Genomic DNA, 72,089 nt, shown 5'->3' with positions numbered 1-72,089 from the left:
CCAGCCTGCAGTTGAATACAACCTCCCAGAACTCAGTGAGCACTGGGGAAGAGGCCACTTTTGTGGCAGAGAGATCCAGCAGGAAATATCTCAATCCAGGGATGACTGATTGCTCAATGCCAAATCCAATAGCTCCAGCACAGAATCTGTACTTCAGCATGTCTCTGTTGGTGACCCAATCCTCAGTTCCTACCCATTGGCGGGGTGGAGAAGCCTCACTTGACAGCTCCTCCAGAAGGAGTCTCAGTTCAGGAGACGCAATAAATGCCACAATAACGTGAGCTGTTGATCTGTGGAAGACATTCACATGTATTATAACAAGTGACAGACGTCCATGTTGCTATTTGTTTAAATTCATGAGTCTGTGTCATAGCAGAGGTCTCTCGCCCGTGGTCATCTGGGATAGGCTCCAGCAACCACAGTGACCCAAAAAGTTGAAGAAGCAGATGTAAACAAGAGAATTGTGGTCATCTACATGTAAAAATGGATGCACAGAATTATAGAGGGATGGATGGATGTGTGGATGGAATTGAGTGCATTTTGTAAAGTTTGTGCAAATACAACCACTGTCACACTTTGACACAATCTGTGATATGGACACCTCCGGATAACATCAGCTACTCTCTGGATCTTGCTACGTGGGTTTGTCCGATGGAAAGACACAGAGTATTCCACACAGATTCCCTCCTTCTGTGCCGTGAGCAGGAAAGATGCCATACCATTGTTGCCATAGTCTGAATCTGATCGGATTGCACCTATCCAAGTCCAGCCAAAATGTTTTACAAGCTTGGCCAGTGCATCAGCCTGGAACTGGTCACTTGGTACTGTTCTGAAGAAATTAGGGTACTGAATCTTATCAGACAGACATGCACAAGTGGAAAAATAACTGACCTAAGTGAAAATATAAATGTGATTATTGAACATGGCAGGCACATGAATCAGTCCTCATTTCTATTAAAGACAGTTTGTCAGAAATTTAAATGTTTACTTGAGGGATGTTGAACCTCCCGATAATACGTGACATGCTCATAGATTGTGTAGATCCAGATACACCCACAACTCCCACCACCATACCAGACTGAGAGCAGTTATCACCAGTGTGAAATGCCTGATCCAGGCTATTTGAAAGCTGAAATGCCACATCCACTGTTACTGGCACCGAGGTGCAGGAGTCATGGATCTGATAACCCAGTTTGACACCAGGCAGGAGCTCGGTGCTGTTGTTAATCTCCTCAATCGCAAAGATCATAGCCTGTGAGAAGCGCAGTTGACGGTAGTCAATGCTGGAGACAGAAACTCAATTGTCAAACATGAATACAACGATGTTGATGCACTATTTAAGCAGGTAACATAAGAAAGAGATTTGCAATTTAATATCATGGGTGATAACAGGCATTAATCTTGTAACTAAGGCAGCCACAGTTAATGACAAGAAAATGTAACACAAATAAAAGCATTTCAGTAACACACTATGATACTCTCTCAACAATCACTTCTCCTGACAGACCTCCCTGTGCATCTCAGTGGCTCAGGTACAGTGGTGTAGTTATATCTCAAGGTGTGTTTGTAGAGGTGTATGGAGAAAACACCCCCAATAACGAAGTTTCCATCCATAGAGAATGCTGGCAGGCGAGCGGTACCTTGGGGTTTACATGTTACAGTTGAGGCCTGATTGTTAGTTCCATTAACAAAACCTCCTGTAAATCTAGCCTTTTGTTTGAGACCATCTCCATAATATAGATCAAACATGAGCAAACCAACAATTAGAAATGAGATCTCCATCTCTCAGTTGTCTAGGTTTGTGTTTTCATGACTTATATACGATTTGAGACAACTGCTCATCTTCCAGTATATCAAAGAGGGAACGCCCATTGGACTTCAATTATCATTTGTTCATCCCTGTTGAGAATTGTGCCCTTTTTTTAACTTAGCTTTAACTTACTTTTTTAACTTTTCTACCTGTGCACCTTGTGCTGTGTTTTATTTGAAATCACATTCAAATGATATATTATTTTTGTGGTTTAATCTCATATGGGATTAATGATGTCTGTGATTTTACTGCATTTGAAATACAATTAAACTGCAACGATTTCACACTATTTTGGAAAAATATCAATACAAACGAAATGAATTATCAAGAGTCTATTGTGTCATAATTTAATTCACATTGTATTTTTTAAATTACAGGTCAGTGTCACGTGGAGAAAATCCTCCTCATTTTATAGATCCAGCAGAAAGATTCAAAGTAAAAGATACAATGTCATGATTTCCAAAGAATGAATCAAGACTATTTAACAGAAGATAGTCACCTTAAACATTTTTCCACAGGAAATCATTTTCCAATACCTTTTGGGGATCAGCAATTGGATGTGTTCTGTACAGGCATGAGTATCATGATTTATTCAGTATAGTGTGTATCTGAGTTATGCATTGTTACTTGTGTGGTGTCAGGGCACACCAGTTGACCACTGATTTTCATAACTAGGCCAGAGGTGATGTGTAGGGTATCATCACTCTGGCAGCAGAAATTCTTCCCCAGAGGGCAGTTGGGGATACCTGTTCCTCCTCCCTGGGCAAAGTGTCAGATGAAGCAACTTGGCACATGACACACACTGTACCCTCTTACAGGTCATAAATACACCTACATTGCCTCATTATGTGGTTAATTCAAAGCCAGTCTACTCAAAACCATTAGCTGTACCTGGTGTTAGTTAACTGTGTACCCAGGTATGATTGCAGATACCTCTCACTGCATTTCCATTGATATTTCAATCTGTCACAAACTACTTGCTTCTGGCTGTGATCATTGCACTTGGCACTGCATTTGATACAGCAATCAGTGGTTTTTCAATCTTTCTTTCTGGGACACAACCTGCATCTCTTCCTCTGGCGAAGTGTGTCTGTTCCCTGCGGACGGGTCGCAGCAGTCTATGTCACTCCAAACTTTTATATTGCTGCTGCTATGTAGGTTGGTAGGTTTGGGATACCTTCTGGTCGACTTCTCATGTGAGGTGTCACAAGCTCTATTGAGAGCTCTGTGACGAATTGTCGTCTTCCATTGGTGAAGCCTGTGTAAACTTCAGGGTGCTGAGCCCTGTAAAGTGTGTAGGCATTCAGAGCGGCGATGTCAATCATGTTATACAGGAGCACCATGGGCCATCTCTGGGTCTGGCGCTTGCAGGTGAATTTGCCAACCATCTGGTCCATTATATCAACTCCTCTTTTGGTCTGACTGTAGAAGAGGATGCAAAAGCTGTTTAAGTTAATCCACTGTACGTTAAAAAAGTTCTTGAAAATGTTTCGTCTCTCATCCAAGAGACTTCTTCTGAAGAAGAATTTGTTGTTAAACAGCTTTTGGATAACCATGACCTGGATGACTGAGAACCTACAGAGACATCTAGAAGAGGATCACTTCTGGCTTTTTTTTGGGCTGGTTTCATCCACCGTCCTGCCATGATACATTGTGCTAAACAGCTTAACAACCTTCCCCTCCTTTTTTACATGGCTGATCAGGGTCATATTCCCATTGAACCAAAATTCGGTGCTGTGGACATCTCTGGACCTAGAAGCTTCGTGACTGGAGGAATGTCTGGCTTGTTCTGTCGCAAAGTTCCCAAACAGTCAGACCCTCCTCCAGGAGATGTTCTGCAAGAGGGACACTGGTGAAGAAGTTGTTAGTGGTGATGTTCCGGCCTGTGTGTCTCAATCCACTGCACAACTGACGGACAATACTTTCCCCCAGATTCTTCTGGACATTTTCCCCTGGTTGTCTACCTAGATACATGATCCCATCAATTGCATATGGGCAATAGGCATCACAAACCGAGAAGTTCTTTATCCCGTTCTTGGCGGGCTTGCTCGGCATGTACTGTAGAAGCTAGGTCCTCTCTCTGAAAGGCACGAGTTGTCATCCACTGTGATACAATCACTGGAGATGAATTTGAACCGGCACTTGATCAGGAACAGGTCCCATATGTGGCAGAAGCGTGCCAGGCAATCTGTTTGCAGTCGGTTGGCCCTTGTCCACTTGTCATCAAAGCATAAGAACCAGTGAATGTCTTCAAATCTTCGAATTGACATAGTGGCCTTGTACACCGTTTTGTGCAGAGGACTCCTGAAAAGCGTACTTACGGGCACATCCCAGTTCTTCTCACTTCCTGCAGGAATGGTCAATCCAATGAAGGCCACCAGCTCATCTTTGGTCACATGTCTCCACTCTCTCCCCGTGTCTGAGACTGCTCTTCCTCCCTCCTTGTTTGTGCATGTCAGCACCTCCTCTATTGTCAGACGAGAACTCCTTCCATGCATCTATTGGGCAGACATTCCTAAACCCAGGCACAGCTCCTGGCCGAATACGTATCATACTGTGACTTGGTGTTACAGCCTATCTGGGGAGTAACTCTGCCCAGTATGAGCCATTGTAGCTCCGCCGGTCCGGCACAACATCCATGATCTCTTCAGATGACTCTTGTGTGTCTGACAGCCCTTGTTCAGTGGGGGGGACAATGGGTCTTCCATATCTGAGACGTCAGAATCTGAGTCAGTGACTGTGTCCGGCTCGTCATTCCATTCATCCTGGATCATTTGCAGGACACGGTCCACAGAGAGCGGAGCTGGCCTCCTACTAGCCATTTTACTCTGGATAAAATGAACACATTTAACCAGTGAAGTGATCACACTTTAGAATATATCACTAAAAATTATGTTAAAAGAGAAATGACTTACAAGTTATATAAGCCAGCCGCGGATGGGGAGGATATGTGCAGTGCAGCAGAGGCCGTTTTGCTCGCTGACAGCCCCGGTTGTCTGTGTGGAGGCCTTGCTGGATGTTGTAAATGCCCATCATCCTGCAGGAGGCTCGGGTTGTGTGTCTGGAGGCGGTTCACGGGGCTGCTGAAGTCCGTTCCCGGGTGGAGAGCTTGCTGACACTGGGTGTGTTGATTGGAAAGTTCCAGCAGAAGTCACTAATTGACAACAGGTGTCTGGGAGGGACACTAAAAGTGGCTAAAATGTAAACGTTCATATGAAAATCCATGAAACCTATTCTGGGTCATATGTGACCCCGCTCGTTGATGAGTCGGTTAGTGATACAAAAACTTGTAATTTCTTGAAAAAAAATCATTATGTTTTAAAATGAAAATGGCCACATGTCACAGATATTTTATGAGGAACACCTGGAATGTGACTATATTACAAGCTTTTATTTTGAAGCTGCTGAAGAAAAACAACCAATGGGGTTATGCCTGACCCCACAAGTGCATCCAAGGGTTAAGGACGTCCAGATAGCCAGCCGGCTTGTTGGAGGCTCAGGCTTGGGCTCTGGAGGCTGAGCACGGGGTCCTGGAGGCTCGGGCTAGGTCTCTGGAGCATCTGGCCGGGAAGGGTCCCAGGCTTTCTTCGACGGCCCATGTCTGCGAGGAGCACATCCAGTTGCTCCACCCGGGTTACAACGGGGGGCCCAGACCCCTTTCCACGTCCGCTGTTTCTGTCAACATGGTACCTTCAGAGAAGGAGGGGAGTGGCCGGCAGGGTGATGCCCAGGCGCAATCTAGTGTCCCTGGGCTAAACTGAATGATGTGACGGACGGATAGGGTGTCAGCACCGCAGGCATGGTGGCAGTCCGGGACGAGCCCCATGTGATCGTCTCGGCATGTAACTTCCAGATATGTAGCGGTTCCATGCGCAATCCCTATCCTCTGCTCGGCTGCATGTGGACGGGCAAAGATGAACTGTGGTGATGCCACTCATCCAGTGCTGGTTCTACGACAGAGTGTGCGTTTCACAACGGACGTTACGCTACTGGCTTGCAACCAAACTTACATTCCTCGATCACGGGAATGAGGACATCCAGCGGTGCGGCCAACCAGCTGTCCGTGGGGTGGTGCTTAGTCTGGAGCCCAGGAGGTCAGCCATCGGCCCTGAAGGTCAGCCTGGGGCCTTGGAGGCTCAGGCTGGCGTTACTGGGGCTGAGGCTGTGACCTGGAGGCTCAGCCAGGGGCCCTAGAGCCTAAGCCTGGGGCCCTGGAGGTTACATTTTTAGCCTAAAAACCTTCTATTTTGATCAAAAATGAGGAAAAAAGGGTTAAATGGAGCTGAAAGGGATGGGGGGGGGGGTGGCCAGGAAGAGGTGAACCCAAACCGAGCTGACAAAGCCCCACGGGTAGGACTACCTGGGGAGCAAGAAAGTTTAATTGACCAGCAGGGGCACGGTGGAGGTTTGGGGTGTGGGTTTTCAAATGACTTCCATCGAGCTAATATGGCTAAGTGCTAATTTGAGAAGTTGACCACAACAGTCCGAAAAGCGCCTAAGCTAATCAAAGCAATGAGAGCAGATGATCGGACACGGGTAGCGGATCTTTGGCATCTCCTCCTGGAGGTCACAAACAAGTTAGATTTTTTGGCAAAGTGTCACCCTGGAGGTCTGACTTTTTGGGTTTTAAGCAGGAGGTGTCAGAAAAGTTATCATAGGGATAACTGGCTTGTGGCGGCCAAGCGTTCATAGCGACATTGCTTTTTGATCCTTCAATGTCAGCTCTCCCTATCATTGTGAAGCAGAATTCACCAAGTGTTGGATTGTTCACCCACTAATAGGGAACGTGAGCTGGGTTTTAGACCATTCTGAGACACGTTAATTTTAAACTATTGATGATGTGTTGTAGTTGTTGCAATGGTAATCCTGCTCACTACGAGAGGCACTGTAGGTTCAGACATTTGGTGTAGGTGCTTGGCTGAGAAGCCAGTGGTGCAGAGCTACCATCTGTGGGATTTATGACTCATGCCTCTGGTTGTCCAGCTAAGGGTCCGTGCCTCTTGTGATCCAACTAGGCCTCTGTGCCTGCTGTGGTCCGTGCCTCTACTGGTCCAGCTCAGCTTCGATGCCTGTGGTGGTCTAGGTAAGGCTCCATGCCTCTGGTGGTAGGGGCTCCGTGCCTGTAGTGGTCCAGCTAAGGCTCTGTGCCTCTGGTGGTCCAGCTCAGCCTCGGTGCCTCTGGTGGTCCAGGTAAGGCTCCGTGCCTCAGGTGGTCCAGCTCAGCCTCGGTGCCTCTGGTGGGCCTGCCCAGCCTCCGTGCCTCTAGTGGTCCATGCCTCTAGAGACCTAGCTCAGCTTCGGTGCCTCTGGTGGTCCAGCTCAGCCTTAGTGACTCTGGTGGTCCGTGCCTCTGGTGGTCTAGCTCAACCTTGGTGCCTCTGGTGGTCCAGCTCAGTCTCGGTGCCTCTGGTGGTCTAGCTCATTCTGTCAGTGGAGCCTGATCAATAGAGCAACAAAGTGTAAGCTACATCACCGGGGGCATGAGACATGTACGGGGCCACCGGGGCTGCGAACCAGGTGCAGGGCCACTGAGGGCGTGAACCTCTGGGGGAGCAGGCTAAGGGATTTATCCGCGGAGGGGTGCTTAATAATAGGTACATGTGCTCAGCCAGTGCGCTGGGCTCCAGGCTGAGGTTAAGGCCCCGGGCGGGGACTGTTAAGGATGAGGCCGGGTTGTGGAGGCTGAGACTGGGACTGCTGAGATTGGCTGGGACCTTGGAGTCTCTGGCTGGGGCTGTGGAGGTCAGCCTGGGGCCCTGGAGCCTCCAGGCTGGCTCTCTGCTTGAATTTGTGACTTTATTTCATCTTTTGTCATAAAAATTGCATTAAAATCATGTGCAACACAAGTCCAGTGCTTCAACACAAGTCCAGTGCTTATTTGTCACACACATTAGTGTTATTATTTCATCTTACCAAGCGCAGTGGAGCCAAACCGAGAGCCTCACCATACATTTCAGCATAAAAACCTGGAATTTTGATCAAAAGTGTTAAATGGACCTGAAAGGGGAGTGGGGGGCGTGGCCAGGACGGGGATATCTCAAACGAGGACCTCCAGAGAAAAGAGGCCGAAATGCACCTAAGCGAATCTGAGCGAGGAGAGCCGATGGTCAGACACAAGGAGTGGGTCTTTGGCCACTCCTTCTGGAGGTCCTGAACCAAGTTTACTTTTTTGACAAAATGTCGTGCTGGAGGTCGAGGGGTGTCCTATAGCCGACGGCAGCCCAGCCACGATGCAATAAACCCTGGCCGCTTTGGCGGTCGGCGACCCGGCCCTCTGGTGGTCTGAAACAAAGTTGGATTTTTTGAGAAAGTGTCACACTAGTGAATGAGGGGGGCCCCTCCACCTTTGGCAGCCCAGCCATGATACATCGAATCCGGGTCACTTTAGCAGGGCGACGCACCCTCCTGGAGGTCCGGAACGAAAGTGGGTTTTCAGGCCCCCCACTTCAGAGGCTTCACCAGTCACAAGATCGTAGAACCAGCAGACAACTCCATCACATGACCTCCAGGAGGGTGGGTCACCCCCCGAAGTGACCCAGTGACGGTGCACCGTGGCTGGGTAGAACCAGCGGACAGGGCAGTCATTTCTACAATGACAAGTGCCTCTCACCAACAATAACTCCTCATTCCTTCTCCTTTTCCTTTGCTCTAAAGGTTACTTACATTATGGTGCTACAGTACTGTACACCTACGTATTTTGATATGATATTAAATGTTTTATTCTTATTGATTGTACAATAACATTGTGTTTTGAACAGTTTTCTAGAGATTTTATGATTCCGATATTTTTCAGTGTTTTTTTTTTTTTTTGAAAACCAACGAATAATCAAGAATAACATAACTTCAAATGACATTGGTTGAGGCATACCTATATTTTGTTTCATTTTTTTGTTGATTTTATTTCCTGTAATTGCTTATAGTAAGTCTTTGAAATACTGTGGTACCTCTACTCACAAAATTAATTTGTTCTGGAAGAAATTTCTTCACTAGAAAATTTTGTAAGTACAGATGCGTTTTCCATACAAATGCCCTAATCCGTTCCAAGACCCCCCAATATTCAGATATAAATGTTTTATAAAGCATAAAAATGCATCAAAACATATAACAAATATATGTTACAATTAGATTATTACACAATAAATGAGAGTTGTGCATAATCTAAAAAACAAAGAATAAAGAATAAGAAATGATGGTCATTTACCTTTTAACTGCTGTCCTCATTGTTTTTTGTCCTCTTTGGTTCAAATCATGGCCTTGGTCACTGTGTCACCAGCCATCTTTTTCTCCTTTATCCACACGAGTAACAACCTCCCCACCTCATCGTTCACAGCCGACCTCCCCTTCGAAATTATAGCGAGGCCTTTGGAAGTAGTTCTAGCTTTTATGGCTTCCTTTTGTTTTAAGAATGTGGCAATTGTAGATACATTTGTGGTGAGAGTGTTTTATCCAGCAAAGTATCAAAATAAAACCAAAGTATAAAGAGTATGGTTGACAGCCAAAATGGGAATTAATTTATTGATTCTCAGATCATCAGTACAGATCAATCGGGAAACAGCCACTGGATACATGTTACATAACCATTTTATACCCGCTGGTCCCTATTGTTGTGTATGTGATGAGGTTATGTGTCTTTTCTTGGGAAAACAGGAAACATTGCATTTCCAGGCGAACATCCAAATCTAAGTAACCACCCTGTGTCACCATCACCCGCTTCCGGTCTTTCCTATTTTTGTACAATTTGGTTATTCGCTGCCAAACTTGAAAATGTGTTTCCTCTGATTTGAAGTGTGAGCCAAACATGCATTATTTCACTTCCACACATTACTGCCTTATTCTTTGGCGAGATCAGCCAAACACATCCCTTTTTCATGCTTTTCTATTTTTTTTGCTTTGTTTGTATAGACAAATAAGTAAAAAAATCAAGGACCGTGCCATTGCCCGGTATGGCGCAACCGAGGCCCCACCCTGGAGTCAGGCCCGGGCTCGTATGCGAGCGCCTGGTAGCCAGGCCTCTGCCCACGGGGCCCGGCCGGGCTCAGCCTGAAAGGACGATGTGGGCCCAACCTCCGATGGACTCACCACCCGCCGAGGAAACCATAGGGGATGGGTGCAGTGTGGATTGGGTGGCAGTCATCAGCATGGGGCTCGACGACCCAATCCCAAGACAAAGAGTCTAGCTCTATGGACATGGAATGTCACCTCGCTGGGGGAAAGGAGCCAGAGCTTGTGAGGGAGGTTGAGAGGTACCGACTAGATATAGTCGGGCTCACCTCCACCCACAGCTTGGGCTCTGGAACCCAAACCCTTGAGAGGGGCTGGACTCTCCACTTTTCTGGTGTTGTCCAAGGTGAGAGGTGGTGGGCTGGTGTGGGCTTGCTTCTGGCCCCATAGCTCAGCTGTCATATGTTGGAGTTCACCCTGGTGAACGAGAGGGTCACGTCCCTGCGCCTTCAGGTTGGGGACAGGTGTCTCACTGTCGTTTCGGCCTACGGGCCAAATGGCACTGCAGAATACCTGGCCTTCTTGGAGTCCCTGGGAGGGGTACTGAATAGTGCTCCAACTGGGGACTGCATTATTCTCCTTGGGGACTTCAACACTCACGTGGGCAATGACAGTGAGACCTGGAGAGGGGTGATTGGGATGAACGGCCTCCCCGATCTGAACACGAGTGGTGTTCTGTTATTGGACTTCTGTGCTAGTCACAGTTTGTCCATAACAAACACCTTGTTCAACCACAGGGATGTCCATAAGTGCACATGGCACCAGGACACCCGAGGTCAGAGGTCGATGATTGACTTTGTTGTTGTATCATCAGACCTCTGACCGCGTGTGTTGGGCACTCGGGTGAAGAGAGGGGCAGAGCTGTCAACCGATCACCACCTGGTGGTGAGTTGGATCCACTGGCCGAGCAGGAGGCCGGACTGACTCGGCAGGCCCAAATGTGTTTTGAGAGTCTGTTGGGAACGTCTGGCAGAACCCTCTGTCAGTGAGGTCTTCAACTCCCACCTCCGGGAGAGCTTCTTCCAGATCCCGCAGGAGGCTGGGGACATTGAGTCAGAGTGGACCATGTTCTCCACCTCCATTGTCAAAGAAGCTGCTGGTCGCAAGGTCTCTGGTTCCTGTCGCGGCGGTAACCCCAGAACCCGGTGGTGGACACTGGAATTAAGGGATGCCGTCAAGCTGACGAAGGAGTCCTATCAAGTCTTGTTTTTTTTTTTTATATATATCAAAACGTGATTTTATCAGCTAAGATCAATTGAGAACAGCTTGCCATTAACATGACGACCTGGCAAGAGGCCCAAACAGAAAAACAAAAAAACAATAACTAACTAACTAGACAGACATAGATAGATAGATAGATAGATAGATAGATAGATAGATAGATAGATAGATAGATAGATAGATAGATATCAAGTCTTGTTGAATTGTAGGACTCCCTGAGGTAGCTGACAGGTACGGGCAGGCCAGGCGTACTGCAGCTTGAGTAGTCGCGGAGGCAAAAACTCGGGTCTGGGAGGAGTTCGGAGAGGCCATGGAGGAAGACTATCGGCAAACCATTCGGCGCTTCAGGAGGGGAAAGCGGTGCCCAGCCAGCACTGTTTACTGGTAGAGGCGCAGCCAGGGTCCGGAGGGAGTCCGGTTTGGGGACCAAAGGATTTTATCTCTGCTTTTTGCAGACTATGTTGTCCTGTTGGCCTCATCAAACCTGGACCTTCAGCGTGCACTGGGATGGTTTGCAGCCGAGTGTGACCCGAGTGGGATGAGGGTCAGCACCTCTAAATCCAAGGCCATGGTTCTTGACCGGAAAAGGGTGGTGTGCCCTCTTCACTTTGGTGGAGAGTCCTTGCCCCAAGTGCAGGACTTTAAGTATCATGGGGTCTTGTTCACGAGTGAGGGAAGGATGGAACGTGAGATTGACAGACGGATCGGTGCAGCTTCTGCAGTGATGCAGTCGTTGTATAGGTCTGTCGTGGTGAAGAAGGACCTGAGTCGTAAGACGAAGCTCTGGATTTACCGGTCAATGTACGTTCCTACTCACACCTATGGTCATGAGCTTTGGGTCATGACGGAAAGGACAAGAGCCCGGATAAAAGCAGCTGAAATGAGTTTCCTCTGTAGAGTGGCTGGGCGCACCCTTAAAGATTGAAGAGTGAGGAGCTCAGTCACCAGGGAGGAGCTCGGAGAAGAGCCGCTGCTCCTCCGCCCCGATCGGAGCCAGCTGAGGTGGCTCGGACATCTGTTCCTGATGCCTCCTGGACGCCTCCCTGGGGAGATGTTCCGGGAATGTCCTACCAAGAGGAGACCTCGAGGAAGACCTAGGATACGCTGGAAGGACTATATCTCTCGGCTGGCCTGGGAACACATCGGGCTCCCCCCGGAGGAGCTGGAGGAGGTGTCGGGGGAGATGAAAGTATGGGCATCCCTGCTGAGACTGTTCAGCGGTTGATGATGGATGGATGGATGTATAGACAAAAAACTATTTTCTTCTTATTTTCTTTTCCTCTTTTCTCCATCAATTTTCCATAGTGAATACTCTGAAAGTTGATATATTTACGTAAAATTATCAGAACACCTCATGGGTCGAGGGCCGAATGACGAGGACACTGCATAGACACCTATCTACCTACACACATAAACACATACGGTAGAGGTCCCTCTTAGCCAATGGGATGCCAGGATGGTAGGGAAGTGCGAGTAGCAGCCCATACTGTATTTTTACCTTTCGTATCCTGAAATTTCTTTCATAACAAAGGGCAATATTTACCTGTTGAGGCGCTTTGTAACTTGAAAATTTTGTATGAAGAGACGTTTGTAAGCAGAGGTACCACTGTACTACTTTTGTAGTACAGTGGTACTGTACAATGACCGATTTCAGATTGAGATTTAATAAATAGCGTATGAACTGAATTGTTCATAATTAAAAACAACTTCTTGGAATCAATTGTTTGTAGGTTGAGGACTACCTGTATTTATTATTATTGTTACAATTTTAGATTTTTTTAAGCACAGAAAAATATATAATGGAAACTTGACTGGAACTGAAAGGTTTCCATGATGGAGGCGCACAGGGTTGCAGCGGCTTCTGGAGCTCCAGCTGTAATGCCCATTTCTAGCGCTTTAAGAAATAATGTAAACAGCAGCTTAACAGCAAATGTGAAGTACATCCCAGCCAAACTATACTTCATCAGAAATAACCAAACGGCATCAATTTCACCAACAGTGAAAGCTAATCTCGGCAGACTGGAGTTACTCAGAACGCAGGAGGAGTGGCATGGGGGGTCCAAGGACAGACCGGCAAGAGGAAGCAATGTGCCCGGAGGCAGAAAAGAGGAAAAAGGGCTAGCTGGCTAACCCAGCTAAAATCCAGCAGACCACCAATCCCCTCACTCTTTCTGGCCAATAAAATGGACATGCTACGCCTCCGGCTGCAGGTCTGGGAGGAGATGAGGAGCTGCTGTGTGGTCGGCCTGACGGAGGCCCGGCTAAACAACAGCATGCCGGACTCTGCTTTCCAGATCGATGGATTACAGCTGTTCTGAGCGGACCGGGACCATCGATCCGGGAAAACACGTGGGGAGGACTTGTGTGCATACGTGAACAGGGGTTGGTGCACAAATAGTGAACTGGTTAAGAGCTACTGCTTCGAGACCATAGAACACGTGACTGTTAAATGCCGGCCGCACTATCTGCCTTGTGAGTTCATGGCGGTGTTCGTCACCATTGTTTACATGCCGCCGGGTGCTAATGCTAACGCTAATGGAAACGAAGCGTTACGTGAGCTGCACGACACCATCAGCTCACTGCACACCAGGCACCTGGAGGCGTTTTACGTGGTAGCAAGGGACTTTAACCACGTTAAACTGACGGATACACTGCCCAGTTTTTACCAGCACGTCACCATCCCCACACGTGGGGCCAACACGCTGGACTGTGTATACACCAACTTACGCGGCACATACAGGTCCCTCCCCCCGACCACACCTGGGCCTATCAGACCACATCTCCATCCTGATGGCTCCAACATATCGTCCCCTGGTGAAATCCCTCAAGGAGAACTGTCACTGTGTGGCCCCAGGACGCGGCCCCGGTGCTCCAGGACTGCTTCCAGCACACAGACTGGCAGATGTTCAGGGAGGCAGCCACACAGGGGGGAGAGGTGAACCTGGAGGAATACACTTCCTCTGTCCTTGGGTTCATCTCCAAGTGTGCGGACGATGTGACCAACACCAGAACGATCACCGTCTACCTGAACCAGAAGCCCTGGCTGAATGCAGAGGTGAGAGCTCTGCTGAAGGCCAGGGATGCTGCTTTCGGGGCGGGGGAGGCAGGGGCACTAAGGGCAGCGAGAAGACTCTGGATAAGGGCATAAAGGAGGCCAAATCCACTTATGCTCAAAAGATCCATGGTCACCTGATGTCAGGGGACCCACAGAGCATGTGGAAGGGCATCAAGTGCATCACTAACTTGAACACCAGGAATGCACAGGGCCCGACAGACCCCTCCCTAGCAGATGCCCTCAATAAGTGTTATGCCCGCTTTGAGGACCCCAACAGCCCCCGAAGCACCAAACTAACACCCCCACCCCCCACCCCCCCGACGACATGCCCCTCAGTGTGACCACAGAGGATGTGAGGAGGACCCTGCAAAGGATAAACCCTCGCAAGGCTGCAGGCCCCGACGGCATCCCAGGGACAGTGCTGAAGGACTGTTCCCACCAGCTAGTAGAGGTGCTAACAGACATCTTCAACACCTCACTGCAGCTAGCAACAGTCCCCAGCTGCCTGAAGTCCGCCACCATCGTCCCGGTCCCCAAACGCCACTCGGTAAAGGAGCTGAATGACTATCGGCCGGTGGCCCCCACCCCGATAGTCATGAAGTGCTTTGAGAAGCTGGTCATGGCCCACATCAAAGACTCCATAGACATTACAGTGGACCCCCACCAATATGCCTACAGGAGAAACCGCTCCACCGACGATGCCATCTCCTCTGTGGTCCACACATCCCTCACCCACTCGGAGAGCAAGGACTCCTACATCTGCCTGCTCTTCCTGGATTTCACCTCCGCGTTCAATACTATCACCCGCCAGACCCTGGTGCAGAAACTGTTAGAGCTGGGACTGTCTGCCACCACAGGGAACTGGGTCCTGGACTTCCTGGCAGACAGATCACAGACTGTCAGGGTCAACAACACGGTCTCCTCCCCCATCACCCTCAGCACCGGCTCCCCACAGGGTTGCGTGCTCAGCTCCCTCCTGTTCACCCTACTGACGTATGACTGCTCAGCAAAACACCCGAGCTGTCATATAGTAAAGTTCACAGACGACACAGTAGTGGTGGGACGCATCCAGAACGATGATGAGTCCGGATACAGAGAGGAGGTGGAGCATCTGGTGCACTGGTGCAGACACAGCAACCTCTGCATCAACGTGGAGAAGACCAAAGAGATGGTGGTGGACTTCAGGAGGAAGAGACACTCCCCTCCCCCCCTGCACATCGGAGGAGCAGCTGTGGAGGTGGTCTCCAGCTACAGGTACCTGGGGGTTCAATTCACTGAGGACCTCACCTGGAGCTGTAACACCTCCTACCTGCTCAAGAAGGCCCACCAGCGGCTCTACTTCCTCAGGAAGCTGAGGCGTGCTGGACTGGGGAGTGCCGTCCTGAAGGCTTTCTACAGGGGTGCGGTGGAGAGCATCCTCACCACCAGCATCACCGTGTGGCACGGCAGCTGCTCTGCTGCAGACAGGAAAGCTCTGCAGAGGGTTGTGAAGGCTGCACAGAGGACTGTAGGGGGTGGCCTACCTACCACCACAGAAATCTACACAAGTAGGTGTAGAAGGAGGGCCACCCACATCATGAGAGACCCCACCCACCCAGCACAGAGTCTGTTCCAACCCCCACCCCCCCACCCCCAGGCAGGAGACTACGGAGCATCCGGAGCAAGACCACCAGGACCACCAGGACCACCAGGCTGAGGAACAGCTTCTTCCCAGAGGCTGTTAGACAGCTGAACTCCTGTGGTGCTCTGTAGTCACCCTCACGACGCCCCGAGTGTCACCACAGACACACAGGGATCTGGTGCCATATGGTGCTTCATCAGGTGCAATGGATGGAGCACCTACATACTTAAGCTGCTACACTGTAAATAGACTTTGCTGTTCAGACACTTTTCAATTTAGACTTTATTTATCTTACATTTTTAACCTATCTTTTCTTTACTTATCTTATTTATCTTATTTAATCTTATTTATCTTATTTATCAACCAGGCTTACTGGGACCTCCAGAGAATATTTCATACTGTCATATGTAAACGTGTGTCAGCATGACAATAAAAGACTCTGATTCTCTGATCAGAGTCTTCTCTGATTGAGACAGTACAATTACCATTATACACACACACACACACACACACACACACACACACACACACACACACACACACACACACACATATCATGATAAATACATTTGTAAGCACATTTGTTATATTTGTCTGGATATATTTCCAAAGGCATTGGGAAAATACAAAGCAAAATTAACAAAAAAATATTATATCTTAAATCTTAAATATCTTAAATGTCTGCTTCAAACGGTGATTATATATATATATATATATATATATATATATATATACATATATATATATATATGTATATATATGTGTGTGTGTGTGTATTATACACATATGTACATATATACATACACAGTGCGCCCTCGCTCAATCTCGCATCATCTTCACCTCATCATGGATTATTTGTCGGCAGTCATGTGATACCGTACGCGCATTCTATTAGCTGACGGCATCCAGAAGTGCGCTACGTTCCGTGAGTCTCGGACTTTCGTGAGACACAAAAGTGCTTTAAACAGTCTATCAGAGTGTTTTAAAGGTAATACAGATACAAGGTGGTTTAACATCAGTATGGGGAGAGTTCAAAAACCTTTAAATTACCGTAAATAATGAGATAAATAGATCACAATCTCGATTACGAATTCCTTACTCACATGTGGTTCCTGGAACGCATTAACCGCAAAGAACGAGGGCGCACTGTATATCATTGCTTATAGAACTCCGATGTCTCTGGATCATTTTTTGTGCAACAAATTTTTCTTGGTGTTTTTCTCTGGTTTAAACAACATGATGAAACACTTTGGAGCATAAATACAGAATATTAATCCAAAACTGGAGGCCAGAATGGCAAATATCTCTACAGCCACAGTAAATTTCCCAAGAGAGCTGACATACGCTGGGATAAAGGTGATCCAGACTGCACAGAATATCAACATGCTGAAGGTGATGAGTTTGGCTTCATTAAAACTATCAGGCAGTTTCCGAGCTATGCAGAGGACAAAGGTGATTGCAAAGGCTGTGTGTCGCAGCATGCAGGACCAGTCAGAGGGTGCTCCAATGAAAGTTAATGAACTCAGGAAACACAGAGTCAGAGAGAAGAGCAGCAGGAAACTCACCTCAGAGTTGTTGGCCTTGACAATCGGGGATGTTCTATTTTGATAGAACAGAACTGCAGTGAGATGGAGCGTGAGATTGGACGGAGAATTGGGGCAGCAGGAGCGGTATTGCAGTCGCTTTACTGCACTGTTGTCACAAAGAGGGAGCTAAGCCGAGAGGCAAAGCTCTACCGTTCAATCTTCGTTCCCACCCTCACCTATGGTCCTGAGCGATGGGTCATGACCGAAAGAACGAGATCGCGGATACAAGCAGCTGAAATGGGCTTTCTCAGATGGATAGCTGGTGTGAAAAACACTGCTGTTCGCGAGGGGCTCAGAGTAGAGCCGCTGCTCCTTTGAGTGGAAAGGACTCAGTTGAGGTGGTTTGGGCATCTGGTGGTGATGCCTCCGGGACGCCTCCCTAGGGAGGTGTTTCTGGCACGTCCAGCTGGGAGGAGACCTCGGGGCATACCCAGGACCAGGTGGAGGGATTGTATCTCAACACTGGCCTGGGAATGCCTTGGGACCCCCAGTCAGAGCTGGTGGATGTGGCCGGGTAAAGGGATGTGTGGGGCTCCCTCTTGAAGCTGCTGCCCCCGCAACCCGACTACGGATAAGCGGTGGAAGATGGATGGATGGATGGATGGATGGATGGATGGATGGATGGATGGAGAACTGCAGTCATGATGAGGACGCTGCCAGAATGATTCCTAGGACCTCATCGTAGGAAAGAAATTCAACAGGCTTGGGTAGACAAGTGTTGCTCTCTGCATTAGGCCAGAAACAAAAAATGACAAATGGAAATTAGTAGTCATATATGTCATGTAGTATTTATGAATATGAACTAAATCACCTGTAGAATTGCTAATCTCTCCATCAGGACAACGCACACAATCATAGCAGCAGATGGGTTTTCATTTTTGAAGCACTGTACGGGTTCCTGGGTGACATCTGTCACTACACACTGACTCCGGAACCTGATACATGAATGCAAAGTCAAGAAGAGTCAATATTTTATTACAATTAATAATTATTTAACAAATAATAAAAATTGCAATTATAAACTATTTGTCAAAATTTATGTTGAAATAGTCTTGAATCCTTGTAATATATGTAATTCTTTGTATTTTTATAAATGTCTATACTATTTGGAATAATGCAATGTTGCTGCAGAGAGACCAAGTAAAGAGATTTTTCTATCCATAAACATATCTTCCAAAAATAAGATGAAAATAAAATGTGCTTAAGGACAAGGAGTTTCAGACATTATCTGTTAAGTTACAAAGGTTTTGCTGCTCCTCTTAAAAAAGGTACACAACATGTAATCAAAGGATCTTCATTCATTCATTTATCTTCCAACCCGCTTAATCCGCTAACGCAGGTCGCGGGGTAGCCAGTGCCTATCCTGGCAGTCTCAGGGCGTGAGGCGGGGGACACTCCAGGCACGACGCCAGTGTACCGCGGAGCCACATAGAAACAAACAATCATTCACACACACACTCACTCCTATGGTCAATTTGGGACCGGCCAATCAACCTGAAGCGCATGCTTTTGGAGGTGGGAAGAAGCCGGAGAACCCGGAGAGAACCCACGCAGACACGGGGACAGCATGCGAACTCCGCACAGAGCGGGACTTGAACCCGGGTCCACCGTGTTGTGAGGCAGCAGCGCTAACCACTGCGCCACCGTGCCGCCCTCAAAGGATCTTTTCATGCTGAAATTATGGTGATTGTTAGGATCGTTAGGTCAAGAAACCCACTTGATTTATTGACATCAACATGGTGATTTTTTTTATTTTATTTTAACAATGAAAATATTTACAATAACATTTAGAATTGTTCGCTTCACAGTCAGTATAAATATCTGACAGTGGAAAATTACATCTTTGAGACCTTCAAAACATTCATTTTAATAAGCTTAAAACCCATTACTTTTGTGACACCCTCCATGAACATGAGGTTCATATTAATTTGGAACTCCTGACCCGTTGGCAATGACCCATCATAATGTCCCACTGTCACAATCTCAATGCTGCCCCTGTGACTTTTCTGCCAATTCACCAGCTCATACTTGGCCACGGGATCCCCATTTGCATCAAATGACACGTCATAACCGTTTAGGTTAAACTTAACTTTCTTCAACTGATTAAGGACCTTTGAGGAGAAGTTAAGCATTACAAATTGAATTAAATGCACGTTATATATATTATATATTATATATATATATATATATATATATATATATATATATATATATATATAAATATATATATATATATATATTATAGTTCCAAAATTGGAATGTGTTTTCCTGCTTTTCTATAATTTTAACCAACCTCCTTTAATGACAACTTGTTGTATTTGTCGCAGTGAGTTGAGGAATTTGTGTCCGGGCACAATGTGTTATGAAGGGCATGTGCTAATGCATAAACTGCCTTATAGACCATGTTAGTGATTCGAAGTTGAGATGTGTCGGTGTATGGGTTCTGGAGAGTCTGCATGTCTTCAGTTCCATCACACATTCTCTCACCTGTGGCAGTAACTGGACAGAACGTTTTTAGCTCTACATTAAAACCATACATTATATATCATAATATAAATAATAACAAAAGAGGGTCAAAATATTTTACCTGACATAAATTCATACAAAACCAAATCCACAAATTAATCTAGGGAAAAGTGTGTTTTACTTTTTTAATTTCTGGTGGACTTTTTACAACAACAGAAACAGCTCTCTCACATGTTCCCAGCCTGCAGTTGAATACAACCTCCCAGAACTCAGTGAGCGCTGGGGAAGAGGCCACTTTTGTGGCAGAGAGATCCAGCAGGAAGTCTCTCAATCCAGGGATGACTGATTGCTCAATGCCAAATCCAATAGCGCCAGCACAGAATCTGTACTTCAGCATGTCTCGGTTGGTGACCCAATCCTCAGTTCCTACCCATTGGCGGGGTGGAGAAGCCTCACTTGACAGCTCCTCCAGAAGGAATCTCAGTTCAGGAGACGCAATAAATGCCACAATAACGTGAGCTGTTGATCTGTGGAAGACATTCATATGTATTATAACAAGTGATACACTTTGTCACACTTTGACACAATCTGTGATATCGACACCTCCGGATCACATCAGCTACTCTCTGGATCTTGCTGCGTGGGTTTGTCCGATGGAAAAACACAGAGTATTCCACACAGATTCCCTCCTTCTGTGCCGTGAGCAGGAAAGATGCCATACCGTTGTTGCCATAGTCTGAATCTGATCGGATTGCACCGATCCAAGTCCAGCCAAAGTGTTTTACAAGATTGGCCAGTTCATCAGCCTGGAACTGGTCACTTGGTACAGTTCTGAAGAAATTAGGGCACTACATCTTATCAGACAGACATGCACAGGTGGAAAGGCAGGCACATGAATCAGTACTCATTTCTATTTAAGACAGTTTGTCAGAAATTTAAATCTTTACTTGAGGGATGTTTAAGGAATGTTGAACCTCCCGATAATACGTGACATGCTTATAGATCCAGTGGATCCAGATTCACCCACAACTCCCACCAGCATACCAGACTGAGAGCAGTTATCACCAGTGTGAAATGCCTGATCCAGGCTATTTGAAAGCTGAAATGCCACATCCACTGTTACTGGCACCGAGGTGCAGGAGTCATGGATCTGATAACCCAGTTTGACACCGGGCAGGAGCTCAGTGCTGTTGTTAATCTGCTCAATGGCAAAGATCATAGCCTGTGAGAAGCGCAGTTCACGGGAATCAATGCTGGAGAGAGAAACTCAATTGTCAAACATGCATACGACGATGTTGATGCACTATTTAAGCAGTTAACATAATAAATTTGCAATTTAATATCATGGGTGATAACAGACATCAATCTTGCAACTAAGGCAGCCACAGTTAATGACAAGAAAATGTAACACAAATAAAAGCATTTCAGTAACACACTATGATACTCTCTCAACAATCACTTCTCCTGACAGACCTCCCTGTGCATCTCAGTGGCTCAGGTACAGTGGTGTAGTTATATCTCAAGGTGTGTTTGTAGTGGTGTATGGAGAAAACACCCCCAATAACAAAGTCTCCATCCATAGAGAATGCGGGCAGGCGAGCGGTACCTTGGGGTTTACATTTTACAGTTGAGGCCTGATTGTCAATTCCATTAACAATACCCCCTGTGAATGTAGCCTTTTGTTTGAGACCATCTCCACAATACAGATCAAACATGAGCAAACCAACAATTAGAAATGAGATCTCCATCTCTCAAATGTCTGCGTTTGTGTTTTCATGACTTATATATGTTTTAAGACAACTACTCATCTTCCTGTATATTAATGAGGGAACGCCCATTGGACTTTGATGATCACTTGTTAAGGCCTGTTGAGAATTGTGCCCTTTGTTTAACATACCTTGAACTTACATTTTAACTTTTTTTCCCTGTGCTCTGTTTGTATATGATATCAAATAAAACACAGCAAATGATATACACATTAGTGGGTTGTTAATGTAATTTAATCTCATGGGATTAATAATGTTTGTAATTTTACAGCATTTGAAATTTTATTAAAATACTACATTTTCAGTCTTTTTGAAAAATATCAATACAAAAAAAGTGAATAAACAAGAGTCAATTTTGTAATGATTCACATTTTATCTGTTAAATTACAGTTCAGTCTTCCTCATTTTATAGATCCAACAGTATGATTCAAAGAAAAAGATACAATATCATGTTTTCCAAAGAATGAATCAGACTTTTTTTAACAGCAGATAGTCACCTTAAACATTTACTGATCAGTTTTCAGACTTTCTACACTTATGTTTTCCACAGGAAAACATTTTCCAATAGCTTTTGGGGATCAGCAATTGGATATGTTCTGTGCTGTCATGAGTGTCATAATTTATTCAGTATAGTTTGTCTGAATTATGCATTGTTACTTGTGTGGTGTCAGGGCACACCAGTTGACCACTGATTCCCATTACTAGGCCAGAGGTGATGTCTGCAGGGTATCATCACTCTGGCAGCAGAAATTCTTCCCCAGAGGGTAGTTGGGGACACCTGTTCGTCCTCCCCGGGCAAAGTGTCAGATGAAGCAACTTGGAACAGGACACACACCATACCCTCTTACAGGTCATAAATACACCTGTGTGCATTGCCTCACTATGTGGTTAATTTAAGGCCAGTCTCTACCCTAAATCAATAGCTCTACTTGGTGCTATTTAACTGTGTGCCCAGATGCCCCTCGCTGCATTTCCACTGATATTTCAGCCTTATCAGGCATTTACTTTTATTCGAATCATTGTTAGCTCTATGAAGCAGTTATACCCTTCTTTTTTCCAAGTTGTTGAGCATCTTCTCCTTCTTTCGGCTTTTCCCTTCAGGGGCCGCCACACCCAATCAGTTGCCTCCATCTAATCCTGTCTTCTGCATCCTCTTCTCTCACACCAACTACCTTCATGTCCTCTTTCACTACATCCATAAACCTCCTCTTTGGTCTTCCTCTAGGCCTCCTGCCTGGCAGTTCAAAACTCAGCATCCTTCTACCAATATATTCACTATCTCTCCTCTGGACATGTCCACACCATCTCAGTCTGGCCTCTCTGACTTTATCTCCAGAACCTCTAACATGTGCTGTCCCTCTGATGGACTCATTCCTGATCCTATCCATCCTGGTCACTCCCAGAGAGAACCTCAGCATCTTCATCTCTGCTACCTCCAGCTCTGTCTCCTGTCTTTTCTTCAGTGACACTGTCTCTAGACCAAACAACATCGCTGGTCTCACCACAGTTTTGTACACCTTTCCTTTCATTTTAGCTGAAACTCTTCTATCACACATCACACCTGACACTTTCCTCCACCCGTTCCATCCTGCCTGGACACGCTTCTTCACCTCTTTTCCACACTCTCCATTGCTCTGGACTGTTGACCCTAAGTACTTCAAATCCTCCACCTTCTTGATCTCTTCTCCCTGTAACCTCACTCTTCCACTTGGGTCCCTCTCATTCACACACATGTACTCTGTCTTACTGCGGCTAACCTTCATTCCTCTCCTTTCCAGGACAAACCTCCACCTCTCTAGCTTCTCCTCCACCTGTTCCCTGCTCTCACTACAGATCACAATGTCATCTGCAAACATCATAGTCCATGGAGATTCCTGTCTGACCTGGTCTGTCAGCCTGTCCATCACCATAGCAACAAGAAGGGGCTCAGAGCTGATCCCTGATGCAGTCCCACATCCACCTTGAACTCCTCTGTCACACCTACACACACCTCACCACTGTCTTACAGTCCTCATACATGTCCTGCACCGCTCTAACATACTTCTCTGCCACTCCAGACTTCCTCATACAATACCACGGTTCCTCTCTGGACACCCTGTCATCAGCTTTCTCCAGATCTACAAAAACACAATGCAGCTCCCTCTGGCCTTCTCTGTACTTCTCTATCACATACTCAAAGCAATACTACATCTGTAGTACTCTTTTTTGGCATGAAACCATACTGCTGCTCACAAATGCTCACTTCTGCCCTTAGTCTAGCTTCCACTACTCTCTCCCATAACTTCATTGTATGTCTCATCAGCTTTATTCCTCTGTAGTTGCCACAACTCTGCACATCTCCCTTGTTCTTAAAAATGGGCACCAGCACACTTCTCCTCCATTCCTCAGGCATCTTCTCACTATCTAAGATCCTGTTGAACAACCCAGTCAGAAACTCTACTGCCACCTCTCCTAGACACTTCCATACCTCTACAGGTATATCATCAGGACCAACTGCCTTTTGACTCTTCATCCTCTTCAATGCCCTCCTCACTTCATCCTGACTAATCTTTGCTACATCCTGGTCCACAACAGTCACCTCTTCTAGTCTTTGTTCTCTCTCATTTTCCACGTTCATCAACTCTTCAAAGTACTCTTTCCATCTTCCCATCACACTACTGGCACCTGTCAATAGACTTCCATCCCTATCCTTAATCACCCTAACCTGCTGCACGTCCTTCCCATCTCTGTCTCTCTGTCTTGCCAACCTGTATAGATCAGTCTCTCCCTCCTTACTGTCTAACCTAGCATACAAGTCATCATAAGCTTCTTGTTTGGCCTTTGCTACCTCTACCTTCACCTTACGCTGCATCTCCCTGTACTCCTGTCTACTCTCCTCAGTCCTCTCAGTGTCCCACTTCCTCTTGGCTAACCTCTTTCTCTGTATACACTCCTGTACCTCCTCATTCCACCACCAAGTCTCCTTATCTACTTTCCTTCGGATGACACACCAAGTACTCTCCTACCTGTCTCCCTGATCACATTAGCTGTATTTGTTCAGTCATCTGGAAGCACCTCCTGGCCTCCCAGAGCCTGTCTTAACTCCTTCCTAAAAGTTATGCAACACTCTTCCTTTTTCAGCTTCCACCAGTTCCTCTTCTGCTCTGCCTTTGCCCTCTTCATCTTCCTCACCACCAGAGTCATCCTACACACCCCAATCCTGTGCTGTTTGGCTACACTCTCACCTACCACTACTTGCAGTCACTGATCTCCTTCAGGTTACACCGTCTACACCAGATGTAGTCTACCTGTGTGCTCCTACCTCCACTCTTATAGGTCACCCTATGTTCCTGCCTCTTCTGGAAGAAATTATTCACTACAGCCATTTCCATCCTTTTTGCAAAGTCAACTACCATCTGTCCTTCTGCGTTCCTCTCCTGGATACCAAACCTGCCCATCACCTCCTCATCACCTCTGTTTCCTGCACCAACATGTCCATTGAAGTCTGCTCAAATGACAACTCTCTCACTTCTAGGCATGCTCTGCATCACTTCATCAAAGTCCAGCCAGAATTTCTCCTTCTCCTCCAGCTCACATCCTACCTGTGGAGCATACCCGCTAACAACATTGAACATCACACCTTCTATTTCTAGCGTCAGACTCATCACTCTATCCGACACTCTTTTTACCTCCAGGACATTCCTAACAAACTCCTCCTTCAAGATAACTCCTACTCCATTTCTCTTCCCATCTATACCATGATAGAACAACTTGAACCCTGCTCCTAAACTTCTAGCCTTGCTACCTTTCCACCTGGTCTCCTGTACACACAGTATGTCTACCTTCCTCCTCTGCATCATGTCAACCAACTCTCTACCTTTTCCTGTCATAGTTCCAACATTCAACGTCCCTACTCTCAGTCCTATACTCTTGGTGTTCCTCTTCTCTTTCTTCGAGCGAACGCACTTTGCTCCTCTCCTTCTTCGACCAACAGTAATCCAATTTCCACCGGCGCCCTGTAGGTCAACAGCGCCGATGGCGGTCGTTGTTAACCTGGGCCTCGACCGATCCAGTATGGAAGTCATAGGTTTGATTCGCATCTTTGATTTGGCAAAAGTTTTACGCCGGATGCCCTTCCTGACGCAACCCTCTGTATTTATCTGGGCTTGGGACCGGCACAATAAGACACTGGCTTGTTTCCTCTTGCGGCTACATTCAATTTTGGTTATTATTGGATTGTTTTGTATATAACATCACCAAAAGGTGTTTTATGTTGCCCCAAACTCCACCATGAACATTCGTTTACATTTTTCTCGGTCATTTTGCCCTCAGCTCAGACTTCAGGGGATAATTCTGCTCAAAATGTCTGTGCTTTGTTTCATAGTGGCGCTTCATGTTACCACTTTTAATTCATGCTTTGTGTTCAGACCATATGAGGTAAAATGGTTTTGAACCGCCTGATGGAGGAATAAACATAAATTCCTATCCACTCATTGTTAACCAGAGGTTTTCCTCTTTAACCTCCCTTCGTTTGGAGCTCTGCTGTCTCCCTTCTTCTGTGCTCCTGTAGCGTTAAACTCACAGCGGCAGAGAGCTGTCTCACTTCCTGGTATGCTGACAGACAGGGTAGACAAACGATCTGATTGGCTGAACTGAGTGGAGCTATTACCGTATTAACTGGAGGAGCAGTGCCCGCCGTCTGTAGCCGCGACCGTCAGTAAAAATGTGCCAAGAAAATCTACTCTGGTGAATTTATCATGGAGTGGTCACGGGTCCGGGCAGAACCATCATTTGGTGACCCCTGCTCTATGGAGAGAGAGAAGAGCCAGAGAGAAGAGGAAAAAAAAGAAGCACCAGATTTTTTTCCCTAGTCGCACCGGTGCTCCCAAATATATTTAATAGTCCCACTGATAAAAATTTGGGAGCATATGCAACCAAAATGGTTGCAATTTCGAGCGCTGATTTATGTTGAGCCAGTGCCTATTTGTACAAAAATTTACACAGACTCCCGGGATAAACCAGGCAGGCTACCTGACAGAATTTTAGAAAAGGTTTCTTCTTGTCTTTTTGCAGTCAGATACTGCCTGGTTCCCATGGAGAATGCCACCTCTCTGTAGTCATGGGTCATGGAACCAGTTTGTTAAGGTTTTCCTCTAAACAAAAGCCTCTTTGTTTCTTTAGCTCGGTTGAGAGGTGTATCTGCAATGATGAGACAAATTGTATTCCAAAAAAGGTTTACTGAAGAAGTTGAAGATACAGTAGGTGAAGATACAGCGCTGGGCTCTCCAACAGACGCAGCAACAAACTTTTGGAGAAGAGCCCCGAATGTTCACTTACCATGATCTTTATAGTGTTTGGGTTTGACTGTCCTTGAAGAATGAGGCTCACCAGTCACCTGACTCAGCCTCACATTTATCAGTTAAAGTTATCTACGTGTTATGCGTGCTCTGTACTTTTGTGTTCAGAAAATTATGTAATAGAGAGGTCTAAGTGTTGTGCTATATTTGTGTATGCAGATGCGTTTTGTGGTTATTTCCATTGTTAAATGGAAATTCCCAACAGACCCAATTTTGAAAGTGAGCTCATGTCTGAGGTACTCAAGCTATCGGGAGTTTCTAAGTCACAGACTACCCCATACCACCCAATGGAGAACGGAGGAACAGAGAGATTTAACAGAAGGCTGGGAAATATTCTCCATTCACAGCTATTGAAAGAAAAAGCAGAATGGCATCAGCAAATACACACTCTGACATTTACATTTAATGCAACAGTACACTCCTTTTCACCTCATGTTTGGTCGCATTCCAAGGCTTCCTGTTGATATTATGTTGGGACAAGTGCTCATGACCCAGTGGTCATCGATTACAGCAGTTAGGCTCAGAAAATCATGTCCCATCTCCAGGAGGCAGCAAGCATTGCCCAGAAACATTGCATGAAACAGCAGGACAAGCAGACCAGAGGTTACACCCAAAAAGTCAAGGGAACTCACTTTAACAGGGAAGACAGTGTACTCCTTGCCAACAAGGGTGAGAGGGGGAAAAGGAAACTTGCAGATAAGTGGGAGCATACAGTGTATACAGTCATAAAAAAAATCAACTGACACACGTCTACAAGATGGAGGATGACAGCAGCAACACAAAAGTGGTACATCGTGATCTCATTCTGGATATCAGCTTCTTGATTGTTGAGTATGTTGATGGGGACATGAATGACAGACCAATTTTGATGATTCAGCGAGTGAGTGTTATGCAGTGGATCTCATTAACTCTTTAGATGAGAAGGATTCGGAAGATGGGACGAGTGCATGGATACTCAGTGGAACAGGGAATCAGTATCGGGACAATGATGAAACAGATGAGAGTCAGCCATGTCAGAAAGAGGCTGCGGTCAGCAGCAGAGACATATCTGACATTAGTTGGGAAACACCAAGCTCTCCCAGTCCCCAGACAGATCAGAATCAGAATCAGAATCAGAATCAGCTTTATTGGCCATCGTTTGTAAAAAGCAGACGAGGAATTTGTTTCCGGCAGGTGGTGTCTCAAACTGTTCATTCATAACTTAACTATTCTAAATACTTAAATATTATAAATAACTATACTAAATACAAAATGTAGGATGCAAAATGCAGTAGGTGGGGGGGGACGACACGATGTACAGGTGCTGAGTGCATGTTGCAGGGATTTGGAGACAAATAGTTAACATTTATTGTTGAAGTGTCTTATGGCTTCGGGGAAGAAACTGTTTTTAAGTCTGGTTGTTTTTGAGAGGAGGGCTCTGTAGCGCCTCCCAGAGGGTAGACTTTTAAATAGACGGTGTCCAGGGTGTGTTGGGTCTGAGATGATCTTCCCTGCCCGACTCCTAATTCTTGAGGAGTACAGCTTTTGGAGGGAGGGCAGGGAGGTCCCAGTGATCTTCTCAGAAGGCCTGATTGTCCTTTGTAGTCTTGTCCTGTCCCTTTGGGTGGCAGCACCGAACCAGACTGTGATGGAGGAACACAGAACCGATTCAATGACTGCCGTGTAGAACAGGACCAACAGCTCCTGTGGCAGACCGTGCTTCCTTAGCTGCCTGAGAAAGTACATCCTCTGCTGGGCCTTCTTGAGGATGCAGCTGATGTGGAGAGACCACTTCAGGTCCCTGGAAACAGTAGTCCCCAGTAACTTGAAGCTCTCCACAGAGTCCACAGGGCTGTTTGCAATGGTGAGGGGGAGCAGAGGGGAGGGTGACCTCCTAAAGTCCACTGTCATCTCCACAGTCTTGAGCGTGTTCAGCTCCAGGCTGTTGCGACTACACCAGTCCACCAGCTGTCTCACCTCCTGTCGGTATGCAGACTCATCCCCGTCCTGGATGAGTCCAATGACAGTTGTGTCATCTGTAAACTTCAGGAGTTTGACGGCTGGGTGCGTGGATGTGCAGTCGTTGGTGTAGATGGAGAAGAGCAGCGGAGAGAGGACGCAACCCTGGGGGGCACCGGTGCTGACTGTCTGAGTGTCTGAGGTGATCGCCCCCAGCCTCACCTGCTGTGTCCTGTCTGTCAGGAAGCTGGTGATCCACTGACACATGACAGAGGGGACTGTGAGCTGGTGAAGTTTGGAGGATAGCAGCTCAGGGATGATGGTGTTGAACGCCGAGCTGAAGTCAACGAACAGGATCCGTGCATATGTCCCTGGGTGGTCAAGATGATCCAGGATGAAATGCAGTCCCATGTTGACTGCATCATCCACTGACCTGTTTGCCCGATAGGCAAACTGCAGGGGGTCCAGCAGGGGTCCTGTGATGTCCTTCAGGTGGCTCAACACGAGGCGTTCAAGGGACTTCATGACCACAGATGCCAGAGCGACAGGCCGGAAGTCATTTAGTCCTGTGGTGGAGGGTTTCTTGGGGACCGGGATGATGGTGGAGCGCTTGAAGCAGGAGGGTACCTCACACAGCTGGAGGGATCTGTTGAAGATCTGTGTGAAGACTGGAGCCAGCTGGTCCGCACAGACCTTGAGGCAGGAGGGGGAGACACCATCAGGGCCTGGCGCCTTCCTGATCTTTTGTCTGTGGAACTGCTGACTCACCTCCTGGACGGTCACACTGAGGGGGGTTGGGGGTGGTGTGGGCTGGGGGTGTGAAGGGGATGGGATTGTGGAGGGGAGGGGGGTTGGATGTGGGGCAGGCAGGGGGTTTGAAGGGGGTGGGGTGCAGACAGTGTTTGTTGAGGGGAGTGGAGGTGTGAATGGCGGTGTGATATGGGCTGTGGGTAGTGGAATGGGGGTGGTGGGTGTGAAGGCCTTTTCGAACCTACAATAGAATCTGTTGAGGTCGTCAGCCAGGTTCTTGTTGGCCTCAGCAGGGGGGGACGGGCGTCTGTAGCCGGTGATGTCCTGCAGACCTCTCCACACCGACGAAGGGTTGGTGGCTGAAAGGTTTCCTCTCAGCTTATCAGAGTAACTCCTCTTAGCTGCTCTGATCTCCTTAGTCAGTGTGTTCCTGGTCTGCCGGTACAGAGCCCTATCCCCAGATCTGTAGGCCTCCTCCTTAGCCAAGCGCAGTTGTCTCAGCTTGGCTGTGAACCATGGCTTGTTGTTGCTGTATGTGCGGAAGGTCTTGGTTGGCACACAAAGGTCCTCACAGAAGCTAATGTAGGCTGTCACAGTGTCCGTGTAATCATCCAGGTTGTCCGTAGCAGCTTGAAAAACACTCCAGTCGGTGCAGTCAAAGCATTCCTGCAGTTCCTGCTTTGCCTCGTTGGTCCATTTCTTCACCGTTTTCACCACAGGCCGAGATGTTCTCAGTCTCTGCCTGTAGGCTGGGATGAGGTGGACGAGGCAGTGATCGCAGTTTCCCAAAGCTGCGCGGGGGACCGAGCGATAAGCGTCCCTAGTTACCGTGTAGCAGTGATCCAGCGTGTTGTTGTCCCTCGTCGGACAGGTCACATGCTGCCTGTATTTAGGGAGCTCGTTGTTCAGTTTCGCTCTGTTGAAGTCCCCCAGGATGATTAAAAATGAGTCCGGGTGTTTCCTTTCAATGTCCGTGATTTGTTCCGCTAATGTATGGAGTGCGACATCCACATTAGCTTGCGGTGGAATGTAATCACCGACGAACACGAAAGAGGAGAACTCCCGCGGGGAATAAAAGTGCTTGCAGTTGATGCAGAATGTCTCAATGTTCGGTCCACAGAACCTGCTGAGCACTGTGACATCCTTACACCAACCTTCGTTGATGTAGAAACATATTCCACCACCCTTGGTTTTTCCCCGAATGCTCCTTGACGCAGTCCGCTCTGTGAAGTTGGAAGTCCGGCAGATGCAGAGCGCCGTCAGGGATCGATTCACTGAGCCAAGTTTCAGTGAAACACAGGGCAGCGGAACGTGCAAAGTCCATATTTTTCCCGCAGAGGAGGTGCAGCTCGTCCAGTTTATTGGGTAGTGAGCGGAGGTTAGCCAGATGTATTGATGGCAGCGGGGTCCTGAATCCCTGCTGGCGGAGTCTCACCAGCACGCCAGCTCTCTTACCCCGACGTCTGCGTGGCTGCAGCCCATAAAGGGCCGCAGCTCCGCCGATCAAGATCTCCGCAAAACTGCTCGGATCTGACGCAAACTGCGGAATAAAATTACCGGGTAAGAACTGTCTGATGGCCAGCAGTTCCTCAGAGGAGTAGGTGATGGGGTAGCACTCAGAAAAAGACGCGAAGGTTGACAAAAAACACAAAATAAAGTAGAACAAGAGAGAGCTCCGTGCCGAGGCGTCCATCCGCGGCGCCATCGTGCATAATATGCACAGATCCTGATGGTCTCACATACAGTGACAGTTTAGTTGTGGCACACGTTGTTGGAACAAGCCATGATTGTCCATTTGACACCAGTCATAGCACCAACAGTTGACAAAGATAACAATCAGACCAGCCAAGGGCACACTCAACCAGGCCCCATGATTGTCATCAGGATATGTGGTGGTAGAGTTGTTAAGATTGAGCGTCTGATAGAGTCCATGGTTCAGAAGCCATTCAGTGTGAGGAAGTTTGTCAGTTCAATTAGTAAGAGGTCTCAGTCTCTCCTTACCCCGTTTTAGGTGGGTTGTTTTTTTTCTTTTCTGTTGTTTATTGAGTGTAATACTTTAATTGATGTGTTTAGAGGAATGCATGGGACTTAGAGTAAGGCGGGTGGTCCAGTGTGCATGGCACCAGTCTATTGGATGGGGGGGTTTGAGGCCTGATCAACCTCAGATTTTTCTGAACCTGTTTCAGGTAGCTTATACAGCTGAATGTAAAGACAGTGTTCTTTATGTTAGCCTGTGCCAGTTTTTATGAATGTTGGATGTCCCTTTTGTCAACCTGTCAGGTGAAGCGTCAGGTTTTTGGAGGGGTGAATTTAGCATATAGAAAAGTGATGCATTCCACCAAAAGTCTTACGCTCATTATTTGTTTATTTCATTTTTATTAATCCTCATTCTTTTGTTTCAAACAAGTGTTTTGTATGTATTTTATTTCAAATTTGTTTGAGAATGTTCAATTTTTATTTGGGGTCGCTGTTACCTTTGATCCGTGATGTCACTTCCTGAGCTGCGCTTCCCTTCCTCAGTTACATCTTGGTGATGACGAGCAAGGTGAGTTTGTGAGGTGCTCCTGTGTTATATGTAGTACTAAAAGATGTACAAATTTAAATAAAATGTTAGAAAGTAAAAATTAGGTTTGACATTATTTAGCTTTGTAGTGTTGAGTTTCTTTTGTGTCACAAATAGATGGTTTTATCAATGTCTACATTATGTGTAATTGCAAGAAAGATTCAGGGACAGGATGACTTTTCCTGTGCTGCTGATTGGTGTGCTCTGTCCTGCTTTGTATTTGAAATTTGTGACCGAGTTGCTCCATTTTGTGGAAGTATGTTGTTGTTCCCTCAGTTTTGTGTGGTATTTTATGAATGTTTGATTGAATTTTGTATTGTGTATTTTCCTTTTATTTATTTATTTCTCTGTTATTTCCGATTATATTGTGTTTGTTATTTAGTGTAGTTACTGCGGTAATGTAATAGGTTTAACTGTGTATAGTTTTTTTCTGTACTTGCTTAGTCAGGTTTTGGTGATGACCGAGGAACATTGGTGTGCTCTGTCCTGCTTTGTGTTCACAATCAGGCCCTACCACCTGGCGTGTGAATTTTCAGACGTTATTGTCCTTGCTGTCGACGTCTCTCCACATGCGGACCCTGAGACGGCGCATGAGACCATCTGTGTGACCACCTCTGATCTTTGAACCCAGCAGCCAGAAGGACTCATCATTATCACTGGTGACTTCAACCACGTCACCTTGGACTCATCTGTCCCCACAATGGTCCAGTGTGTAGACTGTCCCACACGGAAGAACAGAACCATCGATCTGTTTTACACTAATGCTAAGGAGGCATACACCGCCACCCCCCTCCCTCCACTAGGTTAATCGGACCATAACCTAGTGTACCTACAGCCCACCTACATTTCGCTGGTGAAATGGCTGCCAGCAAAAAAAAGGCAGATCAGGTTATTTTTACTCAAAATCGCTGAATTTTCACATTAACCGCTGCATTATGGAGCAGAGACCTGCGGTGAGTCACCAGCCAGCCGAGCCTCACCAGGGATCGATCAATAGTTCAGATAGCTGTGCTGGTATGCTATACAGTCAGACCGTAATGGTATCTCTCTATATGTCGCTATTAAAATGTTCAAACACGTTTGCTGTATAAACTAAATTCCTGTAATTTAGCTAATGTAGTATATAATGTACAGTGTTTTCTTGTCAAACAGCTGCATGTGTGTAATGTCTGTCTTGAGTTGAGCGGTCCTGAAACTGCTGTGAAAAGGCACTGGATGAGTCACGAAAATACCCTGCCTCATGGATAGGGGGCGCTGGTGATCCCAGGGATTCATATTGGGACTCCTCAGCCGAAGAATAAGTGAATGCCGGCTACGATCTACATTAAGTCAAGTGCAGCAATTGTTTTTTTCCCACTCCTTTATTCAAATGGAGGATTACATATTACAAACTGAAGGAAGATACGGACAATTTCTACAAACAAGTTATTGACGCGTTTGTTCAGAAGGAGCGGCACATGGACTTAATTTACAATCAAACCTGACATATTAACAGGTAGGTAACAACATTACCTTTTTTTAATCAAATATGCTTATTTGTGTGTTACAGTTTGGTGTGTAAATAATTCTGCAATGAGACTTTAACATAACCCACTCACTGTTGCTAATTAAATGGTGAACAAGCTACACTGTAGGTTCATATTTTTGTAAATCTGATCACGTGATCATGATGATGTCGGTGCCTCACCAGCCATGAACCTCACCGCACGTCACTGTTGAGAAGTGACTTCATGATTTTTTCTGTGAGTTCATGATTTATCCTGTGAGTTGATGATTTATCCTGTGAAAATTGTATTTCAAATTCACGTCAGAAAATGTGTTTTTTTAAAATGTATGTTTTTGATTGTAGTAATGCATTTTACTGAGAAGTAATTGAGTTATGTGGCTCAACAAAATGTATTTACTTTATTTAATTTATTTTTCTTTATCCAAAGAGAGCCACCACTGTTGTCTCGATTGGTTAAGTTTTCTGTAGATTTGTCTAGTTTAGGGAGAGAAACAAAAGTAAGATTTTTCTTTTGTTTTCGGCAACGAACAACCTCACCCCATCAAATTAATGCTGTGCTATGTACAGTCGGGAAATAAAGACCCACATAAAAATTATTTTTGCTGTGTCCAGTCCCTATTCTTTTAAACCAGGTCACATACAGTATATATCTATCTATCAAGCTGTGGCCGTGTTACTCCATTTTGTGCAGAGAATAAATCACATGGTTTGAGTCTTCGGCTCAAACCATCACATCCAGAATCCTCTGTTCCACAATGCAGGGGTATTACTGGACAAGTCATGTGAAACCAGCTACACTATGTTGAGGTTATATTACATTCATACATATATATTACATACATACATATGTATTACATATATTAAATTCAATTGTTCCACTTATTATTGCTTTCCATATTTGACTTACATTATGACAGGCTCCATATATAACAAGATAGTAAACTTGAAAATTTGCTTTTCAGCTTCCAGACTTTCTACTCCCTCCCCAGAAATTTTTTTTCCAATAGAATGTACAGGTTAGCAATTGTTGTTCTCTGTTGTGATGACAACCATACATTTTTATCACTACTTTGCCATCACATCCTCAGTCACTTCAAGTGCTCCAACATGACCCATAGTGTCTGTGCTCCCATTTGAAACATGCGAGGACCCCGGTTCTTTATACAGATGGTATCTTTATTGATGGCTAGCTTAACGTAGCATCTTTATTTATCATTCCGACCATCGCCACCATCGTAGAACTACAAACAGACATAACAATCTTAAACTTAAACACAGTACAAAAATAACACAAAGTTGAAACAAATCATACTAACCACTTTGTCTGCTTGCAGCTCCAAAATGGGAGGAGGTTAGTCTTTAGCTTTAAACTTTGGCCGGACAACAACTTATAACATGTCCGCTCTCCATCAAGTTTTTGAACCCACAATTCACCTGCACCCACAATCCACCTGTACCCCACAGACTTGTGCTTGGATAGGGCGCAGTATGACCTCTGTAGGTTAAATAAGGAATAGCTGCTGGACACCAATTTTATAACAGCATTTACACTCCCACCAATCACGTAAAGTTATTCGAATACAACTCGAATCTTCTCTGGGTTTTGGGGGTGGTAAACCCCGTGGTGAGGGATATACCATGATAAATGACTTTCCATTTCTGTCTCTGGGACCTTTTCAGCTTCGCCTCTTGCTATTATGTCATCCATAAAAGTCACATAATCCTTGTAGTATTTCTCATCCCTTATTAAACGCTTCTCAAGGCATCTCAATCATTGTTCTGCACATGCTCTGTTGTTTGGCAGACTTGGCCTCTCTTCCTTGAAAGGCAATGGCATCTCGTAGTGTCCAATGGCTTCTGCTTGATGCCTTCCTTCAGTCTTGCGAGGAACTGGAGGTCTTCCTGTGATATTGGACCTTCTTCACTGGTTCTTTCAGTGAAGTCTGACTCCAACATCTTGATTATGTCTGATGGAGAGAACATTTCTTTGACTTGGATTCGGGAGGCGAAGTGGATTTCAGACTTGAGCTCTGAATGAGCCATGGTAGTTGGTGTGACTTGTTTTGTGATGATGCGGTGACTCACACCAATTTCATCTTCGTAGTCCATGGCAGTACTGCAGTAGCCTACGATGCTCCAGTCCAGCGCAGACTTGAGTGCGAAAGGCTGATCTTCGCTACCATGGATGACATCTCTGGGAGCTAGGGCTTGAGAACAGTTATAACCGATTAGTAACCCTACCTCACAGTCAAGTGCTTGAGACATCTCCTCAGCTAGATGCTCTAAGTGTGGCCAGGACTTTGCTGTTTCACTTGTGGGTATATGGAATCTGTTTGCTGGTATATATTATCTAGTATAGCTTACTGGTAGCTTGATCTTGGTGTCGGACTACTTCTCACTTGTAGACCTGTCACCTTCTCACTGGACACAACCTTTGTTCTTGACGTGATTGTAGATACCTTGAGCTTTAGTGGCTCTTTCGCCACATTCAGTGTGTCAGCAACATCCTTTAAGATGAAAGTGGTATCACTCTGGGTGTAGAGCAAAGCATACACTAACACTTCCTTGTCTGGTTCAGTCGGTGTAGATAAATAGACTGGAACTATTGGTGAGGTGTAAGTGTCACTCTTGTCTTGGACGATTCTGAGAGAGGTAGCTCCATCTGAATCCTGTATCATTTTTGTTTTAGACCCCTTGTCTTTGTCCCTTTCTCTTGGCTGGTCTTGTTCAGGTTTCTTCCCTTGTTTGTGATCCTTCTTGTCACGGTTTTGATGTAAGGATGTTGGATGCTGTTTTTCACATGTGTCACATGTGCTTCTAGATTTGTAGGCCTTGGAATGATGACCAACTTCCAGGCAGCCAAAGCAGAGTTTCTCCTGCTCCACAAACTTGACTCTCTCCTCGATTGGCCTTTCGATGAACCATCGACACATGTGGAGGGTGTGGTTTGCTTTCTTACAGAACAGACACTTGCTGTCTGTCCTTTCACTTGAGCTTGACGTGAAGGTCTTGGCACCAATAATGCGTTTTCGATATCCCTTATAATTGTCTTGCTCACTTGACTTTGTTTTCTCTTCTTTCAGGTTCATTGCTTGCCACGGAGTGACAGGGTGGCAGGCAATACGAGCCTCTCTTCTGAGAAATGACACAAAGACCATGAAGTCAGTGAATGCATTGGTTTCATCCTGGATGGTTACAACTATACGGTTCCACTGTGAGCTACACCAGTCAGGTAGTTTGGCCGCTATCGTTTTGTTCACCACGCAGTCATTGAGAACTTGTAGTCCTGGTACATGAAGCATAGCTGATTCAACGCTGCTGAGAAAGTCTGTGAAATCACGTAGACCTTGATTGTCCTTTGGATCGATTTTTGGCCATGTATGAATCTTGTCCCTGTATGATTTACCAATTAGGAAAGGGTTGCCGAATCTGTCTTTCAGTACAGTCCAGGCGGCAAGGTAAGCGGACTCTGTACCAACCAGAAAATTCCCTTCAATAGCTTTCTTGGCAGCACCGCTGACATACTTTCGTAGGAAAAACAGCTTTTCTTGAACTGGCAGGTTCTTCCTGTCAATCAGAGTAGAGAACGAAAGCTTCCAATCATTATACTTAAGAGGATCTCCTGTGAAGACCGCAGGCTCTGGGATTGGAATGCGATTCGCTGTGATGGCTTCAGCTAAGGTTTTCACAAGATCATTGGAAGTGTCGTGAGATGTAATTGTGTGAGTGAGAGGAGTGTGTGCGAATGTAGCTTGTTGCATAGGAATAGGAAGAGTGGGTATGGATGCATAAGTAAGCGTAGCTGGTTGTGGCACTTGGGCTTGACTTGTTGGATTGGGTTCAGGTCGATGTGCTTGAAGCGCATGAGGACGCAGTTCTTGTGGAGGAGGTAACGACTGATGATCTTCTTCATCATCACTATGAACACTTTCAGAGTAAACCTTTAGCTTGGCCTTTGCTGCGTTGAGCTTTTTGAGTTCCTCTAACCGTTCAACTTCTCTCCTTTTTTCTTCTAGCTTTATTTTTCTACCAGCACTTTCTTCTTCAATGAATAGAGCTCTTTTCTTGGCGTTCTCGGCTTCATTTTTAGCTGTCAATATTTCATCTTCACGCTCCAGTCTTCGGATTTCCTCTTCTTGCTCACTCTGTTCTTTCATGATCTTGAGAACTTCCTCTGTAGCAGCTGCTTCTGCTGCGGCTTGTCTTGCATCTTGTGAGGCACGTGAAGACTGTTTAGACCTTCTTGTGTTTAAAGAGAAGGAGATGTTGGAGGTTGTAGTTTCAAACACTGATTCATTGTCAGGCCAAGATGAGATTTCGGATCCACTGTCTCTGAGGAATTGCTGAGCCTTTTTATTGGCAGTCTTGCTAAGTGCTTGACATGTATCATTCATTCTGCATATTTCAGCGTCTGGATGCTCTGGATGTAGCTTGTCTCTAATTTTTAGATAAATTGCATCAATCTCAACTTGGCCTGTATTTATTTTGCTCATGGTCTCCATTAGGTCAGAGTCATCATTATACTTGATGGATTTTTTCAGTCCATTTTCATATGCCCTTTTGAAGTTTGCTTTCAGATCGTTCAACCTAGTATCTACAAGAGCCTGTCCCTTTTCAGTAAGTGTTCGCATGCATTCACTTCTCCTAGGCTGTGCGGAATCTGCCTTAGCTAGAGGTGTTGAGTCTAGTGTGGTAGGTACGACTAGTTTACTATTGTCGACCTTGTGTGTCTCAACGTGAGATGGTGTTTCATTTGCTGTTGCCTCATCTTGCTCGATATAATCATCTTCATCTTGTGAGACATATGCATGTTCCATTTTAACCTTGAGTGACATTTTGACTCTCGTAGTAATATAGTTGAAATGTAAATAAAGTCTACCTTTTCTTCAGTGTAAATATGACTTATCACTGTGTGGAAATAATCTACGAAATGTGTCAACAAATGTCTCTTCTGTAATCAAAAAGTAAAATGAAAATTTTACACTAAACCCTTATGAAATCATGAAAAAATGTAAACATCCCTTCAGGTTTGGGTTTTCAACTTTAAATGTACAGTAGGGTATAATGAATGTAAGTATGAAATGTACACCCCTTTCTTAAACTTATAAAGCTAAACAAATACAGCTTCACAGTAACCTCAATGAAAATATACTGTACAATCAAGTAGTCCAATATGACAAAATGACATCAACTTATTATGTAATTATAGCACACATACTTGCAATGCACATGTAGCGATACGAAAACTCAATACTTGCGACTTGTCAGTCAGTCAACTTGCTGAATGGTGTTTGCCTCTGCAGTCCGCTATAGGGAAACGTTCGCTGCTCCTTTGAGATGAATGAGGTGGAACCCTGTCTTGATGGAGCTCAATGGCCACTCTGGACTTGCGCTACTTTCGAGCCGTTTTCTTCACCGTGCTCGCCTGTTAGCCGTGACCACGCTGCTCCGTTAGTCTTCGCAGCACACACGTTCACCATCCGACACGCATCTTCCTTTGCAGATAACGATCCTCTACCCGACGTCCTCAGGCAACACGATTCTGTCTTCACTTGGAGTCTTCACCCTTTTCACGGTGTAGTGTTCTACTGTGCTCCCATTTGAAACATGCGAGGACCCCGGTTCTTTATACAGATGGTATCTTTATTGATGGCTAGCTTAACGTAGCATCTTTATTCGTCATTCCAACCATCGCCACCATCGTAGAACTACAAACAGACGTAACAACCTTAAACTTAAGCACAGTACAAAAATAACACAAAGTTGAAACAAATCATACCAACCACTTTGCCCACTTGCAGCTCCAAAACAGGAGGAGGTTAGTCTTTAGCTTTAAACTTTGGCCGGACAACAACTTAAACATGTCCGCTCTCCATCAAGTTTTTGAACCCACAATTCACCTGCACCCACAATCCACCTGTACCCCACAGACTTGCGCTTGGATAGGGCGTAGTATGACCTCTGTAGGTTAAATAAGGAACAGCTGCTGGACACAAATTTTATAACAGCATTTACAGTGTCACTCAAAACCATTTCTGACTCTTTTGAAAGTTTGTTTTGTGCAGCTTGGCAGAGAGCTTGCTTGCTAGCTCAGACCAAATGGTGTTTGTCGGTTTTGGCTTCCTCTCTGGGATAGGAGATGTCTTTTTGATTTCTAGCTGAAGGCTGAACATTTTGGATTGAATGTTGTGTCTCTCTCAATGTTCCCAACACATTGAGAGAGACACATTCCATGCACCATTACTAGATCAGGTTAAAAAAAAGTTTTTTCAAAACAGAATAGAGAAAGATTTAAGACAACACTCCCTGTTGTACACTAATACAAACACTTAACCACCAGCAAATAGATAAAATAAGTGTGCATTTAAAAAAAATTAAAGCTATGTGTATTACATGTATATTCATGTGTTTTTACCAAAAAGAACCCTTAGATGTGTTGGGATTTATTTTTGTTCAAAAACTGTTTCTTTGTGTTTTTGTCTGGTTTAAATAATATGATGAAACACTTTGGACCAAATATACAGAATATCAGTCCAAAACTGGAGGCCAGAATGGCAAATATCTCTACAGCCACAGTAAATTTCCCAGGAGAGCTGACATACGCTGGGATAAAGGTGATCCAGACTGCACAGAATATCAACATGCTGAAGGTGATGAGCTTGGCTTCATTAAAACTATCAGGCAGTTTCCGAGCTAGAATAGCAAGCACTAAACAAAAGACAGCGAGTAGCCCAATGTACCCGAGTACACCCCAGAACCCAACAGCTGAGCCTAAAGCACATTCCAGAATGATTCTTTTCTTATATACAGTTAAGTTCTTGATTGGAAACGGGGGACTAACAACCAACCAAATGGTACATATTAATGCCTGTATAAATGTTATGCAGGCTACAGTTATTCTTTGCTGCAGTGGACCAAACCATTTCATGACATTCCTGCCTGGGAGGGTGGCCTTGAAGGCCATTAATACTACAATTGTTTTGCCTAAAATACAAGACATGCAGAGGACAAAGGTGATTGCAAAGGCTGTGTGTCGCAGCATGCAGGACCAGTCAGAGGGTGCTCCAATGAAAGTTAATGAACTCAGGAAACACAGAGTCAGAGAGAAGAGCAGCAGGAAGCTCAGCTCAGAGTTGTTGGCCTTGACAATCGGGGATGTTCTATGTTGATAGAACAGAACTGCAGTCATGATGGTGAGACAGGCACCACCAACGGAGAACGCTGCCAGAATGATTCCTAGGACCTCATCGTAGGAAAGAAATTCAACAGGCTTGGGTAGACAAGTGTTGCTCTCTGCATTAGGCCAGAATTCATGAGAGCAAGGGGTACAATCAAGAGAGTCTAAAACACAAAACAAAAAATTACAAATGGAAATTAGTACTCATATATGTCATGTAGTATTTATGAAGTAGAAACTAAATCACCTGTAGAATTGCTAATCTCTCCATCAGGACATCGCACACAATCATAGCAGCAGATGGGTTTTCCTTTTTGAAGCACTTTACGGGTTCCTGGGTGACATCTGTCACTACACACTGACTTCGGAACCTGATACATGAATGCAAAGTCAAGAAGATTTAATGTTTCATTACAATCAATAATCATTTAACAAATAATAAAAATTGCAATTATAAACTATTTGTCAAAATTTATATTGAAATAGTCTTCTATCCTTGTAATATTTGTAATTCCTTGTGCTGATTATAAATGTATATAGTATTTAAAATAATGCAACGTAGCTGCAGAGGAACCAAATGAACTGATTTTTCTATTTATAAACATATCTTACAAAAATTAGATGAAAATAAAATGTGCTTAAGGACAAGGAGTTTCAGATATTATCTGTTAAGTTACAAAGGTTTTGCTGCTCCTCTTTAAGAAGGTACATAACAGATAATCAAAGGGGCTTTTCATGCTGAAATTAAGGTGATTGTTAGGGTTGTTAGGTCAAGAAACCCACTTGATTTATTAACATCAACCTGGTGATTTGATTTGATTTGATTTTAACACTAAAAATATTTACAATAACATTTGGAATGGTTCTCTTCACAGTCAGTATAAATTTCTAACAGTGGAAAATTACATCTTTGAGACCTTCAAAACATTAACTTTAATATGCTTAAAACCCATTACTTTTGTGACACCCTCCATGAATATGAGGTTCGTATTAATTTGGAACTCCTGACCCGCTGGCAATGACCCATCATAATGTCCCACTGTCACAATCTCAATGCTGCCCCTGTGACTTTTCTGCCAATTCACCAGCTCATACTTGGCCACGGGATCCCCATTTGCATCAAATGACACGTCATAACCGTTTAGGTTAAACTTCACTTTCTTCAAGTGATTAAGGACCTATGAAGAGAAGATAAGTATTAAAAATTAAATAAAATGCATGTTATATATTATGTATATTATAGTTCTAAAATTGGAATGTGTATTCCTGCTTTTCTATAATTTTAACCAACCTCCTTTAATGACAACTTGTTGTATTTGTCGCAGTGAGTTGAGGAATTTGTGTCCGGGCACAATGTGTTATGAAGGGCATGTGCTAATGCATAAACTGCCTTATAGACCATGTTAGTGATTCGAAGTTGAGATGTGTCGGTGTATGGGTTCTGGAGAGTCTGCATGTCTTCAGTTCCATCACACATTCTCTCACCTGTGGCAGTAACTGGACAGAACGTTTTAGCTCCTACATTAAAACCATATATTATATATCATAATATAAATAACAACAAAAAAAGTCAAAATATTTTACCTGACACAAAACTAATCCCAAATTAATCTACATAAATGTGGGTTTTAATTTCAAAATTACTGGTAGACTTTTACAACAACAGAAACAGTTCTCTCACATGTCCCCAGCCTGCAGTTGAATACAACCTCCCAGAACTCAGTGAGCACTGGGGAAGAGGCCACTTTTGTGGCAGAGAGATCCAGCAGGAAGTCTCTCAATCCAGGGATGACTGATTTCTCAATGCCAAATCCAATAGCTCCAGCACAGAATCTGTACTTCAGCATGTCTCCGTTGGTGACCCAACCTTCAGTTCCTACCCATTGGCGGGGTGGAGAAGCCTCACGTGACAGCTCCTCCAGAAGGAGTCTCATTTCGGAATCGGCAATAAATGCCACAATAACGTGAGCTGTTGATCTGTGGAAGACATTCACATGTATTATAACAAGTGATACACTTTGTCACACTTTGACACAATCTGTGATATGGACACCTCCGGATAATATCAGCTACTCTCTGGATCTTGCTGCGTGGGTTTGTCCGATGCAACGACTCAGAGTATTCCACACAGATTCCCTCCTTCTGTGCCGTGAACAGGAAAGATGCCATACCGTTGTTGCCATAGTCTGAATCTGATCGGATTGCACCGATCCAAGTCCAGCCAAAATGTTTTACAAGCTTGGCCAGTGCATCAGCCTGGAACTGGTCACTTGGTACAGTTCTGAAGAAATTAGGGTACTGCATCTTGTCAGACAGACATGCACAAGTGGCAAAATAACTCACCTAAGGGAAAACATAAATATGATTATTGAACATTGCAGGCACATGAATCAGTACTCATTTCTATTAAAGACAGTTTGTCAGAAATTCAAATGTTTACTTGAGGGATGTTGAACCTCCCGATAATACGTGACATGCTTATAGATCCAGTGGATCCAGATTCACCCACAACTCCCATCACCATACCAGACTGAGAGCAGTTATCACCAATTTGAAATGCCTGATCCAGGCTATTTGAAAGCTGAAATGCCACATGCACTATTACTGGCACAGAGGTGCAGGAGTCATGGATCTGATAACCCAGTTTGACACCGGGCAGGAGCTCGGTGCTGTTGTTAATCTCCTCAATGGCAAAGATCATAGCCTGTGAGAAGCGCAGTTGACGGGAGTCAATGCTGGAGACAGAAACTCAATTGTCAAACATGCATACGACGATGATGATGCACTATTTAAGCAGGTAACATAAGAAATTTGCAATTTAATAGCATGTGTGATAACAGACATTAATCTTGTAACTAAGGCAGCCACAGTTAATGACAAGCAAATGTAACACAAATAAAAGCATTTCAGTAACACACTCTGATACTCTCTCAACAATCACTTCTCCTGACAGACCTCCCTGTGCATCTCAGTGGCTCAGGTACAGTGGTGTAGTTATATCTCAAGGTGTGTTTATAGTGGCGCATAGAGAAAACACCCCCAATAACAAAGTCTCCATCCATAGAGAATGCAGGCAGGCGAGCGGTACCTTGGGGTTTACATGTTACAGTTGACGCTTGATTGTTAATTCTATGAACAATACCCCCTGTAAATGTAGCCTTTTGTTTGAGACCATCTCCATAATACAGATCAAACATGAGCAAACCAACAATTAGAAATGAAATCTCCATCTCTCAATTGTCTACATTTGAGTTTTCATGACTTATATACATTTTAAGACAACTACTCATCTTCCAGTATATTAAAGACGGTACGCCCCTTGGACTTAGATTATCATTGGTTAAGGCCTGTTGAGAATTGTTCCCTTCTCATACAAAAGATACACACATTAGTTGATTGTTAATGTGATTCAATCTCATTTTATGGGATTAACGAGTTTGTGATTTTACTGCATTTGAGATTCTATTTACTGCATTTGAGATTTGAGATTCTAGCGTAAATTTAGATAATGTATAGTGATATGCTAGTGTACTCCAGGGAGGAGTTGATGTCCATGAGGGTCAAAGGAGACCCCGCAACACGCGATCTCATCCCCGCTGAGCTCCGACGGAGATATCGTGGATGCCGAGCGGGTCGAGTTGAAAGGACTAGACTAACGGCTAGAGCCGCTAACCGGAGGAGAGTCAAGCCCTCCGTCATCATGGGGAACGTGAACTCTCTACCCAACAAGTTGGACGAACTGACGGCGCTGTGCAGGACTGATCATCGCTACCGGGAGACCAGCTTGTTGGTGTTCTCAGAGACGTGGCTAACTGGCGACGTGCCGGACGCTAACGTCCGACTAACCGGCTTCTCCTCCGTACGAGCGGACCGGGACACGAACACCGCCGGTAAGAAGAAAGGAGGTGGATTAATCATCTACACCAACGATAGATGGTGCCATCCGGGACATGTGACGGTGAAATCAACACTGTGTAACCGCGATCTGGAGCTAACAGCTGTTAGCATCAGACCCTACTATCTGGCGCGTGAATTCTCACATGTCATTCTCCTCGCCGTCTACATCCCTCCACGGGCGGACCCTGAGACGGCACGAGAGACCATCTGTGGGACCACCTCTGCTCTTCGGACCCGGCACCTGGAGGCGCTCGTCATCATCACCGGTGACTTTAACCACGTCACCTTGGACTCATCTCTCCCCACAATGGTCCAGTGTGTAGACTGTCCCACACGGAAGAACAGAACCATCGATCTGTTCTACACTAATGCTAAGGAGGCATACACCGCCACCCCCCTCCCCCCACTAGGTAAATCAGACCATAACCTAGTGTACCTACAGCCCACCTACATCCCGCTGGTGAAACGGCTGCCAGCAACAACACGACAGGTCAGGAGGTGGTCCCCGGAAGCAGAGGAGATGCTGAGGAACTGCTTCCAGACCACCGACTGGGATGTTATTGTGGGCTCACATGGGGAAGACATTGAGTGGGCAGCTCAGTGTTTTACAGACTACATAAACTTCTGTGTGGACACCGTGGCCCCTGTCAGGACAATTAGGTGTTACCCCAACAACAAACCATGGGTAACCAAGGAAGTCAAGGCTGTCCTGAACAGGAAGAAGCGGGCGTTCAGGAGCAAGAACGAGGAGGAGATGAGGAAGGCCCAGAAGGAAGTGAGACTCTGCCTGAGGGAGGCCAAGGAGGCGTACAGGAGGAAGCTGGAGAAGCAGCTGGGGCGCAACCAAGTGCGGGAGGTCTGGAATGGGATGAGAACCATCACCGGACACGGGAAAGGGCGCAGCACTGTGGAGGGGAATATTGAACGAGCGAATGAACTTAACAGCTTTTTCAATCGGTTCAGCTCCCCCACCACTCCCGGCTCCTAGCCCCAGGCCTCTCCTGGCCTACAGACCTCTCCTGGCCTACAGGCCTCTCCTGGCCCTACAGACCACTCCACTGATGCTCCCTCCTCCTGTGCTTCCTCTCCTTCCACCCCTGCCACTTCTCCCGAGCCCACTCCAAGAACTGCGAAGCTCAACGGCCCCACCTCAACCACTGGACTTCCAACCTCGCCACAACCTCCTGCTCCCACCACGACCGAGACCATCATCACTGCAGACCTGGTGACGACAACGCTGAGGAGGCTCCGTCCCTACAAAGCGGCTGGACCAGATAAGGTCTCCCCAAGACTCCTCCGAGCCTGTGCTTCGGAACTAGGGGACCCCCTGCAACAATTGTTCAACCTCAGTCTGCGGCTGGGGAGGGTCCCGTCACTGTGGAAGACCTCCTGCATTGTCCCTGTACCCAAGAAAGGACGCCCTACTGAGCTCAACGACCACCGACCGGTCGCTCTTACCTCCCATGTAATGAAGACCCTAGAGCGACTGGTTCTGGAGCTCATGCGTCCACAGGTGCAGGGTGCTATGGACCCTCTCCAGTTTGCCTATCAGGCCAAGGTTGGGGTTGACGATGCTGTCATGTACCTCCTCCACCGCACACTCTCCTACCTGGACGCCGGGGGCTGTGCCGTCAGAGTGCTCTTCTTCGACTTTTCGAGTGCCTTCAACACCATCCAGCCCCAGCTCCTGCAGGATAAACTGACCTCCATGGCTGTGGACCCCTACCTCGTGAGCTGGATTTCGGACTACCTAACGGACAGACCCCAGTACGTCCGTATGGGGGACTGTTTGTCTTCTATGGTGACCAGCAGCACGGGGGCGCCACAGGGGACCGTTCTATCCCCCATTCTCTTCACCCTCTACACATCAGACTTCAAGCACAACTCGGATACATGCCACATACAGAAGTACTCCGATGACACCGCGATAGTGGCATGTATCCGGGAGGGTGATGAGGGGGGGTACAGAGCATTGGTGGCTGACTTCGTGGAGTGGTGCCAACAGAACCAGCTCCAGCTCAACGTCTCCAAGACAAAGGAGATGGTTCTGGATTTCCGGCGGGCACCACAGCCGGTGATCATCAAAGGCAGTGAGGTGGAGGTGGTAGAAAACTATAAGTACCTGGGTCTGCAGCTAGACAGCAGACTGGACTGGTCACTCAACTCCAACTGTGTGTACAAGAAGGGGCAGAGCAGGATGTACTTCCTAAGGAGGCTGGCCTCCTTCAACATCTGTCCTAAGCTCCTTTTCATGTTCTATCAGTCCGTAGTCTCCAGTGTGCTGTCATACGCCATTGTGTGTTGGGGTGGGGGGGCCAGGAAAAGAGATATGGACCGTCTGAATAGACTCATCCGCAGAGCGGGCTCAGTGGTCGGGCTGAGCCTGGACTCTGTGGATATGCTTCTGGAGAGCAGGACCATGTCTAAAATTAAGGCTATCATGAACAACACCAGCCCCCCCCCCTACACACCACCTTCTCCCAGCAGAGAAGCACCTTCAGCGGCAGACTGCTGTCACACAGCGCCTCCACAGAGAGGCTGAGGTCCTCCTTCGTGCCCCGTGCCATCAGGGGGTACAATGACTCTCTCAGGAGGAGCGGGGGGCAGGTGGCGAGGTCAGCACGGGGTGAATATGGATTTAATTTAATTTAATTTAAATTTAATTTTATACTGTTGTATATATATATAATTTATTTATTTATTTTTTATACTGTTTTATATTTTAATTCAATTTTATACTGTTTAAATTTTATTTTATACTGTTTATATTTTAATACTGTAATATTTTTAAATTTTATACTGTTTATATTTTAGTTATAGTTTAGTATATAAGTCTTGTTAGTGCTGCATGTGTCTGTTAGTGTAATGTATGTCTTATGGTATGTCCTGTGATGTCAATGTTTCCTTTTCTCCTGGTGTTTATCCAGTATTATTTGTTATGTAATGCCTGAGCAGTGGATATATGCAATTTCCTCCGGGATTAATAAAGTATCTATCTATCTATCTATCTATCTATCTATCTATCTATTCTATTAAAATACTACGGTTTCACAGTCTTTTGTAGAAAGATATCAATACAAAGTGAATAGTTAATTTTGTCATAATTTACTTCACACTTCATTTGCTATTTTACAGGTTAGTGTCACGTGGAGAAAATCTTCCTCATTTTATGGATTCAACAGAAAGATTCAATGTAATCAGACTTTTTTAACAGAAGATAGTGACGTTAAACTTTTACTGATCAGTTTTCAGACTTCCTACTCTTATGTTTTCCACAGGAAATAATTTTCCAATATCTTTTGGGGATCAGCAATTGGATATGTTCTGTACTGGCATGAGTGTCATAATTTATTCAGTATAGTGTGTATCTGAATGGTGCATTGTTACTTGTGTGGTGTCAGGGCACACCAGTTGACCACTGATTTTCATTACTAGGCCAGAGGTGATGTGTAGGGTATCATCACTCTGGCAGCAGAAATTCTTCCCCAGAATTCATCCATCTCATTCACACACATTTACACAAAACTCTTCTATCACACATCACACCTGACACTTTCCTCCATCCGTTCCATCCTGCCTGGACACGCTTCTTCACCTCTTTTCCACACTCTCCATTGCTCTGGACTGTTGAGCCTAAGTACTTCAAATCCTCCACCTTCTTGATCTCTTCTCCCTGTAACCTCACTCTTCCACTTGGGTCCCTCTCATTCACACACATGTACTCTGTCTTACTGCGGCTAACCTTCATTCCTCTCCTTTCCAGGACAAACCTCCACCTCTCTAGCTTCTCCTCCACCTGTTCCCTGCTCTCACTACAGATCACAATGTCATCTGCAAACATCATAGTCCATGGAGATTCCTGTCTAATCTCGTCTGTCAGCCTGTACATCACCATAGCAAACAAGAAGGGGCTCAGAGCTGATCCCTGATGCAGTCCCACCTCCACCTTGAACTCCTCTGTCACACCTACACACACCTCACCACTGTCTTACAGTCCTCATACATGTCCTGCACCGCTCTAACATACTTCTCTGCCACTCCAGACTTCCTCATACAATACCACAGTTCCTCTCTGGACACCCTGTCATTAGCTTTCTCCAGATCTACAAAAACACAATGCAGCTCCCTCTGGCCTTCTCTGGACTTCTCTATCAACATCCTCAGAGCAAATACTGCATCCGTAGTACTCTTTTTTGGCATGAAACCATACTGCTGCTCACAAATACTCTCTTCTGCCCTTAGTCTAGCTTCCACTACTCTTTTCCATAATTTCATGTGGCATGTGGCCCAAAAACATCAACTGGACTGACTTTAACCAGTTTTTAATGTCAGGTTTTTTAATATGCATGTTGACTTCTTTCTAAGATTGCAAAGTGATCAAGTGATCAGGTTTCCTTGATGAGGCTCAGAATGTCTTATTGACATAACAATAGGGGCCATTCAAAGGTAATCAGGAAGTCATGAATGCAATCATGACTGTCTGAGCAGCGCGGCTCTATCTAGTGGACGGATTGCACAACTACAGCCACTGCAGTTCATCAAATAAATTTTATTCATTTTTTATTGTGTGTGCCTTATAACTTGGTGCGCCTTATATATGAAATAAATTGTAAAGCAAACAAATTATTGAGGGTGCGCTTTATAATAAAGTCCAGTGTGCCTTATAGTGCGGAAAATACTGTAATTGCAAATGCCAAAAAAAGCTGTTACTCTTGTTTGAAAGTTACTAGCCTAAAGGAAAACTCAGATAACTCGTATCATCAAGAGGTGTTCTGAACAAAGTCAAGAGAGGAAGTCAAGAGGAACTGGTGATGAAGTCTTACCTGAACTAAATACCACATTAATCATTTCATCATATGTTTTTAAATTTTATTATAAAAGTGTTCAGAGAAATGTCAGTCTACTCATATTAATTCATAAGCAGCTTTTACTTGGAAAAATTGATAATTTATTCATTCAATTCACACTCACTACATTTAATTCTAAGTGATATGAGGTGCACTACGTTTTGTATAATGTACACTTTAATTTAACCCTTGGATGCACAAGTTACCAATACATCCACTCTTCTATAGGGTAGGTCAAACATGACCCCACGTGTTGTGGTTTGGGTTTCTGTGGCGGTTTTTTGTGTTTTCCGTTTTTGTTCTCCTTCCAGGACCTGCAGAGCTTGTGAGTGGAGGAGGCGTAGACAATGAGGCACACCAGGTTCCTCTTAACAATCATCAACCTCACTATAAAGCTTGTCTTGACTGTCACTACAGTGCCAGATAATTCCGTCTTGTTTGGTAGCGCAATCCAGAGAAGCTGCATCCTTGTGAGTACCTCTTGTTCCCAGTGAGCATCTTAACTTATTCTTATTTTTCTTGTTAACTGTAGTTCAGTGCCTCATCGCCTTCTGTTCCTGGAGCACCAGCCTCCTGCCACCACCAGGCTACGTGCGACTGTTTTTTTGTGTTCCTGCATATTTTGTAAATTTCATGTATTTATTTAACCTTTATTCAACCAGGCAAGCAATTAAGAACAGGTTCTTATTTACAAATGCTGCCTGTACAAGTACTCTCTGTACTTTTATCCGCCTCTCTACTGCAATTTGGGTCCACATCAGTCTCCAGCCAGCCTTAACAGAATTTCCTGGCCAAAATAGACCTAGCAGAGACAGAGCGTTTGAGACAAGCGCTTGCCAGCCAAGGTGCCATGGTAGGCAGGCATGACACAATGTTAAAGAAGATTGCTGACCACATGAACCAGCTCATGATCAGAGTCACCGAGATTGGAGGATGCTTGGAAGCAGTTGCGGACCAGATCTCCTCCTCTGGGAATTCCATCCAGCAACCCGCTCCACCGACACTGGCACACAGCGGCCCCTCCCCACAACCTCGAGAACCATACATTCCCATCCCAGCCAGGTTTGATGGAAATTTAGGGACATGTACTCAGTTTCTTCGCTAGTGTTCAGTCAACAACCTGCGACTTATGCCAGACATGCTTCTAAAGTAGCTTTTGTGATGAGTTTACTCTCGGGACAGGCTTTTGCTTGGGCCCTAGCTGTCTCTAGCCATCACCCAGATCTCTGTGCTGATTATGCCAGATTTTCTGAAGAAATGAGGAAAGTTTTTGATCATCCCGTTAAAGGTAGAGAAGCTGAGAGTAAACTAGACTTGCATCAGGGGAACCAGTCTGTGTCTGAATATGCAGTTTCTTTTCGCATCCTTGCCGTAGATAGTGGGTGGAATGACTACACACTACTGGCAATTTTTCGTAAGGGTCTATCTGGTGGTGTTAAAGATGAGTTGGCGGTGCGTGATGAACCTACTTTAATTGACCTCATTGACTTAGCCATACGCATTGACAATAGAATGAGGAAAAGACAAAGGGAGAGAACAGACAAGCAGCGGTCCCATGCTTTCAGTCCCATCAGTTCTCCCTCAGCTACACTCCTGCCAGCCATCAACATGCCCTGCTCAGGACGCCCAGTCTGAGTACGAAGAGGAACCAATGCAGCTAGGACGAGCACGGCTGACTCCAGCGGAGAGACAATGGCGTCTGCGCAACCAGCTCTGCATATACTGTGGACAGAAGGGTCATTTTTTGGTTGGGTGTCCAGAGGTGCCAAAAGACCCGGCTCATCAGTAGGTGAGAGGGCATTGACGAGCCGAACCACCACCTCTACAACCACTCAGAGCCGACTGCAAGTGAAGGGTATGTTGCACCACTCCAAACGGACTACTCCTGTGCAGATTTTCATTGACTCTGATGCAAATGACAACTTTATTGACAAAGATTTTGTTACCAGTAGTAAAATTGCTTTGATAGAACTAAATACGCCCCAAGAGGTTCGCGCCATTGACTGCAAGCTCCTCGTTGTTATAACTTTCTCGGGAAACCACCACGAATTTGTTGAACTACAGTGATACCTCTACTTACAAATGTCTCTACTTACGAAATTTTCTACTTACGAAATTTCTCAGCAGGAAAATATTTCCTCTACTTACGAAAGAAATTTTGACTTGCGTAATGTAAAAACACAGTATCGGCTGATATTCCAATCTCCCGCAGGTTCCTGAACGCAACATTCTCATAGCTGCTCTGCCATTGGCTACTACCTATTACGTATCTTCCTGGCATCCCATTGACTAAGAGGGATGTCGCTCCACCTCTGTGTGGAGCTAGAACGGTGCTTAGGGAGTACGTTCGGCATTCTGCTCTCGACCCTAGAGGTGTTCCTGATAGTTTTACGTAAATATATTAACTTTTAGAGTATTCACTATGGACCCCAAGAAAGTGACGGAGAAAAGAGGAAAAGAAAAGACGAAGAAAAGAGTTTTTTTGTCCGTACAAACAAAGGAAGAAATCATAGAAAAGCATGAAAAAGGGAAGCGTTTGGTTGATCTCACCAAAGAATATGGCCGAAATGCATCTACAATCGCCACGTTATTAAAGCAAAAGTAAGTTTAAGGCATTGCATGGGTGGTTGGAGAAGTTCAAGGAGGACCGGAATTCACTCTGTTGTTTGGCATCTTGAGATAGGAGTGCATGAACCAAAGGGGGCACAAAACAACGGGAGGGGTACGGCCCCGAGGAACGCTCCTGGCTGTCGCAGTCTTTGATTTTGGACTCTAAGTTGTTCTCTGATTTTTATTAGTTGTATCCACACAAGCCTGGTAGGACGCCAGGGGGCGTCCGTTAGGGGGGGGGGGTACTGTTGTGGTTTGGGTTTGTGTGGCGGTTTTTTTGTTTTCCCTTTTTGTTCTCCTTCTAGGACCTGCAGGGCTTGTGAGTGGAAGAGGCGTGGACAATGAGGCACACCAGGTTCCTCTCAACAATCATCAACCTCCCTATAAAGCTGGTCCTGACTCTCCTGCCTCTCACTACAGTGCCAGATAATTCCGTCTTGTTCGGTAGCGCAATCCACAGAATCTGCATCCTTGTGAGTACCTCTTGTTCCCAGTGAGCATCTGAACTTATTCTTATTTTTCTTGTTAACTGTAGTTCAGTGCCTCATCGCCTCCTGTTCCTGGAGCACCAGCCTCCTGCCACCACCAGGCTACCTGCGACTGTTTTTTGTGTTCCTGCATATTTCTTTTGTAAATAAACTCTCTGTACTTTTATCTGCCTGTCTCCTGCAATTTGGGTCCACATCAGTCTCCAGGCAGCCCTAACACCACGGACTAATTTTCTTCCACACCCTTTAAATGAAAACCTTCAATATATTCATATTGAAGGTATTCGCATTGAAACAAGTTTGTGACACGAAACCATTTGAATTATTTATTTATTATTTTATTTACTGGAAGGATCTGCAGCTTGAAGACAGATCTCTCAACGTCTACATCTGTCACAAACTACTTGCTTCTGCCTGTGACCGTTGCACTTGGCACTGCATTTAAAGCAGCAATCAGCAGTTTTGCGATCTTTCTTTCTGGGACACAACCTGCACCTCTTTCGCTGGCGACGTGTGTCTGTTCTCTCCAGACAGGTCACAGCAGTCTGTCACTCCGACCTTTTCCATTGCACCTGTGATGTAGGCTGGTAAGTTCGGAGTACCTTCCAGTCAACTCCTCATGTGAGGTGTCGCAAGCTCCATTGAGAGCTCTGTGAGGAATTGCCGTCGTCCATTGGTGATGCCTGTGTAAACTTCAGGGTGCTGAGCCCTGTAAAGTGTATAGGCATTTAGAACGGCGATGTCAATCATGTTATACGAGAGCACCATGGGCCATCTCTGCGTCTGGCGTTTGCAGGTGTAGTTACCAATCATCTGGTCCATATGTCCACTCGTCTTTTGGTGTGATTGTAGAAGAGGATCGCTTCTGGCTTTTTCTTTGGGTTGGTTTCATCCACCGTCCTGCTATATTACAAGCTTTTATTTTGAAGCTGCTGAAGGAAAAACAACCAATGGGGTTATGCCTGACCCCACAAGTGCATCCAAGGGTTAAAGACATCCAGACAGCCAGCCGGCTTGTTGGAGGCTCAAGCTGGGGCTGTGGAGGCTGAGCACTTGGTCCTGGAGGCTCGGGCTGGGTCCCTGGAGCGTTTAGCCGGGAAGGGTCCCAGGAATTCCTCCATGACCTGTTTCTGCGAGGAGCACATCCAGTTGCTCCACCCAGGTCACAACGGGGGGCACGGACCCCTATCCCCGTCCGCTGTTTCTGTCAACATGGTACCTCCAGAGAAGGAGAGTGGTGGCAGGCAGGCTAATGCCCAGGGGCAATGCACTGTCCCTGGGCTAAAATGAACGATGTGACGGACGGTTAGGGTGCCAGTACTGCGGGCATGGTGGCGGTCCGGACAAGCCCCGTGTGATCGTCGTGGCATGTAACTTCCAGACACGTAGCGGTTCAATGTGCAATCCCTATCCGCTGCTCAGCTGCATGTGGACGGGCAAAGATGAACGGCGGTGATGCCTCGCCTCCACTGCGGGTTCTACGACAGAGTGTGCGTTTCACAACAGACATTACGTTACTGGCTTGCAACCAATCTGACATTCCTCAATCACGGGCCCCAGGTTCCCGCCTGAAACCTTTCCACGGACCAACGGGTAACTGCGACATGCCCATGGAGGATCCTCCCTGGCTCTGGCTCAGGGAGAGGCTCCTCTTCAGATATGGTTCAGCATGGTGTGCTTCTGTGTTGTCCATGCACCCTGTGATCCATCTCTAAGCGGGGCTCCTCCAGTGGTCCATGTCCATTGTGCTCAATGACACAGCTCTTAGTGGTGGTTCTCAGTGGTCCAGCTCATATTTCGCATCTATGGTGATCCAGCTAAAAGTATGTGCAGGACTACAAGGGAATGAGGACATCCAGCGGCACAGCCAACCAGCTGTCCATGGGGTGGTGCTTAGTCTGGAGCCCAGGATGTCATCCATCGGCCCTGGAGGTCAGCCCAGGGCCCTGGAGGCTCAGGCTGGGATTATGGGGGCTGTGGCCGGGGCCTGGAGGCTCAGCCAGGGGCCCTACAGCCTAAGTCTGGGGCCCTGGAGGCTCAGGCTGGGGCTTTGGAGCTCAGCCTGGGGCCCCGGAGGTTACATTTTCAGCCTAAAAACCTGCTATTTTGATCAAAAATGAGGAAAAAACGGTTAAATGGAGCTGAAAGAAGTGGGGGGGGGGGTGGCCAGAAAGAGCAGAACCCAAACGGGGCCCCTGGCAGGCCGCTGGTAGGACTACCAGGGGAGCAAAGGCCTGGCCACCAGGGGCGCTACAGTTGGACTACCAGAGGCGCAAGAAAGTTCAATTGACCACCAGGGGCACGGTTGAGGTTTGGGGGGTGGGTTGTCAAATGACTTCCATCAAGCTAATATGGCTAGGTGCTAATACGAAAACTTGACCTCCACAGGCCACAGTCCGAAATGTGCGTAAGCTAATCCGAGCAATGAGAGCAGATGATCGGGTACGGGGAGTGGATCTTTGGCCTCTCCTCCTGGAGGTCACAAACAAAGTTGTTTTTTTTGGCAAAGTGTCACCCTGGAGGTCTGATTTTTTTGGGTTTTAAGCAGGAGGTGTCAGAAAAGTTATCACAGGGATAACTGGCTTGTGGCGGCCAAGCGTTCATAGCAACGTCGCTTTTTGATCCTTCAATGTCAGCTCTCCCTATCGTTGTGAAGCAGAATTCACCAAGTGTTGGATTGTTCACCCACTAATAGGGAACGTGAGCTGGGTTTTAGACCATTGTGAGACAGGTTAATTTTAACCTACTGATGATGTGTTGTTGCAATGGTAATCCTGCTCACTACGAGAGGCACTGCAGGTTCAGACATTTGGTGTAGGTGCTTGGCTGAGGAGCCAGTGGTGCAGAGCTACCATCTGTGGGATTACGACTGAACGCCTCTAAGTCAGAATATCGCCTAGGCGTAACGATACCATAGCGCAGCGGAACTTCGGTTGGCCCTGGATAGCCAGCGGGCTCCGGCCTTCCGGTGAGTAGAGCTGTTTGTGACAGGGCCGGGGCACGGCCAGACGATGGCCACCCCTCTCCTGACTCGCACCGTACGTTTGTGGAGAACCTGGTGCTAAATCAGTCCAGATGACCTGATTCTGGGTCAGAGTTTCTTTGGTGGTCCAGACCTAGGTGCCTCTGGTGGTCTGACTAATCCTCGGTGCCTCTGGTTTTCCAGCTCAGCCTGGGAGCCTCTGGTGGTCCAGGGCTCCGTGGCTCTTGTAGCATGTGCAGGGCCACTGAGGGCGCGAACCTCTAGGGGTGCGGGCTAAGAGCTTTATCCGCGGAGGGGTGCTTAATAGTGGGTACACGTGCTCGGCCGGTGCGCTGGGCTCTCGGAGCTCCAGGCGGAGGTTAAGGCCCCAGGTGGGGACTGTGGAGGTTGAGGCTGGGTTGTGGAGGCTGAGGCTGGGACTGCTGAGGTTGGCTGGGGCCCTGGATCCTCTGGCTGGGACTGTGGACGTCAGCCTGGGGCCCTGGAGCCTCTGGCTGGAGCTGTGGAGGTCAGCCAGGGGCCCTGGAGCCTCTTGGTGGGGTTGTGGTGGTCAGCCTGGGGCCCTGGAGCATCTTGGTAGGGTTGTGGAGGCCAGGATGGGAACCTGGGGCCTCTGGCTGTGGCTGTGGAGGTCACCCTGGGGCCCTGGAGCCTCTTGGTGGGGCTGTGGAGGTCAGCCTGGGGCCCCGGAACCACCAGCTAGGGCTGTGGAGGTCAGCCTGGGAACCTGGAGCCTCTGGTTGGGGCTGTGGAGTTTAGCCTGGGGCCCTGGAGCCTCCAGGCTGGCTCTCTGCTTGAATTTGTGACTTTATTTCATCTTTTGTCATAAAAATTGCATCAAAATCATGTGCAACACAATTCCAGTGCTTCAACACAAGTCCAGTGCTCATTTCTCACCCATATTAGTGTTATTATTTCATCTCACCAAGCACAGAGGAGCTAAACCGAGAGCCTCACCATACATTTCAGCATAAAAACCTGCTATTTTGATCAAAAATGAGGAAAAAAGTGTTAAATGGACCTGAAAGGGGCGTGGGGGGCGTGGCCAGGATGGGGAAATGCCAAACCGGCCCGGCCCATCCCGGGTCAGCCAGGGGCCTATAAAGGCCCTGTATGGCCGTCATCACTACTAGGGGAGCGAAGGCCTGGCCTCTAGGGGCGCTAAGGTCGGACTACCAGATGCGTGAGAAAATTCATTGGACCACCAGGGGCGCGGTCGAGGTTTGGAGGAGTTTGTCAAGCAACATCCATTGAGGTAATATGGCTAGGTGCTAATTTGAGACGAGGACCTCCAGAGACTAGAGGCCGAAATGCACCTAACTGAATCAGAGCAATGAGAGCCGATGGTCGGCCACAGGGAGCGGGTCTTCTGCCACTCCTCCTGGAGGTCCCGAACCAAGTTGAATTTTTTGACAAAGTGTCACACTAGGGGATGAGGGGGAGCCCTCTGTCTTTCGGCAGCCCAGCCCGGGTCGCTTTACCAGGGCGACCCACCCTCCTGGAGGTCCGGAACCAAATTGGGTTTTCCCCCACTTAAGAGGCTTCACCACAGTCACGAGGTCGTAGAACCAGCAGACAGGGCCGTCCGGGCTTCCCCCGTGGCTGTAGTAGCGGCCCATGGGCCTGTGAGCTCGAAAGCCAAACTCCATCGCATGACCTCCAGGATGGCGGGTCACCCCCTGAAGTGACCCAGTGACGGTGCACCGTGGCTGGGCAGCTGCCTGCCAGCATCCTTCCTCTTTCTCTCTGGAAGACACTTGGTCGTACAACCAGCAGACGGGGCAGTCATTTCTACAATGACAAGTGCCTTTCACCAACAATAACTCCTCCTTCCTCCTCCTCTTCCTTTGCTCTAAAGGTTACCTACATTACGGTGCTATAGTAATGTACACGTACGTATTTTGATATGATATTAAATGTTTTATTCTTATTGATTGTACAATAACATTATGTGTTTTGAACGATTTTCTAGATATTTTATGATTCCAATATTTTGCAGTGTATTTTTTTTGAAAACCGATGAATAATCAAGAATGACATAACTTCAAATGACGTTGGTTGAGGCATACCTATATTTTGTTTCATTTTTTTGTTGATTTTATTTACTGTAATTGCTTATAGTAAGTCTTTGAAATACAGTGGTACCTCTTCTCACAAAATTAATTGGTTCTGGAAGAAATTTCTTCACTAGAAAATCTTGTAAGTACAGATGCGTTTTCCATAAAAATGCCCTACTCCGTTCCAAGCCCCCCAATATTCAGACATAAATGTTTTATAAAGCATAAAAATGCATCAAAACGTAACAAATATATGTTACAATTAGATTATTACACAATAAATGAGAGTTGTGCATAATGTAAAAAACAACGAATAAAGAATAATAATGATGATCATTTACCTTTTAACTGCTGTCCTCATTGTTTTTTGCCCTCTTTGGTTCATGCCCTCTTGCCTCACCATGCCGAACAACAGAGTGAATTCCAGTCCTCCTTTTGAACTTCTCCAACCACCCACGCAATGCCTTAAACTCCCCGTGTTCTTTCACCGATGTTCCTTCGCCTGAATCCTCTTTCACAAGGTCATTAAAAATGACAGTTGCCTTTTTGCAAATTATAGCCTCAGTCACTGTGTCACCAGTCATCTCTTTCTCTTTTATCCACATGAGTAACAACCTCTCCATCTCATCGTACACTTCCGACCTCCTCTTCAAAATTATAGCAAGGCCTTTGGAAGGAGTTCTAGCTTTTATGGCTTCCTTTTGTTTTAATAACGTGGCGATTGTAGATACATTTGGGGTGAGAGTGTTTATCCAGCAAAATACCAAAATAAATCCAAAGCACAAAGAGGATGGTTTACAGCCAAAACGGCAATTCTTTTATTGATTCTCAGATCATCAGTACAGATCAATTGGGAAACAGTAACTGGATACATGTTTACATAACCCTTTTATACCCACTGGTCCCTATTGTCGTGTATATGAAGAGGTTACGTGTATTTTCCTGGGAAAACAGGAAAAATTAGATTTCCAGGCGAACATCCAAATCTAAGTAACCACCCTGTGTCACCATGACCCGCTTCCTGTGTTTCCTGTTTTTGTACAATTTGGTTATTCGCTGCCAAACTTGAAAATGTGTTTCCTCTGATTTGAAGTGTGACCCAAACATGCATTATTTCGCCTCCACACATTACGGACATATTTTTTGGTGAGATCAACCAAACATCCCTTTTTCATGCTTTTCTATTATCTCTTGCTTTGTTTGTATAGACAGAGAAACCCTTTTCTTCTTCTATTTTTTCCTCTTTTCTCCATCACTTTCTTGGGGTCTATAGTGAATACTCTAAAAGTTAATATATTTACATAAAATTATCTGAACACGTCATGGGTCGAGGGCTGAATGACGAGGACGCTGCATAGACACCTGTCTATCTACACACATAGACACATACAGTAGGGGTCCCTCTTAGCCAATGGGATGCCAGGATGATAGGTAATAGCCAATGGCAGAGCAGCTACAAGAATGTTCTGTGCGAACTCCGCACAGAGCGGGACTCGAACCCGGGTCCGCCATGTTATGAGACAGCAGCGCTAACCACTGCACCACCGTGCCACCGCATTGGGAAAGTGCAAAGCAAAATTAACAAAAAAAATTCTAACATGCCTGCTGAGTAGTCAAACAGTGATTATAATTTTATTTATATATATATATATATATATATATATATATATATATATATATATATATATATATATATATATATATATATATATATATATATATATATATACTCCCAGGCCTCTGGTAGAGGACCCAAGCTTGAGGATGACACACAGATACCACCCCACAAGGGTGAGAGGGACTTTTTTTTTTTTTTCTTATACACAGTGCACCCTTGCTCAATCTCGCATCAATGCTCGTGACTTCACCTCATCACGGATTTTTGGTCGGCAGTCCCGTTATACCTTACTCGCATTCTATTGGCTGATGGCATCCAGAAGTGCGCTATGTTCCTTGAGTCTCGGACTTTCGTGAGACACAAAAGTGCTTTAAACAGTCTATCAGAGTGTGGGAACAGGTAATACAGATAGGAGGTGATTTAATATCAGTATGGGGAGGGTTCACAAACGTTTAAATTGCCGTAAATAATTAGGTAAATAGATCATAATCTCGATCGCGGATTCCTTAACTGCAAGTGGTTCCTGAAAAGCATTAACCGCAAAGAACGAGGGCACACTGTATATCATTGCTTATAGAACTCAGATGTCTCTGGATCATTTTTTGTTCATCAAATTTTTCTTGGTGTTTTTTTCTGGTTTAAACAATATGATGAAACACTTTGGAACATATATACAGAATATTAATCCAAAACTGGAGGCCAGAATGGCAAATATCTCTACAGCCACAGTAAATTTCCCAGGAGAGCTGACATACGCTGGGATAAAGGTGATCCAGACTGCACAGAATATCAACATGCTGAAGGTGATGAGCTTGGCTTCATTAAAACTATCAGGCAGTTTCCGAGCTAGAATAGCAAGCACTAAGCAAAAGACAGCGAGTAGCCCAATGTACCCGAGTACACCCCAGAACCCAACAGCTGAGCCTAAAGCACATTCCAGAATGATTCTTTTCTTATATACAGTTAAGTTCTTGATTGGAAACGGGGGACTAACAACCAACCAAATGGTACATATTAATATCTGTATAAATGTTATGCAGGCTACAGTTATTCTTTGCTGCAGTGGACCAAACCATTTCATGACATTCCTGCCTGGGAGGGTGGCCTTGAAGGCCATTAATACTACAATTGTTTTGCCTAAAATACAAGACATGCAGAGGACAAAGGTGATTGCAAAGGCTGTGTGTCGCAGCATGCAGGACCAGTCAGAGGGTGCTCCAATGAAAGTTAATGAACTCAGGAAACACAGAGTCAGAGAGAAGAGCAGCAGGAAGCTCAGCTCAGAGTTGTTGGCCTTGACAATCGGGGATGTTCTATGTTGATAGAACAGAACTGCAGTCATGATGGTGAGACAGGCACCACCAACGGAGAACGCTGCCAGGATGATTCCTAGGACCTCATCGTAGGAAAGAAATTCAACAGGCTTGGGTAGACAGGAGTAGCTCTCTGCATTAGGCCAGAATTCATGAGAGCAAGGGGTACAATCAAGAGAGTCTAAAACACAAAACAAATTACAAATGGAAATTAGTACTCATATACAGTATGTCAGGTAGTATTAATGAATAGGAACTAAATCACCTGTAGAATTGCTAATCTCTCCATCAGGACATCGCACACAATCATAGCAGCAGATGGGTTTTCCTTTTTGAAGCACTTTACGGGTTCCTGGGTGACATCTGTCACTACACACTGACTTCGGAACCTGATACATGAATGCAAAGTCAAGAAGATTTAATGTTTCATTACAATTAATAATTATTTAACAAATGATAAAAACTGCAATTAAAAACTGTTTGTCAAAATTTAGCATGAAATAGTCTTCTATCCTTGTGATATTTGTAATTCCTTGTGCTGATTATAAATGTATATAGTATTTAAAATAATGAAACGTAGCTGCAGAGGGACCAAATGAACAGATTTTTCTATTTATAAACATATCTTACAAAAATAAGATGAAAATAAAATGTGCTTAAGCACAAGGAGTTTCAGATATTATCTGTTAAGTTACAAAGGTTTTGCTGCTCCCTTTTAAAAAGGTACATAACAGGTAATCAAAGGGGCTTTTCATGCTGAAATTAAGGTGATTGTTAGGGTTGTTAGGTCAAGAAACCCACTTGATTTATTAACATCAACCTGGTGATTTTATTTTATTTTATTTTAACACTAAAAATATGTACAATAACATTTGGAATGGTTCTCGTCACAATCAGTATAATCATCTGACAGTGGAAAATTACATCTTTGAGACCTTCAAAACATTCATTTTAATATGCTTAAAACTCCTTACTTTTGTGACACCCTCCATGAACATGAGGTTCGTATTAATTTGGAACTCCTGACCCGCTGGCAATGACCCATCATAATGTCCCACTGTCACAATCTCAATGCTGCCCCTGCGACTTTTCTGCCAATTGACCAGATCATACTTGGCCACGGGATCCCCATTTGCATCAAATGACACGTCATAACCGTTTAGGTTAAACTTCACTTCCTTCAAGTGATTAAGGACCTATGAGGAGAAGTTAAGTATTAAAAATTAAATAAAATGCATGTTATATATTATGTATATTATAGTTCCAAATTGGAATGTGTATTCCTGCTTTTTTATAATTGTAACAAACCTCCTTTAATGACAACTTGTTGTATTTGTCGCAGTGAGTTGAGGAATTTGTGTCCGGGCACAATGTGTTATGAAGGGCATGTGCTAATGCATAAACTGCCTTATAGACCATGTTAGTGATTCGAAGTTGAGATGTGTCGGTGTATGGGTTCTGGAGAGTCTGCATGTCTTCAGTTCCATCACACATTCTCTCACCTGTGGCAGTAACTGGACAGAACGTTTTAGCTCCTACACTAAAACCATATATTATATATCATAATATAAATAACAACAAAGAAGGTCAAAATATTTTACAATACATAATTTCATACAAAACTAAATCCACAAATGAATCTAGAGAAAAGTGTGTTTTACTTTCTTAATTTCTGGTGGACCTTTTTACAACAACAGAAACAGTTCTCTCACATGTTCCCAGCCTGCAGTTGAATACAACCTCCCAGAACTCGGTGAGCACTGGGGAAGAGGCCACTTTTGTGGCAGAGAGATCCAGCAGGAAGTCTCTCAATCCAGGGATGACTGATTGCTCAATGCCAAATCCAATAGCTCCAGCACAGAATCTGTACTTCAGCATGTCTCTGTTGGTGACCCAAGCCTCAGTTCCTACCCATTGGCGGGGTGGAGAAGCCTCACGTGCCAGCTCCTCCAGAAGGAGTCTGAGTTCAGCAGACGCAATAAACGCCACAATAACGTGAGCTGTTGATCTGTGGAAGACATTCACATGTATTATAACAAGTGACAGACGTCCATGGTGTCATTTGTTTAAATTCATGAGTAATAGCAGAGGTTGAGAGAGTGAGTGGTTGTTGGCTTTCTTGTGGCTCCAAAATCTCATTGGACTATGTACTGTATAGTTGCAATAAAGAATTTATATTCTATTCTATTCTAATGCACTGGCAACGTGTGTGGAGTTCACCCGGCCTCTCGCCTGTGGTCAGCTGGGATAGGCTCCAGCAACCACAGTGACCCAAAAAGTTGAAGAAGCAGATGTAGAAGAGATAATTGTGGTCATCTAAATCTAAAAATGATTGCACGGATTTATCGAAGGATGGATGGATGTGCGGATGAAATTGATTGAGTGCATTTTGTAAGGTTTGTGCAAATACAACCACTGTCACACTTTGACACAATCAGTGATATGGACACCTCCGGATAACATCAGCTACTCTCTGGATCTTGCTACGTGGGTTTGTCCGATGGAAAGACACAGAGTATTCCACACAGATCCCCTCCTTCTGTGCCGTGAGCAGGAAAGATGCCATACCATTGTTGCCATAGTCTGAATCTGATCGGATTGCACCGATCCAAGTCCAGCCAAAATGTTTTACAAGCTTGGCCAGTGCATCAGCCTGGAACTGGTCACTTGGTATGGTTCTGAAGAAATTAGGGTACTGCATCTTATCAGACAGACATGCACAAGTGGAAAAATAACTGACCTAAGTGAAAATATAAATGTGATTATTGAACATGGCAGGCACATGAATCAGTACTCATTTCTATTAAAGACAGTTTGTCAGAAATTCAAATGTTTACTTGAGGAATGTTGAACCTCCCGATAATACGTGACATGCTTATAGATCGCGTGGATCCAGATTCACCCACAACTCCCACCACCATACCAGACTGAGAGCAGCTATCACCAGTGTGAAATGCCTGATCCAGGCTATTTGAAAGCTGAAATGCCACATGCACTGTTACTGGCACAGAGGTGCAGGAGTCATGGATCTGATAACCCAGTTTGACACCGGGCAGGAGCTCAGTGCTGTTGTTAATCTCCTCAATGGCAAAGATCATAGCCTGTGAGAAGCGCAATCCACGGGAATCAATGCTGGAGACAGAAATTCAATTGTCAAACATGCATACGACGATGTTGATGCACTATTTAAGCAGGTAACATAATAAATTTGCAATTTAATACCATGGGTGATAACAGACACAAATCTTGTAACTAAGGCAGCCACAGTTAATGACAAGAAAATGTAACACAAATAAAAGCATTTCAGTAACACACTCTGATACTCTCTCAACAATCACTTCTCCTGACAGACCTCCCTGTGCATCTCAGTGGCTCAGGTACAGTGGTGTAGTTATATCTCAAGGTGTGTTTGTAGAGGTGTATGGAGAAAATACCCCCAATAACAAAGTCTCCATCCATAGAGAATGCTGGCAGGCGAGCGGTACCTTGGGGTTTACATGTTACAGTTGACGCTTGATTGTTAATTCTATGAACAATACCCCCTGTAAATCTAGCCTTTTGTTTGAGACCATCTCCATAATACAGATCAAACATGAGCAAACCAACAATTAGAAATGAAATCTCCATCTCTAAATTGTCTACATTTGAGTTTTCATGACTTATATACATTTTAAGACAACTACTCATCTTCCAGTATATTAAAGAGGGAACGCCCATTGGACTTAGATTATCATTTGTTAATGCCTGTTGAGAATTGTTTCTTTTTTTAACTTTTAACGATTTTACCTTTGCACCTTGTGCTGTGTTTTATTTAGTATCACATGGAAATGATATACACATTAGTGAGTTGTTTTTGTGATCGAATGTGATTTTACTGAATTTGAAATTTGAAATTCTATTTGAAATTCATGAAATTCTAATACTATGGTTTCACAGTCTTTTTGGAAAAATCAATTTGAAGTCAATTTTGTCATAACTGACCTCACAATTTTTGTTAAATTACAGGTGTCACTTGGAGAAAATCCTCCTCATTTTATAGATCCAACAGAAAGATTCCAAGTAAAAGATACAATGTCATGATTTCCAAAGAATGAATCTGAATTTTTGAACAGAAGATAGTCACCTCTGAATCAGTTGCCTCCATGTAACCCTGTCTTCTGCATCCTCTTCTCTCACACCAACTACAGTGATACCTCTATTTACAAATGTCTTTTATGAAATTTTCTACTCAAGAAATTTCTCAGCAGGAAAATATTACCTCTACTTACAAAAGAAATTTCGACTTACGTAATGTAAAAACACAATATTGGCTGATACTCGAATCTCCCACAGGTTCCTGAATGTAACATTCTCATAGCTGCTCTGCCATTGGCTATTACCTATTACGTATCTTCCTGGCATCCCATTGACTAAGAGGGACCTCTACCATATGTGTCTATGTGTGTAGATAGATAGGTGTCTATGCAGCGTCCTTGTCATTCGGCCCTCGGCCCTCGAGGTGTTCTGATAGTTTTACATCAATATATTAACTTTTAGAGTATTCACTATGGACCCCAAGAAAGTGACGGAGAAAAGAGGAAAAGAAAAGACGAAGAAAAGAGTTTTTTGTTCGTACAAACAAAGCAAGAGATGATAGAAAAGCCTGAAAAAGGGATGCGTTTGGTTGATCTCACCAAAGAATATGGCCGTAATGCATCTACAATCACCACGTTATTAAAACTAAAGGAAGTTTAAGGAGTTTAAGGCATCGCGTGGGTGGTTGGAGAAGTTCAGAAGGAGGACTGGAATTCACTCTGTTGTTCATGGTGGGGCAAGAGGGCATGAACCAAAGAGGGCAAAAAACAATGAGGACAGCAGTTAAAAGGTAAATGATCATCATTTTTGTTCTTTATTCTTTGTTTACGTTATGCACAACTCTCATACCGTAGGGGGTGGCTGTAACATGACCTGAGCTGTGGGGGGTGGCCGTGGGTTGATTATTGTCGAGGGGTAGGGAGAGGGGGCGTGGTGGTGTTGGAGAGGGACAGGGGGAGGAGGGGGCTGCAGCGTGGAGGGCAGGGCTGGGGGAGGGGTGGATGCCTGAGCGAAACTATTGAAAAATTCGTTCAGGTTATCTGCCCACTTCTGGTGGGCAGATAGCCCTTCCCATGGGCTCACCACCTGTGGGAGGGGCCATAGGGGTCGGGTGCATTGTGAGCTGGGCGGTGGCCGAAGGCAGGGACCTTGGCGATCCGATCCCCGGCTACAGAAGCTGGCTCTTGGGACGTGGAATGTCACCTCTCTGGCAGGGAAGGAGCCTGAGCTGGTGTGTGAGGTTGAGAAGTTCTGACTAGATATAGTCGGGCTCACCTCCGCACACAGTTTGGGCTCTGGTACCAGTCCTCTCCAGAGGGGTTGGACTCTCTTCCACTCTGGAGTTGCCCATGGTGAGAGACGCCGAGCAGGTGTGGGTATACTTATAGCCCCCCGGCTTGGCGCCTATACATTGGGGTTCACCCCGGTAGACGAGAGGGTAGCCTCCCTCCGCCTTCGGGTGGGGGACCGGGTCCTGACTGTTGTTTGTGCGTATGCACCAAACAGCAGTTCAGAGTACCCACCTTTTTGGAGTCCTTGGAGGGGGTGCTGGAGAGCGCTCCCACTGGGGACTCCATCGTTCTGCTGGGGGACTTCAATGCTCACGTGGGCAATGACAGTGAGACCTGGAAGGGTGTGATTGGGAGGAACGGCCCCCCCGATCAGAACCCGAGTGGTGTTCAGTTATTGGACTTCTGTGCTTGTCACGGACTGTCCATAACGAACACCATGTTCAGACATAAGGGTGTCCATATGTGCACTTGGCACCAGGACACCCTAGGCCGCAGTTCGATGATCGACTTTGTGGTCGTGTCATCGGACTTGCGGCCGCATGTCTTGGACACTCGGGTGAAGAGAGGGGCGGAGCTGTCAACCGATCACCACCTGGTGGTGTGTTGGCTCCGATGGTGGGGGAAGATGCCGGTCCGACCTGGCAGACCCAAACGTATTGTGAGGGTCTGCTGGGAACGCCTGGCGGAATCCCCTGTCAGAAGGAGTTTCAACTCCCACCTCCGGCAGAACTTCACTCACGTTCCGGGGGAGGCGGGGGACATTGAGTCTGAGTGGACCATGTTCCGCGCCTCCATTGTCGAGGCAGCTGACCGCAGCTGCGGCCGTAAGGTGGTCGGTGCCTGTCGTGGCGGCAACCCCAGAACCCGTTGGTGGACATCAGCGGTAAGGGATGCCGTCAAGCTGAAGAAGGAGTCCTATCGGGCCTTTTTGGCCTGTGTGACTCCTGAAGCAGCTGATAGGTACCGGCAGGCCAAGCGGAATGCGGCTTTGGTGGTTGCTGAGGCAAAAACCCGGGCGTGGGAGGAGTTCGGTGAGGCCTTGGAAGACGACTTCAAGACGGCTTCGAAGAAATTCTGGTCCACCATCAGGCGTCTCGGGAGGGGGAAGCAGTGCAGCATCCACACTGTATATAGTGGGGATGGGACATTGCTGACCTCAACTCGGGACGTTGTGACTCGGTGGGGAGAATACTTCGAAGACCTCCTCAATCCCGCAGACACGCCTTCCCATGAGGAAGCAGAGTCTGGGTTCTCTGAGGCGGGCTCTCCTATCTCTGGGGTTGAGGTCACCGAGGTAGTTAAAAAGCTCCTCGGTGGCAGGGCCCCGGGGGTGGATGAGATCCGCCCGGAGTTCCTAAAGGCTCTGGATGTTGTGGGGCTGTCCTGGTTGACACGCCTCTGCAACATCGCGTGGACTTCCGGGACAGTGCCTCTGGATTGGCAGACTGGGGTGGTGGTCCCCCTTTTTAAGAAGGGGGACAGGAGGGTGTGCTCCAACTACAGGGGCATCACACTCCTCAGCCTCCCTGGTAAGGTCTATTCAGGGGTTCTGGAGAGGAGGGTCCGTCGGGAAGTCGAATCTCGGATTCAGGAGGAGCAATGTGGTTTTCGTCCTGGCCGTGGAACAGTGGACCAGCTCTACACCCTCCGCAGGGTCCTTGAGGGGGCATGGGAGTTCGCCCAACCAGTCTACATGTGTTTTGTGGACTTGGAGAAGGCGTTCGACCGTGTTCCTCGGGGGGTTCTGTGGGGGGTGCTTCGGGAGTATGGGGTACCGGACCCCTTGATAAGGGCTGTTCGATCCCTGTACGACCAATGTCAGAGTTTGGTCCGCATTGCCGGCAGTAAGTCGGATTTGTTTCCAGTGAGGGTTGGACTCCGCCAAGGCTGCCCTTTGTCACCGATTCTGTTCATAACTTTTATGGACAGAATTTCTAGGCGCAGCCAAGGCGTTGAGGGTGTCCAGTTTGGTGGCCTCAGTATCGCGTCTCTGCTTTTTGCAGATGACGTGGTGCTGTTGGCTTCATCAAGCCGTGATCTCCAACTCTCACTGGAGCGGTTCATAGCCGAGTGTGAAGCGGTTGGGATGAGAATCAGCACCTCCAAATCTGAGACCATGGTCCTCAGTCGGAAAAGGGTGGAGTGCCCTCTCCAGGTTGGGGATGAGATCCTGCCCCAAGTGGAGGAGTTCAAGTATCTCGGGGTCTCGTTCACGAGTGAGGGTACGATGGAGCGGGAGATCGACAGGTGGATCGGTGCAGCGTCTGCAGTGACGCGGACTCTGTATCGGTCCGTCATGGTGAAGAAGGAGCTGAGCCGAAAGGCAAAGCTCTCGATTTACCGGTCGATCTACGTTCCTGCCCTCACCTATGGTCACGAGCTGTGGGTCGTGACCGAAAGAACGAGATCCCGGATACAAGCGGCCGAAATGAGTTTCCTCCGCAGGGTGTCCGGGCTCTCCCTTAGAGATAGGGTGAGGAGTTCGGTCATCCGGGAGGGACTCAGAGTCGAGCCGCTGCTCCTCCGCATCGAGAGGAGCCAGATGAGGTGGCTCGGGCATCTGGTTAGGATGCCTCCTGGACGCCTCCCTGGTGAGGTGTTCCGGGCACGTCCTACCGGGAGGAGGCCCCGGGGACGACCCAGGACACGCTGGAGAGACTATGTCTCCCGGCTGGCCTGGGAACGCCTTGGGATTCTCCCGGAGGAGCTGGATGAAGTGGCTAGGGAGAGGGAAGTCTGGGCTTCCCTGCTTAAGCTGCTGCCCCCGCGACCCGACCCCGGATAAGCGGAAGAGAATGGATGGATGGATGGATGGATGGATGGATGGATGGATGGATTCTGGTCCCCAATGACCTGGCGGTCGGGTCCTTTATGGCCTGAGATGGTCTTCAGGCCCCTCCACACCTCGCCGACGTTGTTCTGCTGCAGCTGGTCCTCCAAATGACCTACCTGTAAATCAGTGTGACTTCTGCTGTTGTCATAGAGACCAGTTCAGATATCTGTGGCTTCACCTTGACAGGTGTTACTCTGATGTCATTTTACACCAAAGTCTGTTTCTGTTGTTTCCATCAGCTTCAGGAAGTGTTCCTCTATTTTTACCAGCAACAGACTAGAGTTGTTCAACCTGACATTCAGATCCTGCAGAACGCTGACTCCCATCACGTTCTGTTATACAGTACATGTAAAGTTAGGTTACACATATTCGTCCGACCACTTTCTTTTTTTGCTCAACATAGTTACTATGAATTAAAATATTTCAGTTTTTTTCAGTCGCTAACCAGCGTTTGTCCAAACAGCAGTCAGTTTGTCTAAACTCTAAACACTATTAGCACAACATCGGTCTTTTGTGGCCATACCATTCACAGTCAATGAACATATTTCCACAATGCTTTCATTTTCTTAACACATAAACTATACCTACCAACAAAATTATGCATTGTTTTTTTATATTATTTTCGGATGTTAACACACAACATCCCACAATAGCAATAACAATATTCCAAACCTTAGATACAGTATAAAAACCTCTGCGTCTGCAATGATATCGGTTCAAAACACAATATATCGCAGCTGATAAACAAACAATTGAACTTTTTTATTTTTATTTTATATACTCAATTAATCCTGAAAGGGAAATTAGTGGCACACTCTAGTGTTAGTAATTCATACGTGTATATATTAGTGTGAACAGGCCCTGAACACACACTCACACACACAGAGGTCCTGTATGCATGCAGGGGGGGGGGGGGCAGAGTGGCGGGCAGCTCCTTTATGATGAACCTAAATGAGCAATTTGTAAGGGGGATGGCGCCTTGCTCAAGGGCGTGTCGGCAGCGCTCCAGAGGTGACCTGGCACCTCCCACTGTCAGCTCACCTGACACATTTTTGGGTAGGAGCGGGAATCGAACCACCAATCTCGGAACATTGGATGACCTGCTCTACCACTGAGTCACTGCCCCCCCATTGACACACAGCTGATCACTGCCAGGGGGGGGGATCCGGCACACCACAAGGGGTTCAATTCCAGGAGCATCACCGTGGATGATATCAGAGATCATAGAGATTACAGATAGTAATCAAAGATTAGAGACAGTAATTAGAGATTAGACACAGTAATTAGATATTAGAGACGGTAACTAGAGATTACAGGCAGTAATTACAGATTAGAGACAGTAATTAGAGATTAGAGACAGTAATTAGATATTAGAGACAGTAACTAGAGATTAGAGACAGTAATTAGATATTAGAGATGGTAACTAGAGATTAGAGACAGTAATTACAGATTATAGACAGTAATTAGAGATTAGAGACAGTAACTAGAGATTACAGGCAGTAATTAGAGATTAGAGACAGTAATTAGAGATTAGAGACAGTAATTAGATATTAGAGACAGTAACTAGAGATTAGAGACAGTAATTAGATATTAGAGATGGTAACTAGAGATTAGAGACAGTAATTACAGATTATAGACAGTAGAGATTAGAGACAGTAATTAGATATTAGAGATGGTAACTAGAGACTAGAGACAGTAATTACAGATTATAGACAGTAATTAGAGATTAGAGACAGTAATTAGGTGTTTTTTTTAAGTAAGCCCCCCCCCCACACACACACACACACACACACACACACACTTTTTTCTGGGCTTTTTGCTGTTGTCGTTTTTTTGTTCAGAATGCTCTTGTGTATTTCATGGCTATTTTGTTCACTGTTATCTTTTTCTGTTATATCATATTGTAAACTGTATTTTACTGTACTTTTTATTGTAAACGGTAAAGGAAAAAAAACTGATTTGCTCTTTAATGGAATGCTTTTGAATGTAAAAATTGCATGTGCACATAAAGTTCCCAACCAAGACACTGTGTGTACATTTTCCGGGCAATAAAACTGAAACATAAAATTCTATGTAATCTTTATAATGTCAATGATACCCAGTATTTTGAAACCTGGTGTACTTTGATTGACTGCATGTACCTTATATTTGACACAGTAATTTCATTTTGAGTCGAATATCCAGTGTTTTGGTAAAGTGTGTGAACAGAAAAACATGTATTCTATTTTGAAATGAAGAGTTTGTGTTTATTTAACAAAATGTGTTTTTGAGAAGAAAATTAACCATTTGGTCAATTGTGCTTTCTAGGTGTGAGTCTGTGTTTAGAGTTTAGAAAATGTGACTGCTGTTTGGACAAACGCCTGTTAGCGACTGAAAAAAACAGATGACATACCATCATGACAGGCATAAATCCACTACCGAGTGTGCAAAAAACCATGTAGCACAGGTAGGCTAATCGATATAGCGTGATCACCTGCAGCCAGTGATGGCTAAGGGGGGCGTGTCAGTACGAATTGACATGATGTGTCAAACGTACACAGTGATTCGTGTAAGTTCGGCTAAAACACCCGACACGTTTTTGTTTTGTCTTGATCCCCGTCTCCGTCGAACCCCTGAGACCAACTCACTGCACCCCGAGGGTTCGATCGAACCCAGGTTAAGAAGCACTGCTCTCGACCAAACAACATCGCTGGTCTCACCACAGTTTTGTACACCTTTCCTTTCATTTTAGCTGAAACTCTTCTATCACACATCACACCTGACACTTTCCTCCACCCGTTCCATCCTGCCTGGACACGCTTCTTCACCTCTTTTCCACACTCTCCATTGCTCTGGACTGTTGACCTTAAGTACTTCAAATCCTCCACCTTCTTGATCTCTTCTCCCTGTAACCTCACTCTTCCACTTGGGACCCTCTCATTCACACACATGTACTCTGTCTTACTGCAGCTAACCTTCATTCCTCTCCTTTCAAGGACAAACCTCCACCTCTCTAGCTTCTCCTCCACCTGTTCCCTGCTCTCACTGCAGATCACAATGTCATCTGCAAACATCATAGTCCATGGAGATTCCTGTCTAACCTCGTCTGTCAGCCTGTCCATCACCATAGCAACAAGAAGGGGCTCAGAGCTGATCCCTGGTGCAGTCCCACCTCCACCTTGAACTCCTCTGTCACACCTACACACACCTCACCACTGTCTTACAGTCCTCATACATGTCCTGCACCGCTCTAACATACTTCTCTGCCACGCCAGACTTCCTCATACAATACCACAGTTCC

At 45.7% G+C, this 72,089-nt stretch overlaps 3 protein-coding genes and 1 pseudogene across 3 annotated transcripts in view; all 4 read right to left on the bottom strand.

Moving 5' to 3' along the window:
* Positions 1 to 1,629, bottom strand: part of LOC137599046 (extracellular calcium-sensing receptor-like) — a 4,067-nt gene extending 2,438 nt beyond the window's left edge. The window contains exons 1-4 of the mRNA XM_068319694.1: positions 1,508 to 1,629; positions 989 to 1,283; positions 602 to 891; positions 1 to 290 (exon numbers count right to left, since the gene is read on the bottom strand). The exon at positions 1 to 290 is cut by the window's left edge and continues 6 nt beyond it. Coding sequence (XP_068175795.1) covers positions 1 to 290; positions 602 to 891; positions 989 to 1,283; positions 1,508 to 1,614 — 982 coding nt within the window. The 5' untranslated portion in view covers positions 1,615 to 1,629. The remainder of the gene's footprint in view (positions 291 to 601; positions 892 to 988; positions 1,284 to 1,507) is intronic.
* Positions 1,630 to 17,933: 16,304 nt separating this feature from the next.
* LOC137598739 (extracellular calcium-sensing receptor-like) lies at positions 17,934 to 21,340 on the bottom strand (annotated as a pseudogene).
* Positions 21,341 to 40,047: 18,707 nt separating this feature from the next.
* LOC137598940 (extracellular calcium-sensing receptor-like) lies at positions 40,048 to 43,904 on the bottom strand. Its single transcript, XM_068319533.1, has 8 exons — positions 43,753 to 43,904; positions 43,238 to 43,532; positions 42,851 to 43,140; positions 42,479 to 42,774; positions 42,089 to 42,282; positions 41,754 to 41,975; positions 41,045 to 41,168; positions 40,048 to 40,961 (listed from the first exon to the last, which is right to left on the bottom strand). The coding sequence occupies exons 1-8, from the start codon at positions 43,857 to 43,859 to the stop codon at positions 40,048 to 40,050; spliced, it is 2,442 nt and encodes an 813-aa protein (XP_068175634.1). The 5' UTR covers positions 43,860 to 43,904.
* A 15,988-nt stretch (positions 43,905 to 59,892) lies between these two features.
* Positions 59,893 to 64,069, bottom strand: LOC137598989 (extracellular calcium-sensing receptor-like). The gene is made up of 8 exons (XM_068319604.1): positions 63,963 to 64,069; positions 63,448 to 63,742; positions 63,061 to 63,350; positions 62,323 to 62,618; positions 61,919 to 62,124; positions 61,585 to 61,806; positions 60,876 to 60,999; positions 59,893 to 60,791 (listed from the first exon to the last, which is right to left on the bottom strand). Exons 1-8 carry the CDS (start codon positions 64,067 to 64,069, stop codon positions 59,893 to 59,895), a joined length of 2,439 nt encoding a protein of 812 aa, XP_068175705.1.
* Between the last annotated feature and the right edge of the window lie 8,020 nt (positions 64,070 to 72,089).

This window comes from Antennarius striatus, chromosome 7, assembly GCF_040054535.1.
Source record: "Antennarius striatus isolate MH-2024 chromosome 7, ASM4005453v1, whole genome shotgun sequence".
Taxonomy (NCBI): domain Eukaryota; kingdom Metazoa; phylum Chordata; class Actinopteri; order Lophiiformes; family Antennariidae; genus Antennarius; species Antennarius striatus.
This window is presented reverse-complemented; position numbering and strand designations above follow the sequence as displayed.

Excerpts from the sequence above, each read along its gene's own strand:
- LOC137598989 (XM_068319604.1), bottom strand. The coding sequence starts at position 64,069 with ATGGATGGAGACTTTGTTATTGGGGGTATTTTCTCCATACACCTCTAC. Across the intron at positions 62,619-63,060 it reads GTAGCTGATGTTATCCGGAG|ATCAACAGCTCACGTTATTG; the intron begins GTGTCCATATCA and ends TGTCTTCCACAG. Across the intron at positions 62,125-62,322 it reads CAACTGCAGGCTGGGAACAT|TTACTGCCACAGGTGAGAGA; the intron begins GTGAGAGAACTG and ends CGTTCTGTCCAG.
- LOC137598940 (XM_068319533.1), bottom strand. The coding sequence starts at position 43,859 with ATGGATGGAGACTTTGTTATTGGGGGTGTTTTCTCTATGCGCCACTAT. Across the intron at positions 43,533-43,752 it reads CCACTGAGATGCACAGGGAG|CATTGACTCCCGTCAACTGC; the intron begins GTCTGTCAGGAG and ends TTCTGTCTCCAG. Across the intron at positions 41,169-41,753 it reads TCATGGAGGGTGTCACAAAA|GTTCCGAAGTCAGTGTGTAG; the intron begins GTAATGGGTTTT and ends TTCATGTATCAG.